General features: G+C 45.2%; 2 protein-coding genes across 2 annotated transcripts; both read right to left on the minus strand.

Moving 5' to 3' along the window:
• Positions 1–30,410: 30,410 nt before the first annotated feature.
• LOC123042298 (F-box protein At3g07870) lies at positions 30,411–33,872 on the minus strand. The gene is made up of 3 exons (XM_044464778.1): positions 33,758–33,872; positions 32,185–33,407; positions 30,411–30,860 (listed from the first exon to the last, which is right to left on the minus strand). The coding sequence occupies exons 2-3, from the start codon at positions 33,388–33,390 to the stop codon at positions 30,693–30,695; spliced, it is 1,374 nt and encodes a 457-aa protein (XP_044320713.1). The 5' UTR covers positions 33,391–33,407; positions 33,758–33,872; the 3' UTR covers positions 30,411–30,692.
• A 3,563-nt stretch (positions 33,873–37,435) lies between these two features.
• On the minus strand, positions 37,436–42,715 carry LOC123046964 (protein IQ-DOMAIN 32). Its single transcript, XM_044470423.1, has 6 exons — positions 42,422–42,715; positions 40,528–41,070; positions 40,264–40,434; positions 39,826–39,882; positions 38,090–39,734; positions 37,436–37,749 (listed from the first exon to the last, which is right to left on the minus strand). The coding sequence occupies exons 1-6, from the start codon at positions 42,521–42,523 to the stop codon at positions 37,730–37,732; spliced, it is 2,538 nt and encodes an 845-aa protein (XP_044326358.1). The 5' UTR covers positions 42,524–42,715; the 3' UTR covers positions 37,436–37,729.
• Positions 42,716–72,089: the final 29,374 nt, after the last annotated feature.

Consider the following 72,089-nt stretch of genomic DNA (forward strand, 5'->3'; position numbering starts at 1 on the left):
CCCTTAAGTGGCAAAAAGAATTACCTTTGATTCAAAGATCATTGAAACTCTTTAAACCAGCCTAAGGCAATTTTCGAGCGATCGTTTGGAGGGGGTCGGTAGAATGGCATACTCAGACTTGGATGATGTGGATTACCTTGTTGAAGACAACGTAATGGATGAATTTCCTTATCACCGGAGATGGAAGAGACCCGCGGTAGAATGACACATTGGCGGTGCAAGCTGGGAACAAAATGCAAATGCTGGGAATGATTCTGGTACTGGGGAAGAACCCAACAATAGGGAGTGAATTCACTGTCTGAAAAGGTCATAGCATTGCCGAGGAAATCTGGGGCAATCCCAGCTAGTGCCGATGATAAGACGTAGCGCTTGTGCGTGCTCTCAAGAACTTGAGCATTTCCACAATCATCAAGGTTTTATCAACAACCGCGTCAAGGGTGCTGACAACACAACATACTACCATGATGAATAGTGATGGACGATGCAGATGCGAAGGAGGATAACACTTTCTCAGATTTCACCTTAGCGAGGCCAAGCAAATAAAATCTGGATGATCGACCGAGAGACATTTAGCACTCCGCTTCTAATGTTCTCCTTGATGTGCTAGTATAACCCATTCATAGATATGGTTTGATATCTAAAACATCAAGTAAAAGGTCGGACTTCGGAACACAGAAATCCATAGGGGTAACTAGGGAGTAAATCCTACGAAATCCCTATGGGGGGTGGCCAACTTCATCAATCGAGATATTATAATAACAGGTCTTCCGGCTGGGTGTGTTGGCCACGACATCCACCTTACCGGTTATCGAGGGACCAATATTATAGTTCTTGGGAAATGTTCCAACCATCATATCTGCCTGAGATTCAGATCTGGTTGGTGTCAGGATATTCCAGACTCATCGAGTCTAGGAAGAAAAATGAAAGTTTGCAACATAAATCGATGAGATGACGTTGCGGGATTCTCGGGAGAAGAACTACGATAGCAAGCTCCAAAACATGAGCTGGTTCTGCTACAAATATGTGAACACGTTGTCCCAGACAAGCATGCCCATATGGTAGTCTTACAATAAAACACTAACGAGTTCTGGTTGGGAGCCATCAGCGAGGATATCGAAGTTCTTTCATAAGTCCGGATTAGCTCTTATGAAGGAATTCCTTCTCCTTGAACAAATCAATCAGTGGCTTGGTGTGCTAGGGACACATATAGAATGGAGGTTGCAAGTCTCCGAACCACAGAATACCTCGCATGTATGCATGACTGATTTGGGATGATTCCAAAGGAAACAAAACTAACTTTCTCAAATTCACAGCGGCAACTTTCACCAAATGCACGTGTATAAGAGGAAGTCACTCCTTTCATCAAACACATACTTCATGAGTTAGCATGAAGAAATGCTTTCAGAAGTTTCCAACACTAACTTGTTGTCCAACAAGATCATGGAGGAGATAAGGATGTTGTCAATGGGCTCAACAACAATTCATCTGGGTTTCCTTTTAAAAGGAATTCCATAGTTAAGTGAACAAGTGATAGCATTGGTCAGACCTAAAAGATATAATGATGTATGCTCGAGGGATCAACCACGAGTAAGACAACATTACGAATATCGTTGGTACTGATTTGATTTGACGATAGCCCACACTCAAATCAAAGGATTGTTAAGACAATAGGTCCAGCAACTGATCACAGGGACCAATCGATGAAGATATCATCTTTCTTCAACACACACTACACAAGAATATCCCTTTGGAACGAGCTAAGCCAGGCAAGCTTTTATCTTCCAACTCTCCAAGTTTTTGTCTAGCTTAACCAACTAGCTCAGGGATATCTAACACCGATTCTTGGAGAGAAGGTGGTTCACAAGAAACCAACTTGATCACGAGCTCAACATAACAGTCAAGGGACAACCTGGTAATACTTCCGAGAAGATATTCGGAAAACCACGAACCACCGGTATGTTACTAAGCTCGAGAACAATCTCGCTTTTGAGGGCAAGACGATATGATCAATAGGGCAAGGATTTGAAATAATCCTAACTCATCGATCGAGGAGTGAACCAAGAGAATGGACTAGGTAGCACGATCAATCTTAGAATGATGATTCACTAACCAACATGCTAAGAATGAAATTATTGTCCTTTAACTACCAAACAACGAGGTTGCTGGGAGTATTGATTTCACACACCATGATTCACTTGTCGGCATTCCGGTTACAATAACACAGGAACCGAGGAATGAACAGTGATGGCAAGAAGTATCACTGTACCAAGAGTTCATGGGATGGTGTGCAATTCCCATAACAATCCCGATATAAAGATGGTAATACTCCAAGGTAGAACAGAGCAAAAGCTGAATTGGCATTTTGATCTGCGGAGCACAACTTCTTTGACCCAATCCTGGATATGGAAGAGGTACTGGAGTTTGTTTCTCCTAGTCATTCCGGAATAGAATGGCTTGACAGACCACAAGAGTCATAGGCATCGATGAACGAACGCACGCATACTCTTGACTATCAATTGATAGACGAGGGTCAGAATGCAACTAAAGAGAACAACTCAAAGGAACATACAATTTTCTGAGTTGTGGATGCATGGATTAGTATGTCGAACGAGTTCGACATATTTCTTCCGGATAACCCACGCAGAAAGGTAGAACAGGCAGAGTCACAATATATAATGGAGAACTCATCAAGAGCACTCTTGTTGTCATCTTTTGGTTCAGAAGAACTCCTGCCAAGAATGGTTCATGGTAATTGGAAGAAGGATGTACCACGAACCTCGAGGACTATCGCAAAGTTACTAATATCCTGAAGGAACTAGCAAACACTATCAACATGAAGTAAGTAGAGTGAATCTCGGGTTCAAGAACCCAGGAACAGAATACCTATTACTAAGTAGCATCACGGGATGCTTTCGAGAATGATGGCCAGAATCATCACACTGGGACACCAATCATGGCTAAATTACTAGGTGATCCCCTAAGACACCTAGGGTCATAATACCAGCTCCAACATATATGTCAAGGCAATAAAGTACCTCAACTCACCGATTAGTGTGGTTAATCTGGCCCAAAGGAACATCGAAACGGGGGGAAGGAATTTGCAAATTGCATCAGATTGTATAGAAACCTGGGATGACTCGGACATCATAACGGCTGTAAATGCTCAGAAAAGATTTGAGACATTCACAAAAATGGTGGCATAACCACTCAGAGGCACAATATCAAGGTTTCGAGATCATCAGTTAACATACAGAAGTAGTAGGAACTGGACTCAAGCTTAAATCGAACAATCTTATAAGTCTACGGACTAGTAATACGTGATCCTGATAGAAAGAAGAGATAGCCTAGCTCTTAATCCCCGTAGGAAAGAAGATGATGACTCAGATCATAAGGCCAAAAGGTATAAGGAGTAAAAAGAGCCTTACGTTCCATCCCACAATCAATTCCCTTATATAACTAAAGAATTTCTAGACTCAACTTCGACCAGTTTGGCTTGGTAATCCTACAGGCAGTCAAGCTCTGATACCAACGCTGTCAGGACCCCGACTCAATGCCACATCGATCTAGCATGTAACACCTCATATCACTTTGCGGCCTCACGCACGGTATTCCCACGGGTGTCGCCTTACCTTAGCCCGGGACCGTTTGCGCCTTTTGGCACACGTATATGACAGTGTCGCTAGCATCCATATGATAAGGAGCCCGGGCTGACATGGCTAGTCGTAAACCCAAAGTGGCACAGACTTACAGGGACAGGCATCCATGACCCAGCATCGAACGTGTCGGTCATCAGCGAGTGAATCCAGGCTGTAGCACTGGGCTAGCAGGACTCCGGTGAACCAGGCTGTAGCGGGCTAACAGGACTCCGGTATTCATCGCGTGACATTTCCCCGAAGGGACAGACACAGGAACGAAGAAGGACACATGCCGGCCAGCCTAAGTGATCCGGAGCAGTAGCAAGCTACCATGGCTCAGTGGAAACACTAGGAGACATTTCCCGGTAAGAGAGGCTACTAAGGATAAACAACTAGATAGCCAGATCCCACACATACCAAGCATTTCAATAACATACACACAATATGCTCGATATGTGCAAATACAACATGGCATCACAACTTGACTCTACGACTCAAGTAATTTATTCAATAGGCTCCGAGGAGCGAGATATAACAAACATAGGTCTCATGACCCAACAATCAGAGCATACAAGTCAAAACACAAGCGGAAGCTATCATGTCTGGGTACAGACATCTATAACTGAAAAAGGCTGAGAAGCCTGACTATCTACCAGATCCTGCCGGGGCACAAGATCGTAGCTGAGGTAACAAGCTAAACATCGAAGTCCACGTGGAACTACTAGTGAGACTGAAGTCTCTCTGCAAAAACATAAAATAGGCAAACGTGAGTACAAATGTACCCAGCAAGACTTACATCAGAACTAACTACATATGCATCATTATCAACAAAGGGGATGGTGGGGTTAACTGCAGCAAGCCAGCTTTGACTCGGTGGCTATCCTAAACTACGACTGCAATGTAACTCTTTTGAGGTGGCGCACACGAGTCCACATATTCACCATATCAATACACCACTATGGATCCGCTCCCGTCTCCCTACGAGAACGTCATCCATAGCACTCACGCTTATCTTGCGTATTTTAGAGTATCCACTTTCACTTGTCTATGAACTGATATAAGCAACCCAGAAGTCCTTTACCGCGGACACGGCTATTCGAATAGATGATGTTAACCCTGCAGGGGTGTACTTCTTCATACATGTTTCCACCACTTAGCGTCTGCACACGACATGTGCTCGGCAGACTTCAAGCGAAAGCCGACGTGGGTGTAGACCACGACCTACCTAAACACCTAAGTCTCTAGTCCAGGTTTATCGCCTATTCGGGTTCCATCCATGAGGAGATCCGGCCGGAGTTTCGCTCACAGCCCCAAACGATGTGAACAGGGTTCCCGAGATACCAAACGGGCATCCGGTACACCGTGCCACGTACCTACCGCATCACAGCCCACCCCTACGGTCAGCGCTGTCCACGGCCTCCAGTAAGCTACAAACACCAGAAACTACTTGCAACTCCTGGACAGAGGACTAGGGTGAATAAGAAGTCGAGCGGGGTCATATTTCAGGGCCCAATGTATGGTAGTAGCTGAATCATGGATCACAAACACAGAACTCAGTTCCTGAGGACGGCTTCAATGAGACAACCCACCATGTACTCCTACATGGCCTCTCACCGCTACCTTTACCAAATCGTGTTCACACACTTAGCTCACACACGGTAGGACATGTTCACACGCCTCTGATTCATCCCTGATGAATCAGACCTGACTCAACTCTAAGCAGTAGCAGGCATGACAAACAAACATGAATGAGTAGGCACAACAGGGCTCAAACAACTCCTACTCATGCTAGTGGGTTTCATCTATTTAGTGTGGCAATGACAGGTCATGCAAAGGATAAAGGGGTTCAGCTACCGCAGCAAGTAACAGTTGAATCGTTGTTGTCCTAATGCAGTAAAAGAGAGCAGGAGCGAGAGAGTGGGATTGTATCGGAATGAACAAGGGGGTTTTGCTTGCCTGGCACTTCTGAAGATAACATTGAGTCTTCATCAGTGTCAACGATCACATCCTCGGTATCACATCTATCGAGAGGGGACAATTACCGGCAACATAGAAGGGAACACAATCAATGCAATGCACAATATGATGCATGATCATGACATGGCAAAATGAATGTGTTTTGGGCTAATGCAACTAGCAACAGATTAAATGAAGTTGGTTTGAATACAAGATTCAAATTCAAACTCCATATGTGATTATTCAAATGCCATTTAATTGATTTGTGCTAAACAGCACCTATAAGTTGTTCTAACATGCATGAAAATGGTACAGATGGATTCCTTGAATTTTTCTGATAATTTTTCATATATAAATTATCTAATTTGGAGTTACGGTTGAATTTCTATGATTTTTAGAAGTTTTAGCTATTTTCTGGAATTTTCTGAATAAAAATAAATCCAGAAAACATAATTGCGTCAGCATTGCGTCACTATGACGTCAGCAGGTCAACAAACGCTGCTGCTGGTCAAACCTGACCAGTGGGGTCCACTGGTCAGTGACTGGGGGTGCTTAGTGTCAATGGCAGGTGGGGCCGGTCAACAGACACGTCAGCAGGTCAATACTGACGTGTGGGGTCGGTCAATGTCCATGTCAGCGTGGTCAAAGCTGACGGGTGGGGCCCATGTGGTTAGTTAAACTAAACAGAAAATAAACTAGGATTAATTAAGGCGTGGGGCCCAGTGTCAGTGACACGGTGCGGTGATTAGTGGCTAACTAAGCCAGCCACGTCAGCAAGTGACGCCGGCGACCACGGCGACGGCGAGACCTCGCCGGAGTTGCTCGGGACGGCGCTACGGCCCGCGGCTGGTCGCGCTGAGGGCACCAGGAGTGAGCCCGTGCTCCCGCGCATCTAGGGGGACCCACGAGAGGGCGTGGGGTGGCCGGAGTTGAGCGCGGCATCGACCCCGGCGGCGGCCGGAGCTCGGGGGTTCGCGGGACCGGCGCTGCGGTGTGCAAACAAGATGGTTGTCGCGCTAGTTTTACTCTACGGGAGGCAACGAGTGCAACGGACGCATGCGTGGGACCAAGAGGTCACCGGAGCTTCACCGGCGACGAGCCCGTGCGGCGGAGCGTCTCGGCTCCGGTGGAGGGAGCGGCTAGGGGGCGAATTAGGCAACGAGGCATGGGGGAAACGATGCAGCGGCTCACCGCGGTTCTTCTGGTGCTGCTGGCGAGGCAGGGGAGGCACGGGGTCCGGCGAATCGGCGGCGGCGGTCCTCGGTGGCCGAGGAGGGGAAAAGCGTCGGGACGGCGCTTCGGGGCTTCTCCGGTCGCGTGAGTCGACGGGGAGGTCGAGGGAGGCACTGCGGAGCTCAGGAGCACGTCGGGGAGGAGAGGGGGTGGCGGTGGCCATGGGTACGACGATGATGACGGCGAGCTCCGCTCGGTGGTGTGCGCGAGAGGGAAGCAGAGGAGGGAATGGGGTCCAGGGGGAGAGAGGAGAGGTGCAGGGGGCGAGGGGAAGTGCGTGGCGTGAGGGGGAGGCTCGGAAACGCCTCGGTGGAAGCAGGAGGTGGCCGAGGCGGCATCGGCACTCGCCACCGAGCTGCTTCGGTGCGAGGGGAGGAAGATGACAAGGGGGAGGAGGTGGGCTGGGCCAGCGGGAGGAGCTGGGCCAGGCTCTGGTGGGCTGCAGAGGTAAGTCCAGGTGAGATTCTCTCCTCTGTCTTTTATTTCTGTTTTTTCTATTTTGCTCTATTTTGTTTTGGTTTAGTAAAATACTAAACCATTTTATAAAATCCTGAAAATAATTATGTGGCTAGAACTAAAATATACCAAGCCACATAAAGTGTTCCAGAATTATTGGATATATATTTAATATATATTAAATATAAATCCAAAGCAAATAGTTGTTGGATTAATTCAAATGGCCAAAATAATTATCTCTGTGACTCCAAAAATATTGGTTTAAATTTTACCTCGTACCAATATTTCCATGGAATAACAGGAACATTTTCTTGGACACATTTGAGAAGATTTAAATGTTGGTTATTTTTAGAGGTTTCCTGAGGCTTTTGAAAATTCCTCAATTCAAATTTCATTTGAATTTAAACATGATGCACACCTGAGGTCTAGCCTAGTGCATAACAGGACCAGGGATGTGACATACACGCCTGCTCCTAAGGGGATAGATTGGTAGGAAAAGACCATCGCCCGTCCTCGACCGCCACTCATAAGGAAGACAATCAATAAATAAATCATGCTCCGACTTCATCACATGACGGTTCACCATACGTGCATGCTTCGGGAATCACAAACCTCAACACAAGTATTTCTACTAATCCACAACTACTCACTAGCATGACTCTAATATCACCACCTTTATATTGCAAAACTATTGCAAGGAATCAAACATATCATATTCAGTGATCTAGAAGTTTATGTAGGATTTTATGACTAACCATGTGATTGACCAATTCTTGTCATCTCTCTAAATAGATATAAGTGAAGCAAGAGAGTTTAATTCTTTCTACAAAAGATATGCCCACACTCTAACAAATATAAGTGAAGCAAAAGAGCAATCTACAAATGGCGGTTTTCTATGTGAAAAGAAACAAGCAATCCAAACTTCAAATGATATAAGTGATGCACATGAAGCATTCTATAAAGCCATACTCAAAGGATATAAGTGAAGTGCAATGAGTATTCTATAAATCAGCCATGGACTATCTCATACCAGCATGGTGCATAAAATAAATAAAGTGAAAACTAAATGCAAAAGACGCTCCAAGACTTGCACATATCGCATGAATGAAACGAATCCGAAAACATACCGATACTTGTTGAAGAAAGAGGGGATGCCTTCCGGGGCATCCCCAAGCTTAGATGCTTGAGTCTCCTTGAATATTTACTTGGGGTGCCTTGGGAATACCTAAGCTTGAGCTCTTGCCTCTCCTCCTTTTCCTCATATTGAGACCTTCTCGATCAATCACTTCATCCACACAAAACTTCAATAGAAAACTCGGTAAGATCCGTTTGTATAATAAAGCAAATCACTACTCTAAGTACTGTTGCAAACCAATTCATATTTTGTTTTTGCATTGTGTCTACTGTAATATAACTTTTCCATGTCTTAATCCACTGATAGAAATTGATAGATTCATCAAAACAAGCAAACTATGCATCAAAAACAGAATCTGTCAAAAACAGAACAGTCTGTAGCAATCTGAACATTCACCATACTTCTGGTACCCCAAAAATTCTACCAAAATTAGGAAAAATAAATAGTTTGTATAGCGATACAGTGCAAAAAGAATCAGAACCATTTGATGTTTCAGTAAAAAAAATCTAAAATCGCGCACTACAGCCAAAGTTTCTGTCATGCACCGCACAAACCAACAAGCATTGTAAACATCCTAAAGGCAAACCTTGGCACATTATTTTTATAATACAATGTAATTGCACAAGGGGGTAATTATTTTTTATGAAAAGTTTCTGTAATTAAGATTCACAAAGGTTCCGTGAGCATGAACAAAGTTCAAGGAGCTCTCCCACTTCAACAATGCTTGTCTCTCTCACTTTCACTTTCCTATTTGAAAAGTTTTGGGTTCCCCTCTTTATTTTTTCGTTTTTAGACTATATAAAAGCAGTCAACAGAAATAAATGACTCTATAAAACTTCTGGGTTGTCTCCCTGGCAGCGCTTTCTTTAAAGCCATTAAGCTAGCTAGGCATATAGTGCTCAAGTAATGGATCCACCCAGATCCCAAGGTATATCAAAGCCAATTTTAATTAGCAATGATTTGTGATTTAGTAGTGAGAACAAAGTAACATATATCATGCAACAACGAAGTCTAACTCTCTTCCCATGCATCGGCATGTCATAAAAGAACAATTCATGCACACATAGTAAAGGCCAATGCATAGTATAAACAGTTTCTTGCAATTTTATCATATTGGAAACATAGAGGGGTGATATATAGTTCCTCTCTCATAATAATTGCAAGTTGGAGCAGCAAGCACATGCATATCACATTCATCAAAATTATCATGTGCAATGGTAAAAGGCAACCCATCAATATAATCCTTAATAAGCACAAACTTCTCCGATATAGTGTAGTTTGGAGAATTCAAAAAGATAATAGGACTATCATGCGTGGGTGTAATAGAAACAATTTCATGTTTAACATAAGGAATTATAGCAAGTTCATCTCCATAGGTATAATTCATATTGGCATCTTGGCCACAAGCATAGCAAGCATCATCAAAAGGGGATATTTCAAGAGAATCAACGGGATCATAGCAATTATCATAGCAATCATCCTTCGGTAAGCATGAAGGGGAATTAAACAATGTATGAGTTGAAGTGTTACTCTCATTAGAAGGTGGGCATGGGTAGCTAATCTGCTCTTCCTCCTTTTGTTCTTTGCTCTCCTCGTCATCTTTTTCATCCAATGAGCTCACAGTTTCATAAATTTCTTCTTCTATAGACTCCTGCAAAATATTAGTCTCTTCTTGGACAGTGGAGACTTCCTAAGTAAATGCATCAATATTGGCATTATATTCATAATTCTCATAGCAATATTTAAGTAAAGCAAAATTTTCAGGTCTGTAAACAGCATCATCAAGATTTTCACATGTTTTAAACAAAGATTCAATTTCATAAGCACCCATAAAAGCAACAAATTCTTCTATTTGTTCCACATCATAGTAATCATATATACCATTAGCATAAGAAGTCAAGGTTTCATTATCATTAAATTTGCATGAAAAGGAAAGGTGTGGAGCTTTCATCCTAGAGCAACAAGTATAATCATATCTCAAGCATAGTTCCCGAGCATACCAATGCAACATATGAATTTGATCCCATAATAGTTTCCCTTTTTGTGTCAAGCGATAATCCCTAAAGTATTCACATTGATCCAACATGTCTTCCATTAAATAATTGAATGGGGTTTTCTCAGGATTATCAAAATAGTACATAATATTTTGCACATAACCAGCATCGAGGGTTTTAGGAGGTTCCCCTTCTCCATGAGTAGCAAGTACACCTAATTTTTTGGTATTTCATGTTCCATATCCATAGCTAAAGATAGAGAAAAACTAAGAACAACAAATAAAAATTACTTAGTGATAAAGCAGACAAGCACACACGAGAATATTCACCCCACGCTATGACTTCCCGGCAACAGCGCCAGAAAAAGGTCTTGATAACCCACAAGTGTAGGGGATCAATTGTAGCCTCTTTCGATAAGTAAGAGTGTCGAACCAAACGAGGAGATAAAGGTAGAACAAATATTCCCTCAAGTTCTATCAACCACTGATGCAACTCTACGCACGCTTAGCATTCGCTTTACCTAGAACAAGTATGAAACTAGAAGTACTTTGTAGGTGTTGTTGGATAGGTTTGCAAGATAATAAAGAGCATGTAAATAAAAAGTAGGGGCTGTTTAGATAAAGAAGCAATAAAGTAAATATAGCAAGTGTGGAAAAGTGGTGGTAGGAGTTGTGAAATTGTCCCTAAGCAATTGACTACTTTACTAGACTGATAGCAAGTTTTATGTGGAAGAGGCATAAGCTAACATACTTTCTCTTCTTGGATCATATGCACTGATTGGAACTCTAGCAAGCATCCGCAACTACTAAAGATCATTACCCAACCATAGCATTAAAGCATCAAGTCCCCTTTATCCCATACGCCACAACCCTCTTACTCGGGTTTATGCTTCTGTCACTCAAGCAACCCACTATAAGTGAATCATGAACATATTGCAACACCCTACAGTGAGAATCCCTCACGCTTGCGTGACATGGAGAGCACCATAGGACAGCAACATAACCACAAGCAAATTAAACCAATCAAAGCAATTCATCAATCACCGATAGGACAACGAAAATCTACTCAGACATCATTGGATAATAATATGAAGCATAAAGCACCATGTTCACGTAGAGGGTACAACGGGTTGCGGGAGAGTGGACCGATGAATATAGATGGGGGAAGGTGATGGAGATGTTGGTGAAGATGGCGGAGGTGTTGGTGAAGATCACGGTGATGATGATGGCACCCGGCAGCGCTCCGGCGCCACCGGAAGCAAGGAGGAGAGAGCCCCCCTTATTCTTCTTATTCCTTGACCTTCTCCCTAGATGGGAGAAGGGTTTCCCCTCTGGTCCATGGTCTCCATGGCGTGGGAGGGGCGAGAGCCCCTCTGAGATTGGATCTGTCTCTCTATCTCTCTCTGTTTCTGCATTCTCTATTCTGCCCTTTCACCGTTTCTTATATATCCGGAGATCCGTAACTCCGATTGGATTGAAACCTTCGCTCAGATTTTTCTCCGAAAATTAGCTTTCTTGCGGCAAAAGAAGAGCATCAACCACCTTACGGGGTGCCCACGAGGGTCAAGGGCGCGCCTGCCCCCCTGGGGTGCCCCCTGCCTCGTGGTCCCCTTGGGCACCGTCTCGCGTTGGTTTTTCTTCCCAAAAATCATAAATATTCCAAAAATATTCTCCGTCCGTTTTTATCCCGTTGGACTCCGTTTGATATGGGGTTTCTGCGAAACATAAAACATGCAACAAATAGGAACTGGCACTGGGCACTGGATCAATATGTTAGTCCCAAAAATAATATAAAAAGTTGCCAAAAGTATATGAAAGTTGTAGAATATTAGCATGGAACAATCAAAAATTATAGATACGACGGAGACGTATCATACGACACACAGTGCCGCCGCCGCCCAATTTAAGGAGATTTTGGGTTTTCACCCGGGCATGGGGTCCGGGTAGAGGGCAGGTACCTCAATGGCGCCTACAAGTAGGAGAACAGCAACCCTGGTCGTTGCCACCATCGGGATGAACGAGTCATCCAAAGTTTCCTCTGGTCCAATTTCACCTCTACCAGCCCCCACGAACACACCTGGGCTGGCGACCACGATCGTAAGCCACCAAGTGCGGCGGGAGACGGCCCGCAGTGCAGTGAAGGTCCACCAGAAACTCACCGCCCACGCGGTCAAGATGCCGTCCATCCACCCCCCGCGAACGTCGCCAGCCGAGGGCGCCGTCGCCATGCCTAAACGAGGCAGTTGCCCAAGGTCCAGGTTCCTCCATGATGGCCGGAGTGTCGAGATCCGCCACGAGCAACGAGATATGGCACCGTGCGGCCAACGCCATCGCCCAAGACCGCCGTTGAAAGATCCCGCCGCCGCCGGGAGTCCCACACCCATGGATCTGGGCGCCCGTGCACTACCGCGAGCCCGCCGCCTCCAGGATCCACCACACCGCTGGAAGGGCCGCACCCCACGAATCAGGACGCCTGCACCATCGTAGATCCTGGAGAGGGAGGAGAGACCCTTCGTCGTCGCCGTCACACGCACGGGCTTTTCCCGGCGCCGACCATCGGCAGCGGCGGAGGGGGAGAAGGGCGCTGGAGGGAAACTAGGCGGTGGCAGCGGCGGAGCCCTCCCGAGCCGCCCGCGTGGGAGGTGATGCGAGAGGGACGTGATCTGATATGGACGTGATCTCATACCACTTGATAGAGGCAAATGTATGTTGTGTAGCTTCATATTGATGCCACTAACCCCAAGGCCTTTCGTCTTGCAAACTTTGCTCCATGCCACGAAACACTGTCACCCATGAATTCTTTAGAAGCCATGTAGAAAATGCCTTGCAACCTTTGTCAACGCGATCAAGCGCCCACTTAGGAGTCTCGGCCACGGGCAGATGATGACTTGGCCTAGCGTGTATCATTGATTGAACCAGCGTGAGGCGACCACTATGCTCCATCAACTCCCTTTGCCACCCGGCAGCAGTTTCAGCACTTTATCGATGATCAGTTGCCATTCACATCTTGCAAGTTGTTAATCGAGAGATGTAATGCCAAGTATTTGTAGGGGAATGCATCCATCTTCCATGGTAGAGCAACAACCACTAACCCTTGATCTGTCTCCTCTCCACGAATAAGAATAGCTGAAGATTTGAAGAAGTTGATGTTCATACCTGATGCATGCCCAAAGATATTGAGAGCCTCACACACAAATACTAGATCCATATTCAAAGGCCCAATGAACAGCACGACGTCATCAGCATAAACGGCAAACCTTTGCAGAGGGGTTCAACCAGGCATTGCACTGATCACCCCCAGCTCTTCTGCTTTGATCACAAGGCCCTGTCACAAGGTAGTAAGCACCTCCATCACAATGGCAAAGAGTAAGGAGGAGAGGGGAACACCCTGATGGAACCCTCTGCATGCCTGGATTTGTCGACAACATTGCCATTAACCCCTACCCTCGAGCTCGACATAGATAGTAAGATGGAAATCCAAGACCTGCAGTCATCGGAGAAGCCCTTAGCCCTCAACACCTCGAACATGCATGACTATGAGATCGAATTGAACACGCGCGAAATATCAAGCTTGAGCAACACCCCTTCAGCCTTGTATCTGTGTAGTCCCCGGGCAACATATCTGACAAAGATGAAATTGTAATGAAGCTTGCACCCCTTGAATGTAGAGTGGTTGACATTAACCAATTCAGCCATCCTTTTGCATAAATGAGATGTCGGTGGCTTTGAGAAAAACTTTGGATAGTTATGGAGCATGCTAATAGGCCTAAAGTCGCCAATCTCACTAGCCTTAGGTTTCTTTGGGATGAGTGTAATGAGCGCCTGATTTAGCCTAGCAAAACCCCTCCCATTACCCTCAAAAAGTTTCTGCACCGCTGCCACGAGAAATCCTTTCACAACTTCTTAAGCCTTCTCGAAGAATAACCCAATAAAGACATGCAGAACTGGAACTTGATCTGATGGCATCTCTTTATCACCTCCCAAACCTCTTCTTATGAGAACATCAGGTCTTTTTTTATCAAAGAAGGGCTTGCCCCTTCCGATTTTCATTACTAAAAAACACCAAAGTTCACAACCAGATTCAGTCTAAAAGAAAAGGACTAAAACGCTACCAGCACGACATCGCAACATCCCAGAAGGCCAACACAGGCCAGCCAAACTGTGCAATTGCCCAAAACAAGTTCACCAGCTACGACAGAATCCAACCTACAGCGATCATTATTACATCAAAAGCAGCCATGGAGCTGAAGGAGCCCAGCAACAACTAAAAGAACAGCAAACTTCAGGGCCACCACCACAAGAGTTTCTTCATTCCAGCCTCGCTACATTAATCTTCCACCCTTACTTGGCTTTGAACACCTCACTTGCTGCCCGTTCTAGCACCCTTGCTCCCAGCTCCAGCATTTTTTTTGACGACTCCTTTATCTGCAGAATGGACCAGTCAGTTAACCACCTGCACATCATTTTGACAATATAGAAAGGATCATTTATCCTTTTCTTTTCAAAAATAATCGCATTCCTGCTTTTCCAAATTGCCCAAAACATGGTTGAAATCCCCACCAGAACCATTTTCTTGTCTTCTTTATTAAATTTTCTAATCCAATCCCCAAAACAGTCTTTTACATTTAATGGAACAGTTTTAAATCCACACATACATCTGACCAAGCTCCATAACAATGAAGCAGCAGGACAAGAAAAAAGCAAATGATCAATCGATTCATCTTTCCCACAAAGAACACATTCCTTTCCTCCCTTCCAACCTTTTTTTCAACAACACATCCCTAGTTAGAATACTTTTTTTATTAACTAACCATAAAAACACTTTCAATTTTGCAGGCACCTTGGATTTCCATAGGTATTTCTCTAGGAATTTCACCCTTACAGTAACCAATTTCCTATAAAGGGACCCCATAGAAAATCTATGATCAGCAGTGAGGGTCTAGAGTATTTTGTCTGCCCCTCCCTGCATTTGAATCTCCTCACATCTCTTTTTGAGGCAATTCCATAGCCTCAGAGTCTCCCCATATAAGGTCCTTCTAAATTTGAACCCATGCCATCCTTTCTGTATGGCCTCTTCCACAGTAATATTGTGGTCGAAGCTTATATCATACAATCTAGGATAAGCATCTCTTAAAGGTTTATCATCAACCTAGGAATCTTCCCAGAACCTAGTGTTTCTCCCATTCCCCACCTTTTTCTTAACAAATTTGTAAAAGATCTCCTTAATTTTCAGCAAGTTAGCCCAAAATTGGGATTCCCCAGGCCTCTCGCTCACTACAGCCAAACAGCCACCTTTTCTATATTTTTCATCCAGTATATCCTGCCAAAGACCTTCCTCAGTCTCCATTTTCCAAAACCATTTAGCAAGAAGTGCAATATTCATTATTTCAAGATTCAGTATCCCTAAACCACCTACTTCTTTAGGTAAACAACACTCTTTCCATTTCACTAGGTGATATTTTTTAACATTCTCATCTTCTTGCCATACCAACCTGGACCTAAAAATCTGCTTTCTTTATAACCCCTTTGGGCACAGCATAAAAGGACATCATGAATAAAGGTATATTTGTCAGGCATGCTTGCACCAGCATGATTCTACCCGCAATGGAGCCCAGCAACTTCCCTTGCCAGCATCCACATCTTTTTTCAATTTTGTCAGTCACACAATCCCAGTGTGTGTTCCTGATTCTGGTTTCTAACACAGGCATTCCTAAGTATTTAATGGGTAAACTCCCCATTTTACATGTCAGAATTTCTTGATAAATCATTTGTTTCTCTTTAGCCTTGCCAAACAGCAACAGTTCGCTTTTTTGAAAATTGATTTTGAGCCCAGACATTTGCTCAAAAGTCCCTAGAATAAGCTTGAGATTTTTCACACTTTCCACCTCATCTTTGATCAAGAATATACTGTCATCAGCATATTGTAACATATTAATTCCCTTGTCTTCTTTTTTACTTAACACCCCCTTAACCAAATCATGCTTCAGAGCATTACTCATTAAAATGGCTAAGGCATCAGTAGCTATGTCAAATAGTAAAGGTGACATAGCATCCCCTTCCCTTAAACCTTTAGAAGTTTTAAAATATGGGCCAATTTCATCATTCACTTTAACTCCAACATGTTCCCCTCTCATAGTTTCCATTACCCAGTCACACCATTTGTCAGGAAATCCTTTCATTTTTAACATTTGAATCATAAAGGGCCATTTTATTTTATCATACGCCTTATCAAAATCTACTTTGAATATTAGGACATCTTCTTTATTCTTGTGGAAAGAATTCAGGGCCTCATGCAAAATTACTATCCCCTCCATTATGTATCTGCCCTTAATAAAGGCAGTTTGGGTTCTGGAGATCACAGGGGCCACACATTTAGCCAGCCTATTCATCGATACTTTAGTAATGATTTTAAAACTAACATTTAACAGACAGATAGGTCTAAACTTCTGAATTGTTTTAGCATCATTGGTTTTTGGTATCAGAGTAATTATGTCATAATTCAGTCTAGCAATATTGATTTACCCTTTTGCAAAACTATCCACTAGGGCTTTCAGATCCCATTTAACCACTTCCCAGAAGTCTTGATAGAAATCAGCAGGGAACCCATCAGGACCTGGGCTTTTGTTTCTTTTCATCCCAAAGACAACTTGATGTATTTCAGTTAGGGAAAAAGGTGCCAGAAGTTTCTCTTTATCTTGTGTATCAATTTTGTCCATCTCCATCTCTCTCAATGAAATACTAGACTCTTCAGGATGTCCAAATAATTCTTTATAAAATTTGGTTATATACTCCATTAACTTCTCATCCCCTTCTACAATCCCTTCCTCCTGCTCTAGGGAGACAATTCTATTTTTCCTTCTCCTCCCATTCACCTTAGCATGATAATACCTGGTGTTTCCATCCCCATCTTTGATTTCTGTATCTTTATATCTCTGCAACCATTTCATTTCCTCTTGTTGCATCACTCTTTTCAATTGAGCTCTAAGCTCCTTCTGATCATTTCTATCCACAGCATTTAGACCCATAATCTCGGCTCTCTTGTCTAAATCATCAAGCTCCCTTATTATCTCCATTTTTATTTTTCTGTACCAAGCATCCATATTTTTATTTCACCCTTTAGCTTTCTTCCTCAGTTTTCTTAGTCCTGATTGCCATCTATCCAAAATGTCCCCAAAATATCTCTCATTCCAGGTGTTATACACCAATCTCTGAAACCCTCTCTCAGCAACCAAGCATTTTCATATCTGAAAATATATTTATGTTTATGTGCCTCCCCTGTATCCAAGAACAAGGGGGTATGATCAGAGATTTCTCTCGCAAAAGCTTGCAATATGGTTAGTGGATATTTCTCCTCCCAAGCTGGGCACATCAACACCCTGTCCAATTTTTCAAAATTAGGGTCTTCCTGATTATTAGCCCAAGTGTATTTCCTCCCATTCAGAGGCAGTTCCCTCAGCCCTGCTTGTTCAATAATAGCATTAAACATAAAGGGCCATTGTTCATTAAGCATAGGCTTGTTTTTTTCCTTCCCATTTCTAATAATGTTAAAATCTCCCCCAACCAAGCAAGGCAGGGGATTATCAAGATATAATCTTACCAATTTAGCAAGGAAGCCGGCTTTCCCTTCCTTCTGTGCATCCCCATAAACAGTTACCAGATTCCAGTGCATTTTAATATTCTTATCAAACACTAACATTCTCAAAAAATATTGCCCCTTTTCAATGGCCTCAATATCAAACACATCTTTATTAATTCCCACCAAGATCCCTCCAGACATACCTCTAGGTGGGTTCCAACTCCATTGGTAGTTTTTCCCCCCACATAGATTGTGCAGCTCATTTTTTGTGAAGTCTTGCTTTGTGGTCTCAGAGAGCCCAATAAAGTCTAGCTTCTGATCTAAATCATTTCTCTAATGTATCTCTTCTTGTGATCTTGTCCAATACCCCTTACATTCTAGAAAACTCCTCTCATCTTTTTGTCAGATTTATCCTCTACTAAGTTCTCCTTCCTTTTCTTCTTCTCTGGAGGACCCCAATCCCAACTTATTGCTTCACACAGTCAAGTGCTGGTGAGCTTTTTTTGCCACTTTTTTCCCTGAGAGCAACCCTCTCAGTTTCTTAATCTGTTGTTCCTCAATATTAGCATTAGAATGTTCAAAATCTGAACAGAGTTCCTCTAAGTCTATATCTCCAGTATTTATATATATTGGGACATCTTTTTCATTATCTCCTTCCTCCTTACAATCCTCTTCTCCTCTACCACTTTTTTCTCTTTTAATATTTTGAAGATATAGCTCTCTTCTAGCTATCTCCATCTTATTAATAATCTCTATGTTTTTATCAATCATCTCAATTGAGCAACCCAAATCAATTCCCACCAAAGAACTAATATGCAATAAAGAAGCATGAGCAATTACCAGATTAGAGTTCTTACCATAGTTATCTCTTTCCTCTGCTCTGATTTTTGCCATATCTTCAATTTTCTGTCCTCCTTTCCTTTATTTCTGAGACTTCTCTTGATCTCAACATCTTTTTCCTCCCTCTCCTTATCCAGGATCTCACTCCCATGTATCTCAGCCATTTTTCCCCCAATGTCCCAATTGACTCTTGACTAGCATTGTAATCAGTGGGCTCATTATATTTCCCAGAATCAGTCTCCTCCTTTTTCTATTGAGTTTCTTTCTCATAATCTTCAAGGTCCATGTTGGCTAACTCCATTTCATATTCCTCTCTATTGGCAGCCTCTTGTGCTAGCTTCTGAATTTCTTCTTGTTGTTTTCTACTTAACTCCTGCAGCTCCATCAGAATATTCTCCAGCTCTTTGATTCTTTTCTCACTTTTTGCCCAAAGTGCATTGTTCCTGATTTTGTCTTCCTCCAAGTTTTTTATTTTACTGAGCATGATTTCACTTTCTTTTTGCCATTTTCTTCTTTCTAAAGTCATCTCACTTTGCCATTGCATCATGTTTTCTTCCATCTGTGATCTCATTTTCTCAATTCTCCCATCTATCTACTCACTCTGTTTCAGGGACAAGCATCCCAAAGAAACCCCTTTGTATTCAGTGTCCTCCAACTTAGTTCTCTTCCTGTTTTCTATCTCTTCCTCTCCCACTTCTGAGATATTATTGTTGTCATTCTTTCTCTTCTCTTCCTTGTACCAACCAATTCCCACCACCTTCTCAACTTCTACCCCAATTCTGAACATAAGGAGATCAGGGGAAGTAATCTCAACTTGAGATGGTATTTTATCCACATCCCTAATCCCACATTTTGCTCTATTTTTTTCCTCACTTATAGTGTCCATATCAATCTCCAACACAGGTCCAACTGCAGCAGCAACCTCACATATGCCTAGGAAATGTCTAAAACAATCAGGAACCTTGGCCAGCTTGATCCATATTGTGTGCATTTTCTCAACAGCCTGATGATCCAGAGACCAGGGTTGAACTTTGATTACCACCCCTGTCCCTAACAAGTTGAAATCATTGAACTTGGCCAACTCCACTAGTTTTGCCTTGTTGGGAAATCTCATCATGTATCCATTTTTCCCAAACTCCCTCACTCTCCATTTCCATCCCCAATCAAACATTTCTCCCAAAGCTTTCACAAGCTCGGTCTCATTGATCTTCCCTTCTCTTATGACCACCACCCCCAAGGGATTGGTGTGCTTAGCTAACAGGACATCCTTATAGCTCTGCACCAGTAGAATCCCTAGTCCTTTAGCAGCATATCCTACATATTTTGGAACTGGCTTAACTTGTTTCAGCAAATTGCATTCTCCAGTAATATGATTATCTCTGCCACAGATCAAACAGTGCCCCACCCTACATTCTTTGGTGGTGTGTCTAGGATCCTTGCACTTACCACACACCTGTTTGCTAAACATGTCAAAGTTTTTCTTGCTCTCCTCAAAACCTTGTTGCCAACTGCTTCTTCCTCCCTGTTTCTTCAGTTCCAGACCAGCCACCTGTTCAGCCCCTTTGTCAACTCTTTGTTGTCCATCACCTCCTCTTTCATCTTTCCTTTGGCTTTCTTTCCCAAGCAATTTCCCAGACTGATTTTCAAGCATTCCTTCTATCTGACTTTTCTCACTGTTTTTCATCCCCTGCACCAACTGAGAAAGTAGAGAAGTCAGCAGCAGCTGCTATTGATTTTGATCTGATTGAATCATCTGTTCTTTGCTCCTGTCTTTTTCCAGCACAACACCTCCTGCTTCTCCACTGGCCATCCTTGCGATCTCTTCCCCTTCATCCTTTTTTCCTGCCTTAGCTTGCCACACCAAATTCTCTCCATTCCTCTCAGCCCTAGGGTCCTCCTCTTCTGAATCTCTGCCCACTCCATTCCCAGCACCAAATCGACCATCCCCTCTCCCAAAACCACCAAATCCCCCTGGGAAGGCATGTCTGCCTCCAGTCCATCCCCCACCCCTGTCAGCATTGTTGAACCTCCCTCCTATGTGCCCATTTCCTCCTCCTCGATTGAATCTGTGGGCTCCAAATCCTCTGCCAAAATTTCCTGACATTACTTCTTCTTGTGGAGGCGAGGGGAGGAGAGGGGGAAACCCTAAAGGATAGGATTGCTTCCCACTCATCTCCACACCCTCTTTTATACCAACCAGGGCCCTCTCCCCTTTTTGGGTTGGGCTAGGCTCCAAACCACCAGGCCTCCACCATGGCAGGCCCACATCCACATCCAGATTTAAATCCCTCCCAACCGAGCCCCCAAAAATGATCAGGGGACTCAACTTTTCCTCAAGACCAAATTCCCCAAACTTTCCCTCTTTTGAAGCCAAATAGGCTGCAATTGGGGTTTTTTGCATTTCAATTTCCCCAAAATCCAGATCCTCGTCCCCAAATAAAGGGATTATGGGATGTATATTATGTTTTCATATGTTTTTGCATAGTCCTAGCATCTACACCGGTACACTGAATTTCATTATCCAACCTCATATCCTTATTCTTATCCCAAATTCCCCCATGCTCTGAGCTAGTAACAACAGATGAAATCCTATCCCAATCCTCGTTCTTCTGAGATTTAAGTCCTTTTCGAACTCTATTTCTATTTTCAAGCCTAAATTTCCCCAATATACTTCCATTACTAGTATCATCTACCTCAATTGAAGTAGTAGATACCAAATATTTCGCAGCTTTAACCATACCTGAAGTGGAGATGAGGACCTCCCCCTCCCCCTCCTCCTCGGAGCCCTCACCGGCCAGCAACCAGAAGCGATTGCCAGCCGGCGAGCGCCCTACTAGCGGCGGGAGAGAGCCAGGAGGCGAGGCGAGCGCCTCTGGAAGCGCGGGGAACGGCGAGGGAGTGAGGTCGGGGTCGGAGGCACCCTGGCCCTCCGACGTGGCGGCACCGCCACCTCCTCCTCCATCTCCTCAAGCTCCACGTCCTCCTGGATCTCGATTGGGGGCCACCTGGATCCAGGGGCAGGAATCCCCATCACCGCCGCCTGCGGTGGCGCCTGCTGCGCTGGTGGCAGTGCCCTCAGCTAGATCAGGCGGTAGCGGAGGGAGGAAACACCTTCCACTTCTTCCTCTGCTCCGGGACCAACGACTCCGCCTCGAGCATCGCCCACAGGATCACCCCCATCGTCGGCTGGCGGTCATAGTTGGAGAAGCATCTGAGAATCTTCTCTCCGCGCAGCTTGTCCCTCACCACCTCCGACGCGTCGTTGAGGGATTTCGCCGTCGGGAACCACCGGTCGATCTCCTTCAACCTCCCCATCAGGATCTCGTCGCCGTCGGACAGCGCCCACATCTGCTGCTCGCGCGTCATCATCGAGCCCTAGCTTTCGCAGCGGCGAGGGGCGGTGGTTCTTACGGATGAGATTTGTGTGGTGTGGGGAGGGGGGAGCCGAGGCGACGGCCTAATAACCCCGCTCACCGCCCCCTATCGCGATTACTCACCTCGAAAACCACCCCCGTGTCGCCCCACCGGTCAGCCGCCGCAATTTCCGCGACGTGGCACGGGAACACCACCTCCTGGCCCACCCGCCACTCCGCGCCGTCCACCCCTCTGCATGCATCCACCACCACCCCCTCGTCGTCGAGGAGCTCCACCCGCTGCCCTCGCCGGCGAACGTGGCCATGGTGGGGCTCTGGCAGCGCCGTGCAGAAATCCGGCACGAACACGCACGGGAGACGTGTCCCACACGGAGACGTGTCCATCCCTCCACGATCGTCGGTATCTCGACGTGCCAGCTCGCCGTGGACAGGTCGCGGAACCGTGCGCTGTTCGCCGACGCGGGCTCTGACTTCGTCGACGTCCCCTCCGGCCATGGTGTGGGTTCGTGTACTATTGTCTTGGTCTGAGAGATCGAACAGTTCCATGCCCAAAAATTCTAAGCCAAGAATATGATCACTCGTATGCAAAGATCCAAGCAGCTCAAAAGATTGATCTGCTAGCATGAAATTTCAATAGCTGCATGCATATTCATTGCAGCTGAATCAGGTTTTTTTTTCTGGGACCGAAATTCCGGTTACCGACCGGAAACCGGAAATTTCAGTGACCTCCAAATATTTTTGTTACCGCCCGAAATTTTTGAAATTAAATGGAAGGCGAATGTCAAATAATGGTTCGATTCCCAGTTCGCACAGGAATCAATTGTTTGCGTTATTTCAGCTTGTTTAAAATAATTGGTAGCAGCGCGGTGGTAGGTTAAAGTCGAACTCTCGAAGTGTGTGAGCTGACCACTGCAACAAGTACTCCATGTAGGCAAGGGGTTAAATTCCTTATATATGGACATTAAAATATTTTGAATTAAAAATTCGGGCGAAATAAATCCGGAATTCCCTAGATTTTTTTTAAAACCGGCTTTTCCAGCCACTCCCGAAAAAAAAAACCTTGAGCTGAATCCATGGTCGATCGTTGTTCAGTTTTTTGAACTAGATAAATAATCGCCTGGAGTAGACTCTCCCTCTCTTTTTTGCATCACGCCTGGAGTAGACTCATGCACCAGATTATACGAACTGATCTAGGCTGTTTGAGTAGTGCTTTTGTTGAGCTTTGGAGGAGACGAATAAAACAGATCGGAATCAACTCTCATGACATGGAAATATATATAAAAGATTTATAATCTCCATATCATAGACCCCTCCATATCATAGACTCAATCCAAGTATCAAACACACGTAATAAAAAGGAACCAATGGCAAAAGCCTAATAGTACAATCTTTGACCAAGCCGAAGTAAATTACAGACACTCTAGCTACTACGATAAAAAGATTGCATACGATCGACACGATATGTGCCCTTCCCTTTCCTCATGTCATACCACGAAGAACGAAAAAGGGCAGAGGTAATAAAAACTTAATGAGACACGAAGGAACACCGAACATCTAGCTAGAGAGCCGTCGCTCAACTTCTGTCCGTCGTCTCCGCCGTGCCTCAGGGGAGCTCCTGCCGACCTCGTGCTAGAATCCAACGGGGCTAACCAACCGAGCTACCTACCTCAAACGGTATAATCCAGCGCCATACTTTAAGTAGACTACACAGCGGCAAATTCTTTTAAAAAATGTTGAACATTTTTATAATATACGTTGAAGAAAATTTAAAATACAGAGAACGTTTTTGTAAAAATATACTGAACAAATTAAAATACTAAAATGGACATTTTATGGGTATGTGTTGAATAATTTTTTAATATATGATGAACAAAACTTAAATACACAATGAACATTTCCTAATATACGTTGAACAATTTAATATTATACAATGAACATTTTTTACTACATAAATGAACATTTTCTAATATACATGAACAATTTAATAATATACATTGAACATTTTCTGTAATACACAATGAACATTTTCTAAATGTACATTGAACAATTTAATACTCCCTCCGTTCGGAATTACTTGTCGTAGAAATGGATGTATCTAGATGTATTTTAGTTCTAGATACATCCATTTCCGAGACAAGTAATTCCGAACGGAGGGAGTATTATACAATGAACATTTTTGTAATACACAATGAACATTTTTACAGTCCAAGGTGAAAAATACTTCATAATATGCGATGAGCATTTTCTTAATACATTGAAAAAATTGTAACACACGGTGGACTTTTTATATAAATACGCAATAATGAGAAGAAGAACAGAAACAAAAAATAAAAAAGGAAGCGTAAAAAAGGAAAATGAAAGGACAAAAAGGAATCAAAACATAAAAATAAAAAACCGGAACAAAACAACTGGAAACCGGCCAAAACAGTGAAAAAACTGGAAGCAGAAAACCATAGAAGAAAAATGAAAAAAAAACCGCCAGAGACAAGGAAACAGCAACGAACGAAAATCCGAACGTGGGCCGGCCCAAGTGGCGACTTGCTTCAGCGAAAGCTCGTCCTTTTGATGCCTGCGGGCGTCAAATAGGATTTGCCGTGCCTCAGATCCTCCAGGGCAACCGCAAGCCCCGGAGTCATTCGCTTCTTCAGCCTCCATGCTTCTTCCGAGGAGACACCACCCGCTCCAGCGAGAGGGGTAGGGCCGCCGTGGCGGCCTCGGCCGTGGTGGCGGTGGCAGAGAACAAGTTTGCCGCTGTAGCGCCTTATATGGAGAGGCACGGGTTAGGGTTTGGAGGGGTGTTCATGGGCCAGCTAGCCCAGCCCATGTAGAGGTTGATTGCCCTCCAAAATAACGAGGCAGATATTGAATTAGTTCATGCTTGTCCGACAAGCTTGGCGCCTTCTCCAGAATCCCAACACTTTGAGTGCTCGGCTTTTGAAAAGCATTTACTTCCCTAACACAAATATCCTCAATGCCAACATGGGAAATCACCCTAGTCAAATATGGAGAGCCATTATAGATGGGCGCGATACTTTGCAGCAAGGCATTATAAAAAGAATAGGCAATGGCCTCACAACTCATATATGGCATGAGAATTGGCTACCGAGAACCGAGATGATGCGCCCGTATGGCTATCTGACACCAAACCGGCCAACTGTTGTGGCTGAGTTGCTGAATCCAATGAGTGCCACATGGAATGTGGAGCACGTGCGGGAAACCTTCTTGCCCCTAGATGTTCCGGTCATCTTGGGTATCCCTCTGTGTATGCGCAATGTTGATGATTTCTGGAGCTGGAACTATGAGAGGAATGGAGTTTTCTCGGTTAAATCTGCGTATAATATGCTTGTCTCGACAAGGAACAGAAGAGAAGCTTGGTTGTATGGGACGGCAAGCTCATCAGGCAGTAGAGCTGAGGGAGCATGGAAATCCTTATGGCGAACACGGGTTCCTGGAAAAATCCGCATGTTCCTATGGAGGCTAGCCAAGCAGTCCTTGCCGACCGAGGACGTACGCTGTCACCGCCATATGACGAACGACAGCTCGTGTGGGCTTTGCAGAGGTGCAGATTCATGGCGCCACTCCTTACTTGAATGTACCTCCTCACGTTGCACTTGGGCACTGGTTGATGAGGATATGGTGATGAACCTTGTTGCGAACGCTGAACCTTCGGCCAAAAACTGGTTGTTCATGCAACTAGAAGCTCTGCCGCATGAGATGTTTGTCAAAATGGCAGTAACCTTATGGGCGATTTGGACATCGCGGCGGAAGGCTATCCACAAAGGAATTTTTCAGAGCCCACATGCCATCTTCTCGTTCATTAACAGATTCTTGGAAGAGCTAGCTTTGCTAGGGGAGAGCCGGCCTGTCCAACATGTAGCGGCTCAGCCACCTCCAGCAAGAAGTGCAGCGAGGCAACCACGAGCCCCACCTCCTCAATATATAAAGTTCAACGTTGATGCTGGAATCAGGAGGGATAGAAGGGGATCGGCAGCCACGCTGTGCCGTGATAATGAAGGAAATTATCTGGGTAGTTCAGCTATTGTGATTTCTGGAGTGGACGATCCGGCGACAATGGAGATGATTGCATCCCGTGAGGCACTTTGTCTAGCTTAAGATCTCCAAGTTAATCAATTTGTAGTAGCCAGCGACTCCAAGCAAGTGATCCAGGACATCAGCCAGGGTACTTTGTGCAATTATGCAGCTATTACCAGCGAAGTCAGGGCTAGAGCTCTATCTTTTTCGTGTGAATTTATTTTTGAAGGTCGTGCCAACAACTATGAGGCACATAGATTAGCTAGGTTTTCCCTTAATCTTGCCTCGGGTCGTCATGTGTGGCTGGGCCAGCCCCATGACACAACTTGTATCCCGCCCACTCTGAACTTTGATGAATAAATTTTGGCCAAACCCTCAAAAAAAAGATATTGAATTAGTTCCACGAAATCACTAACTGAGTAGTACTCTCTCCGTTCCGAATTACTTGTCTCACGTATGGATGTATCTAGATGTATTTTAATTCTAGATACGTCCATTTCAGCGATGAGTAATTTGAAACGGAGGAGTAAAATAGATGACTCAACTTTCTACTAATTTTAAACTTAAAGTTAGTACAAAGTTGAGTCATCTATTTTAAAACCGATGAAGTACTTCTTTAAAAGATCACTCCCATCTTTCGTAGGTTGAGACAAGTGGCGCGATGCATGTCCGTCACTTGTCGCAACCCATGAGTTTTTTCCTTTTTTCGTAGATCCGTTTATTCAAAACATTTTATCTCTTAAACCGTGCGTCAAAATTTCGAACCGTTTTCACCGTCGAATTCATCGCGTCAAAGATTTTCAAAACTAGATTCCATGTTGATAGGTTTTGACGAACCTTTTTTTCATGAAAAAACTGAACCGGGAGCACGTTTTTTTCCTTTCAGAAAGAGGCACGGCTGTGCCTCTCGTGAAATCACAACCATGCCTCTCGCGGAAGGAAAAAAACAGAAAACTCATTTTTTTTTCATTTCCGAGAGGCGTGCTTCCCATGAAAGCACAACGGTGCCTCTCGCGGAAGAAAAAAAACAAAAAAACGTATTTTTTCCATTCCCGAGAGTCACGACCATGCCTCTCGCGGAAGCAAAACCATGCCTCTAGCGAAAGGAAAAAACATGTTTTTTTTCATTTCCAAGAGGCATGGCTATGCCTCTCGCAAAAGCAAAACTATGCCTCTCGCGGAAGCAAAAAATGCCTTTTTCACGCAAAAAAATCCAACTATTTTTATGTTCCAAAAGCTAAGGAAAACCAGTGGAAAACCAAAAAGTCAAAAAAACAAAAAAAACGTTTAAAGGCCGAAATTGCATGCGGAAAAATAAAAAAAATAAAATCTGAAGGAAACGCCCAAAGCGCGACACGTGGCAGCGGCTGAAAGCGTGCCAAGTGGTGCTGATCATTGTGAGGCTCCTGAAGGAGCGCTCGTTAACTAATTGCTCTCTTAGTTTGATGGCATCGGGTTTTCACCAGGCTCAGAAACCCCTAAAAAACATGGCTAAAAAAATCTAGGTTTACCGGGAAGGAGAAATTGCCGACGACAGATTTGAGAAGACGGCTAGTTATCGCAAGAAAGAAACGCGAAACCTAAAGCCTAAGGGCATCTCCAGCCGCGCCCCCAGGAAGGCCTCCCCAGGCATTTTTTTCACGCCGGCGCCGAAAAAACGGCACAGTCGCGCCCCCAGGAGCCCGATTTTCGCCGGCTTGGGCCGAAAACAGCGCCGGCGGACCCAGCCCGAATCCGGCACACTGGGGGGGCGCCCGGGGGCGCCGGGCGAACTGTTTTGGCGTGAAAAAGCCGCGGGCCCGCCGCGTCAGCGACACGGCTCTCTTCTCGGCTCTTCGTCGTCCTCATCGCCTCGTTTCCCGCGGCGAATCAATGTCAAAGCTGCCGCGCGCTGCCGCGCCGGTCAGCCTGCACCATTGATGCCTCATGGGCGGCGCAGTGAAGACCGGACGACGTGCGTCCCTCACCCTCCCTCGCCCGCCACACGTACACACGGTGGCACGCGCACCTCGGCCTATATATGACGCGCCCCGGCGCACTCCGCGACTCACACTCTCCCGCCGTCGTCGTTCCTCCCTCTCCTCTCCTCTCTTTCGCCGTCTCCAGTTCACACCCATGGCCGAGCGCTTCCCAGGCGACGGCGCGGCGGCGAACGGCTTCGGCCCCCGCCATCTTCATGAAGACGAGGCTCGCCTCCTTTACGAGGCCGAGTACCCGGTCCCGCCGGACATGCGGGTGCCCGGGGCGTGGAGGATCAGCGCGGGCGGCATGCCGGTGCCCCCGGTACCCACCGGCGCGGCGCGGCGTGCGGAGATCGCACGCATCCGCTCGAACCTGCCGCGTGCGGCAAGGGAGGGGCCACGGTACATCCCCGACAGCCCGCTCTAGGACCCTTACTTCCGCCGCCGTCACGCCCAGCAGCTCGAGGCCACCAACGGCGTCGTGCCCTCCGGCAGGCTCAACGCCGCCGGCCGGCGTCGGTGGTGGGGCGTGCCCGGGCGCACGTTGGAGGCCGTCCTCAAGTACATCGAGGGCGGCAACACGCCGCGCCTCGAGTACCCCGCTCCCCCTTCCTTCTCACGTCGCCGGGGAAGCTCCTGGACCCCGAGGCGCATGGAGACCGGGAGGTCCTCCTCCTCGTCCGGCGGCTCGCCCTGCCTCCGCCCCGTCAAGCCGGAGCCCCAGGGCACGCCGGTCAGCGCGCGCACCCGCAGCTCCGGCGTCCGCATCGGCGCCAACGCCTCTCCACCCACCGGCCGCTTCGTCCTCATCGAGCCCAAGCCGGAGCCCGGCCTCCCCGCGGAGTACGAGGAGATAGCCCGGCGCGGCTTCTCCGACGAGGATGCCATGCGGTGGGCGCGGGACGACTACCTCCGCGACGAGATGGTCCGGCAGCGCCAGGCCCTGGAGGAGATCGCCGCCCGCAAGCGTGGGCGCGAGGACGAGCACGACGTCGTGGTCCTCGACAGCGACGACGACGACGACGACGACGCCCCCGGACCGTCCAACCCGCCGCGCCAACCGGGGGAGGGATGCAGCAGGGACGGTGGAGGCGGAGGCGTGGGCGGCGGCGACGACGACGACGACAACGATGATGACAACGGCGGTGACTACACGCGGTTCTACAGCCTCCTCGGCATGTAGAACCGCGTGGGCGGGCGGCGAGGCGGGCGGCGAGGGAGACGGCGGGGGTAGCCCGCGGTAGTTTTTTTTCTTTTTTTTTAAATATGTTTAAGTTTGAACGAACTCGCCGATGTTTGCGTCAAAATTTGAGTCGTTTTTGTGCCGTATTTGATTTTTTTGACTAACCGTGAGCGCCGCGGCTGGGGGCCATCACGCCCCCAGTGCGCGGTTTAGCGCCGGTGCACCCCCAGGGGGCGATTTTTTGCCCCTCCTGGGGGGCCAACGACTGGAGATGCCCTAAGAGCAACAACTCCTTTTAAAAACTTCCCGTAATTCAGATGGGAGAGTTCTAAAACTTCCCCTAAAACTGTTCTTACGGGATGATCATAAAAAATAGGGGAGGTTGTCCGGAGCAACTTTTGTCAGTCCCCTTAACTTTTTCCCCTAAATCTATTTTTATTTTATTTTTCAAAGTGAACAAAAATTAGATAATTGCCCACAAGGGGCAGTGTGAAGCGGTGCGAGCGAGCGGCATGCGGCGGCATCACTCCAGCGGCGTTTACAGGAAGGTGGGGCAAAAAAGTCTCTCCTACAGTTCTCGTAAAGTGGTCATGAAGATCTTTCCGTAAACCAGCGGGAAGAAAGGGCCAATTTTATCAGATCATGTATTGTTTACGGAAATTGTTGGAGAGATTTTCTTTGCCCCAACTTTCTGTAACTGGTGATTATTTTAGAGATACGGAAACAATACTCTAAAACCGAAGCTATGGTTGGGTTATTCCGCTAAGGTGTCAGAATAAAATTATCAGCGTCATAGGTGAGAGGAGAGGGGGGTGAGTTTACAGCAACAGCAAGGCTAGATCAGACACCAAAAGGCGTGAGGCGGGCGGCGAAGGGAAATGGGAGGCGGAGCGACCGGAAGGCGAAATGGCGCAAATAGGTACCATTTGAGAGAACTCATGATGTAAGCGTTTACTAATCGTTGGTAAAAAGTTCATGAATAAGTCTAGTAAAACCAACAAAAATCATGTGAATCAACCACTATACTGAGATTCCATTAAACCAAGCGGGTCACTGCATTAAGACAACACAGCTGGTCCAAACCACAAGAGGACCCGCCAACACTGATGTTGGCAAAATAGAAAGTTGCGTTGCAACAAAAGCATATAGAGCGCCAAAATAGTACTGAAAACACAAAACATTGAGTCTGGCAACATGCATCTTGTTACAAACTAAGGCACCCGACGCGCAGTCTAGACTAAATACATCTCGAACGATACATGACCTCTAGAAAGTGGACACCACACCACCTGCGTCTCAAATGGGCTGAAATTGAGAACTATGTTTCAGGGAAAAGAGGGATGACACTCAAGCTTAGTGGCATTCGTGATTTGTGGTACTCTGAATCGGGATCCACCGACAGCCAATACAGATGCCACATACACTCTTCGCAATGTTGGTCGGCTTCGGGGATAAAGTAGCACCCGCATGTTGTACAATGTTTAGCCTGCAAGAACAAAAGAAGACGTCAGACCTCATGCAAACCAAGTGTGAACGATTAATGCCAAAATGCTGAAGTGGAGGAAGATCACTGCCCACCATTGGTCAGTGTACCTTCTCGTTTAAGAACATTGTGTCAAACAGAACCAAGGACAAACAAAGAGGGGGTACAATGCAACGCCCTCCTACAGTACCAACTAGTGAGAAACTAGGACCGTATATTACCCCCTTTGCTTTCATAAAACTATTGTTTTGGACAATGGCATGGACTTCAAACACAGTTTTGACCAGTACTCCCTCCGTTCCTAAATGTAAGTCTTTGTAGAGATTCCACTATAAACCACATACGGATGTATATAGATGCATTTCAAGTTTAGATTCATTCATTTTGCTCCGTATGTAGTCCACCTTGTGGGATCTCTATAAAGACTTATATTGAGGAACGGAGGGAGTAGTTTTTATTATTATATGTTCGTTCATAGAATCAAAACATTTATATCGTGAAAGTACTGTCCTTGACAAATTTATGTACATTATTTTTAAGTATTTAATTCAAATATTTCTTAACATATAGGTACTCTGTTTTGGAAGTTTGACTACTTGTGCGTATATGAGACTGAAACGACAGCTTTTAGGGAAACGAATGGGCTAGAAATTACTTATCCTCTTACATTGGTGATATCGACTACAGTTAACTTGCTAAATCAATAATAATAACAACAACAACAACAACAACAATAATAATAATAATAACAGAGCAAACTAGCTCACCGAAGAAAGAGAAGGCACATGTCAAACATCACGGAGCTAACCAGCAAAATATATACGGGAAGGAGCGGTGTGAAAAAGTAAACTGCACAAGTTTATGCAATGTTGTTGGTAGTTTCGTAGTGGTATTTTCAAATCAGACCCGTGATTGCTTTGGGAATTATGATTGTCAATTTTCTTAACTTCAGCATACATGCCACAGGAGGAGTAAGAGTAAGTGATGTTCTCTCACTCATAGGGTATATAACATTCAAATATAAATCTAGCAAAATCTTCAACAGTCTAAATTAATCAGTCGGAGCAAAAGCTGCCGTAGCCCCAAATTATATAGCTCAACAACTATGGTAATAGAAAGTTGAAATATCATGTATCGCCTCATGACTACAATACAAACATTGTTTTCCTGCCAATCCATTCACATGACTACAAGAAAATAGAGAATTACTGAAAGCATGGCTGAAGTTATACATATGTGGATATGCCAAAAATCTATAACTCACAGAAGATTCCTTACATTGCACATAGAAATTGTACCTGAGAAAACAGAAATAAACAATACTCACCTCAGAGGTAAAACTGCTCTTCAAACTCAACAGATTTCCTGTGTATATAGCAAACAATCTGGAGCCTGCCATCTGAAATTCAGTATAACTCTCTGAAACCGGATCATATATTCGCAGCAAATCTGATGTGCCGATGGCTATTCTGCCGTCGTCTAGAACCAGCAAGGGTTGTGCAAAGAGATTTTCGTATTGAAAACCAATGCTGTACTTTCTATCCCAGAGACATTTCTCAATGTCAACCAAAAACCACAGGTCCAAAGGGTAACCCATAGGATCGTGTACCATAACCAAGAACCCATTCATATTGACCAACGAAAGTTTACGGAATAGATCACTGTAATCACACCTTCCATTACCGGCCTCGATAAAGTTACGCACTTGGAGTGGACCTCGGAGCGTGCCCATCCACTCCTCTGCCTCGAGGTCGAAACAAGCAATGCTACATGGCTCGACGCGGTCTCCACTATATGTAAAGCGGTGGCTTCCGAAATCCAACAAGAAGTAGACAACTCCATTGACAACCACACTTTTCTTCGAGCCACTAGTGACAGGGCACGGAGGACATGGTCTCTCCCTCCATCTTGCATGACGATCGCCGCCGCCACGGCCACCACCAAGGGTGATGACCTCGGAGATCATCGGCTCGGAGCCGTGACACGAGCTATCGACGCTAACGCAGCGGAGGGCCTTGTACTCTCCCGTGGAGACAACCTGTCCCAACTCAAATGCATAGGAGAAGAAAGCTTTGACATGCGCGTGCTCCTGTGCGCGCTTGTAGGGCAAAGCCAGAGTATGCCCTGTGGCCGGGTCAATTACGTGACCGCTTGTGTGGCAGTCCTTCTCTCCGGTGACACAGATGAGATCCAGGCGTGTGCACAGCAATGTGGCATCCTCTATGCTGGTGGTCATCCGCCTAACGACATGGCCAGACAAGTCCATTATGTTAATGGTCCCTCCCCCGTCTCCGAGCAGATCACGGATGCATGTGACAATGAGCGGCCCAGGGTGCTTTGACTTGTGCGCTGCGATGAAGAGCGGGTCGGACAGGAAGGACCTCCAGGATCGGCACACGGCTCGGAAGCAGCAGAGCGTCTTTGCCGGCAGGCGCAGGAGGATGTCACGCAGCACATCTTCAGGCAAGACAGCGGCACCGGCAGTGGGCTCGGCTTGACTACCCTGTGCAGCACGCGGTGTTGGCATTGCCATAGCCGACGATGCACGATCTGCAGTTAACAGGGCACCTGTTAATTTTACTCGCCAATGTGGCGACTGACAAACAAACGCCCAAAAACATCAAAGTTTTACTCAGGCCATGTTTGGTTAATCCCCTCCCCAAGTGTGACTGAAGTTGTAAACGAGACGGCATATATATGCGAATCAAGTGGTAAATAAAATACTACAATATCCTACCCTTCCCCCGTCGTCTCTCGCGTGAGCTATGAACCGAAAGCTGGTTATCACAAGAAACGCGGAACCTAAGCCCTAAACCTAAATGTGTAGGGTTAGGAAATCAAATGGTCAGCAGCGTTGGTGACATGAGAGGGTGGGGTGGGGGGGGGGGGGGGGGGGGTACCACATCGCTGGAGTTGCGGCGACACGAGCGCGGACGCCGGACGACCGGAGGGGGGCGGCGAGGGGAAATGGGAGGCGGAGCGGCTGGAAGGCGGAATGACGGCGAGGCGACTGGGCTGATTTTTAGCCCCTTGTGATCGATGGACGTCAACGGACGTGAGGACGATGGGCTCACATCAGCAGCAGGGCCTGGGCTCAATCAAATGCGGCTCTTGGTTTGCTGGCCCGCGCAAACATCAAGGGCCCTTGTAAAGCAATGTCTACCGCTAACTGCAAAGCGGTACAAAACGGGAGCTCCTATACCGCGCCTTCAGCGCCCCGCAAGAGAAGTGGCGCCCGCAGCAGCCGCTGGATGGGCCGGCCCACGTTCGCGCAACAACCAACGCGAAAAATGACCGGCAAAAATACATACCGACTGGGATTCGATCTCGCGACCTCGCGCTTCCAAACGAAGAAGCTAGCCACTGCACCAGGTCACTACTATTGCCTGTTAACAGCGCGAAAGATTTAAAGAATAAAACGTAGACGCGTTATTGATTGCGCATTACATTGTAGCATTTATATTTTCCAATTATTTGAAAATATCTTCACATATTACAGATGGAGTTCATGAGCATGCAAAAAAAGTTCGCCTATTCAAAAATTAGTTCACCAACTCAAAAAGTTCATTTATTCAAAAACAGTTTACCGATTCAAAAGAAGTTCATCGATTTTAAAAAAAAGTTCATCGATTTTGAAAAAAGTTCATCGATTTTGAAGAAAGTTCATCAAATTTGAAAAAAGTTCATCAATTTTGGAAAAAGTTCACCTAAATTGAAAAAAGTTCATCGATTTTGAAAACAAGTTCATCGATTTTGGAAAAAGTTCACCTAAATTGAAAAAAGTTCATCGATTTTGAAAACAAGTTCATGTGAATTGAAAAAAGTTCATCGATTTTGAAAATAAGTTCACTGATTTTGAGAAAAAGTTCATCAATTTTGCAAAAAAGTTCATCAATTTTAAGAAAAACTTTACAAAATCGTAAAAATTTCATCAAATTTGAAAAATAAGTTCCCCTATTCTGAAAATGGTTCATCAATTTGAAAAAAGTTCACGAGTTTCGAAAAATTCAGTTCATGGATTTATAGAAGAAGTCCATCTATTTGAAGAAAACAATTACGAATTTCCAAAAAAGAAAGTAAAAAGGATAGAGAAAAAAGCAAAAGGAAAAGGAAAAGGAAAAAGAACAACAAATAAATTGACAAAAACATGTATGCTACCACATCTGGTGAAGTGGTGGAGTTGGTATACGTCAATACGTTATAGCCGCGCGACGCTGGTTCGAATCCTAGCTGTCGCGGCTTTTTTGCTCTTTTATATAGAGATTAAAGAACAGGAGTAATAGAAGTTGGGCCGAGCCCAGGTAGCGCCGCTGCAGGCGCCGGTTTGCGAAAACAGCTATAACCGGCGCCTGCAGCGCCAAATAGGAAATCCCGTACAAAACCTCAAAAAAAAAACTGCAAAGCGGTACCATACCGCAAAAGAAATGTAAATCAATGATGTTGGTTATGTTGTGATACTACGGAGGAGGACCAAGCGGTCAGCTTGATATAAGCTACCTACAAAATTTGCAATCAAAAAAATTTGTAAAATACTATGGAGGAATTGTCAAAATTCCTTAGAAAAAATAACAAAGGAAATTTTAAAAGAAAAATGATAGTATGACGGAAACAGAAGCAAAAAGATGGAAAGGATTTCCTTTGAGAAAAATGGACAGTTAATCCACTTGTTTTTGTTGTGTTGTGCGAGAATTAATTGATCATTAGTTGTATTGTACAACTCCCACTCGATCGATTCTCCATGACTATATTACTTTAAAAAACCTCCCATGGAGAAATTATATTATAATATGTTAAAGAAACGACATGGCACATGTAGTCTTATTAAAAATGCTATGACATATCATTGAGGAAAACCCATAACATTAAATATTACATATGTACATATCATCTGATGATGGCTAACAAGTTATGCCTAATTTAAGGGCTTAATAATCAACTAGTGCAAATCAATATGTGGTTGGATGGTATCCCATCGACTACGAGTCACCCATGGTGATTTCATCAATCTTAAGATGTTATGCTGGCTCAATATCTCGAAGGTGCTCATAGGGCATGTGTGCATGCGTTCATATAGGTGAGCATCGCGATTGTGCCGTGTTAAAAAAACAATAATTGTTTAGAGGTTCACCCTTTATGAGCTTTGTAAATCTCAAAATCGTCGCATGAATGTGCAAGTTAGTAAAAACTCTGAATAAATCTGGCAGAACTTTTTGAAAGATCTCATCGTTTGGTAAATGCAGAACATTAGCTACTGGACTTTTTGATATTTTGTATGTGATCCTCTCTCATACCAATGTGTCGTCTCCTGGGCTAGAGTGTGCAGGCCTAAACACTTGGGAGGCTTGGGAGTCATTGACCTGGCTAAGCACGGTATCGCTTTAAGACTTAGATGGGAATGGCTTAGACGCACCGATGATTCCAGGCCGTGGCAAGGCCTCAACCTGACCTCGGACAAAAAGGTGGACCAAGCTTTTGGAAGCCTTGTCAAAATGGGAAGTTGGTTCAGGAGGCAAGACCTTGTTCTGGAAAGACCGATGGATACATGGAGCAGCTATTAAAGATTTTGCACCCTTGGTTGTGGCAAAGGTGCGGACACAAGTGGTTAACAAGAGACTTGTGCGAGATGCGATGTGCATGCATTCATGGATGGACGATGTAATGGGCAATCTATGCACTGAGGGTCTCACCAAGTTCATCGGCCTTTGGGAGATTCTCTTGGAAGTTCATTTGGACGCTCAAGTCGAGGACTGCCCCATCTAGGCTTGGAACACGTCCTGAGTCTACACGGCATCATCTGCGTACAAGATGCTATGCGAGGGAGGAGTCAGATTCCATTGCTTCGGAGCCATATGGAAGTGTTGGGCACCGCTTGCGTGCAAGCTATTCATGTGGCTTGCGGTACAATATCGTTTATGGACCTCGGACATGAGAGCTAGGCACGGATTGCAAGACCAAGCATCAAAATGTTATATGTGTGACCAGGAGGACGATACAGTGGACCACATTTTGCTGCAGTGCGTGTTCTCGCTGCAAGTGTGGTTCCGCTGCACTACTAGGGTGGGTTTGACGGCCGACCTTTGCCCAACAAATGACTCAAGATTGGTGCAGTGGTGGACGGATACGAGAAAGCGGATAGATAAGCAGTCTCGGAAAGGCTTTGACACCCTCGTGATGCTAATCTATTGGACGATATGGAAGCAAAGGAATGCAAGGGTCTTCGGCACGGGCATAATCAAGAACGAGTGGGATACTGTAGACTCTATCTTTGATGAGTTGAGGACTTGGGCCAAAGCAGGAGCTTTCGGAGGACAACCGATCATAGAGTAGTCGAGTAGAGCTAGGGAAAGATGTGGAGGCTTGGTTAGGGTCGGTTTGTGACTCCTATCTAGCGATGTGTAATCTTTTGTACATATTTTTTCTTCCTTCTATAAAGCTAAGGTACGCCATTGGCGTGCCCTCAAAAAAAATACAAATGGTTTTTTTTTTTGGCAAGAAATAAATACAAAGAATTTGACAACAGGAAGTTGATCCACACCAACATGAACTTCATTCAGACATCAGCGACAACCAGCAACAAATACTATAACAGATCATCATTTTTCAAATCCACACTGGTGTTGCTCGTCCCGATACAAGTCAAGTAGGATATGTATTACACACAAGAAATAGCACTATCAGTCAAATAACACAACCAATAAGATCAACCAACAAATGTACATATATGATGAAGCTGCTGCTCTTCTCCATCAGCATTCCAAGAAAAAAATATTAAGAAACAACTGACGAATTAGAGGGCCTGCGACGAGAAAACAAGGGCGTGGGATGAGTGCTTCTAGATATCTGATGGCACCTCGTCGATGTGCTGCCATCCATCATATATTCCACCTCTTATCTGTGCACATAAGAAGATCCTTAAGACAGACGTACACTGCTGAAAGATAACTACTACTCCCTCCGTTCCCAAATATTTGTCTTTTTAGAGATTTCAACAAGTGACTACATACGGAGCAAAATGAATGAATCTACACTCCAAGATAAGTCTACATACATCCGTATGTTGTGTCCATTTGAAATGCTTAGAAAGACAAATATTTGGGAACGGAGGGAGTACTACATTACATTACTGTGCGTATGTCGAACAGACATTAATAAATGTCTTCACAATGATCAAAACCTTTCAAACAGAAATGCATATCATGAGTGTAAGGCCTATTGAAGGTTATAGCACTTACCAGACGGATTGTGAGGAACAGCAACGCTGCTCTTCACATTTTGCTGGGCTTGGGAAGATGACCGTTGCATGCGAGGAGATGTTTCATTTTTGCCGTTTGTTATGGGCAAAGAATGCCTCTTCCTCGGGTTATTGTCTTGAACATCTGGGCTTAACTTTGGGGATAGAGCAGCCGCCTTTGCTCTTGCAGATTCTGTGAACTGCATGTAACTTGGCAATGGAGTGCTGTTGCTCATGCGAGGTTCTTGATCAGCATTGTCAGACTTGGCGACTTTGCCTGAGCTCTCTCTCTTCGCATGCTTATAATCCTTTGACAGATTATCTGTGCTGCTTCGGCCGACTGAATTGCTGCTTGGACTAGTCAGGGACCTTCTGCTTGCATGAGACTTTGATTTTTTGCTCTTGCTCTTGCTCTTGTTGGTATTGACAGAGACCTCACTTGATGGTGTGCATTGAGATTCCGCAAAAGTGGTTCGGCTCATGGGAGTTCCCTCAGGTGACTTGGCATATGATCCTATAGACTCCTCTATTTGGTCATGCAAATCTGGCTTTCCTGATTCAACATGTGCTTGCTCAAGGACAGGATCTGTGGCAATGGGAGGGTTAGCAACATCACCATTCAGTTCTTCCTCTTTCTCTGGCTGGACGACTTCTTCGGAGGTGTCCTTCACTTCAGAATGTAAAACATGGGTATCTTTCTCGGCATTCTCACTGGCGTAGTTCCGACCTCCAAGAGCTCCCATCTCCATTACAATCTCACCACCATCAGCTTCTGATCTATCTGGTGAGTCAAGTGTAGATGAAATTGAAATCTCAGTCCCACATTCTGAAGCAGCAGGTATGATTTTAGCATCATGACCAACTGTGCTTCCGGGTATGACTGTTTCAATATTTTGCTTGGGTGAGGTACCACCCTGTGAACGGGGAGTGTGCACCTTCGATTTGCTTGGCGCATCCAGAAAAGATGAACTGTTGGACCTACTGACTGCCGAAGTCAGCTCTTCGAATTTCATCTGTGCAGCAGCAAATGCTGGATTGCAGGCCTTTCTTGCTGCGCTTCTAGCTTCCATCTCCAGTGACTGCTCAAGATTATATGCATCCATAACATCCTCACTGGGGTATTCAGATTTTTCAGGAACAGGGCTGGGTTCCCTTGATGGATCAGTTTGGGTAGAGAAGTCTAAAGACTGCTCCACAACATTCTCTGTCTTTGAATCAGTCAACTGTTCAGCATCGTCATCGACCTTTTCGATAAACTCTGGTGCAGGATCATCTTTGATTTCCAACATAGAGGTTTCCTCTGGGACACATTCAGGAGCCTTCAATCCACTCAAATCAAATGACCTTGGTGTCTCTTCCACAAAGGCACTAGATTCAGAAGGCCTTAGTGTCTCCTCCACATCATCAGGCACTAACTTGGGGAAAGAAATGTCTGACTCCGAAAGAACAACCTTTTCCTCATGGTGAGCATCCTCTTCCATCTTTTCAACCACCAACCCACTATTTTCTGCATTCTCAATCAAGTGGCCTTCAGTGGTTGGCAGAATCAGAGTTGTCCACCTCTCCATCCATTTCCAGGTAGCATCAGTTTCAGAAGCATCACATCTTATGTTCATGGATTTGGAAGTTGACATGTTGTCCATGAGCTGGCAGAAAATAACACGGTGTGAGCATGAGGAAATCCAAACTAGAGATAGTGAGATGGCACCAGTAGTGGTAATAGTTATTTTGTCTCACCTTGAGAGCAAATCCATTGTGAAGCAATTTCTCACTTGAAGAACGGACCAAAGTATCCTGTAAAAAAAACAGAAGTCCATTATTAATAAGCAAAACATGGTCGGAAAAATGGCTATCCAAGGGTGCTGCTCAGCATAATAACACAAAAGATTAGGATCATCTTGCACATTTGGCAAAGAGGAATAGAATCGACACGGAAAGTAATGACTATGCAAAGCATGGAATTTCACAAGTTGACAGATATCACAACTTGGATGGAAAGTTTAGATTTCATGACACAAGCAATAAATAGACGGACCTGGTTGCTAGCTAAAGGACTTTGTAAAGGTAAATCCTATTGAGTAAAGTTGAAGCCATGATGTTTCCTCCCAGACGCAATGTGGGTGATAATAAATATGTTATAAACGAAAATATGTTAAATAAGAATGCTTTACTCACCTGAAACCTTCCTGAAGATTGTTGTGCTTGATGAGTCCGGACAAGCCCTTGAGTTTTAACAATAGCAAGCAAGCATTGTAAAGATTCTGCAGCCTGCCGCCTAACTAGATGCCCGCGTATCACAGCTTGCAGTTTCACAAGATCCTTATGGTTCGATAGCTCTTGCCTTGCCTGCAGTCATGTAAATGCTTAGTACTGTACTAACATTTAACAGGAAAATATTGTAGTGAGCATAATAATAGGTGCCAAAATAATATAACATACGTTGTATGTTCTGATGCCAGACTGAATGACAATAGCAGCAGACTCCACGTGATCTTCCTCAGGGTCTGGAACGCTTCTATCAACAAGTGTGGCAGTTTCATCCTGCTTCACCTCAGTTGGCGAAACAGAGATGCTTTCATCTGGCTTTTCATCAAGTTTCTCAACATCCTTTTCAGCTGGCTCTTCACTCAGCATCTCGGTTATCTTTTCATCTGGCTGTTCAATTGACCTCTCAATTATCTGGTCAACTGGCTTTTCAGTTGTCTTCTCTGTCTGTTTTTCATCGGGCTTCTCTTCGTGAACAGACTTCTCGTCTGGCTTCTCTTGAAGCACAATCTTCTCATCTGGCTTCTCTAGATGCAGGGGCTTCTCTGAGGCATAAGAGTATGTTGAAGAGTAGACATTGTTGCTTGGAGCAACATCAGCTTTTGCTTTGCTCGAACTTAGAGTTTCAGGCTCGGATATATCAGAGTTCTTGAGAACTCGGTGCCTTGTAGACCTCCTACGAAAGCTCCATCTGCTTTTATCTGATATGGCCTTACTCTGGAAAAACCAAGATGTGCATCAGCCATTAGTATGAAAAAAAACTGGATACTTGATCTAAGGAAGAGGGAAACAGAATCCTTGTCAGAACTTTCACATGACAAAAAATGACAGAGCACTACAAAAATAAGAAGTGACAACAGGGAATCGAGTGAACCTTCAAAGCAGGAAATACTTCTCAACTAGTGAAGTAAAATTCAGATACTAGGAGGTAAAAGGGCACAAAATGCAAGCAGATTCTTCTTCAGTCACCATCAGAAATTTGAACAAAACAGCACATTAATTGCTTTCTATTATAAACGTATCCTTTCGTTTATTAATGTGTCCGTTTCTTGGTGAACTTCTTAACTATAGTTTGATAGTGGTACCACTACCAGCTATCCATCAGTTCATTCCTATTCTTATCCAAACCAAGCTGAATCTGCATGAAATTTGTAGATAGGGGGAAAAACAAATTATCGCATAATTCAACGACGACAGACCCTCTAGGCTGTCATATGAACACCCAAAACTACAGATCCCATTTCAGCACATGGGGCGCAGAATTCCCGCTGATAGGCAAATTTTCCGGAATAGCACGTGGATTTAATCCAGGATCCTCACCGGCCGACCTGCTCCGCTGCTCGGCAGGACTTGCGGTCCAGAGAGCAAAGCCGTGTCCTCCTGAATCCATGATTCTCACAGTGGGGGAAAGAAAGTGGCCAAAAGTTTTAGAACAAAAAAATGTCAAATCATGGGGGGGCAAGGGTTAGCAAAATCCAACCCCGGGGATGGGGAGGAGAAGGACGGACGCACCGGGCCAAGAGGTATGCACAGTGCGCGCACCTGCGCGTAGCATGGCATCATGGCGCTAGGCCACCAGATCCCATGCTGCATGGGATCGAGACGACACAAACAGCGACCTCCTAAGCTAGAGCCACTCGGCGGAAAATGGAAAGAAAAAAAGGCTTAAAAAGAGGGAATTTGTAAATTCATGCGTGTGGCAATTTAGCCATGCGCTCCTGCTGAGGGGACTTGGAGCAGCTCCACCGCCCAGTTTTGAAAATCGAAATTTCACGCCCACGAGCCGAGCTAGTGGTGCGCGGCGCGGGAGCACCGGGGGAATCCCCCAAATTGGTGGCCGTTTCGGCTCCCCGCCGCGGACCGGCGCTGGATCTACCTACACCCGCCTCCGCCCCGCGCGCTGGGCGGAGATCTGCCGAAAACAAGCGCACCGCCAGCTCGAACCCGCCCAAAAGAGAAGAACAAAAAAAGCAAGCAGCTTGGACGAGCCGGAACAGCACAGATACACTGCGGCTGGGAGCACGCGGAGACGCCGCATTCGGCGTGCGACGGGCAGGGGAGCACCCACCTCGTCGGCGTGGGCGTCGGTCTCGGGGTCGGAGCCGGCGGTGGCGTCGGATCCGGCGCCGCCACAGAGGATCTTGAGGCAGCCGTTCTTGGACTTGGTCATCGTCGGATCGGGTGGCTCCCCCGCTCCCCTCCAGCCGCCGGCGGTGCCTCCTCGGGTGAGCCGCTGCGGCGGTGAAGTCAGTGCTCTGCTCCGCTGGCTGGTGTGCGTCTCTGGACTGGATAGAGGTGGGCGGCTGTGCAGCAGCAGCTGCTGCGGGGCGTTTCTGTGTTGTTTGCTTCCGAGCTGCACGCTGGGCTGGCTGTTTTTATATTTCCGAGCGTTCCGTTCCGCCTCGGCCGGGCCCTCCCCCCTTTCTCTTTCGCTCTTCTACCTTTTATATAAAAATCAAGTTTTTTCCTCCAAAATAAATCAAGTTTTTTCTTTTTTTTTCTTTTTTCCTTTAGTAACACCTTCGTCTCTCTCTTTTTTGCGGGGTAAAAGAGTTTTACTTCAAGATTATAATTTTACAGTCACGAGGCAAGAATTCATCGGTATATGTGGGCCTTCTGTGTAGCCACACTCTATGGTACGGTTGGTACGCCTATATCTTGCCAAATAACCTTCTACTCTGTTCTGACTGTGATGAAACTTTTGTTGAATAAACTCCCGATTCTCTCTCAAGGATTTGATCTCCAAAGCAAGATAACTATACGGTGGTCGAACAAGTGATTCATCATTAAAGATCGATATGGCCACAGAAGAATCTGACTGCACGGTAACTGAAAGCTTGGTATGTTGCATGGTCAAGGCCATGCTCTGCATGAAAGCATGTATCTTCGCTTCCAAAGCATCATTACAATAGAATAGAAATCTATAAGCAAAAATATATATACTTCGAAGTTGTGATGTAATATCTTCATTTCTAACTAGTTAGAGTAGAGTTAATGCAATTTATTTGATGAATTATACGACCCAAGTCGGTGATAGTAGACCTTCGATTAAGATCTTCGCAACTAATTTGTTTTTTACACTTTCGTGTGCTGCAATGGAATCATAAATATTTCAGCGAGTTAATGTAACTATGTGAAAATATGGATTTTATGTGCCGACGAAACCAAACCTTATTGGCTTAAGACGGTTAATGTTGTTTTCGGGGGGAAATCAAATCTGTAGGGGAGGGGGAATCTAAATGGGGATAGAGGGGCCATATGTAGGGCAGAGGTTAGAGCATCTACAACCGGCATTGGCAAATCCGGCCCCCTATACAGCCGCAAAGCGCTTGGGCATGTCCGCTTACGTATCTGGACGGTCCCTCTTATAACACATGCAAATCCATGCACGTTCATCATGCACGTCAATATCGCACGTAAATAACAACTGTTGGCAACAAAAGTATTCCCTCCGGTCCTTTTTACTCTGTGTATTAGAATTTTTTTCAAGTCAAACATTGCAAACTTTGATCAAATTTATATTAAACAATATCAACATCTATAATATCAAATATATATATATATATTGTGAAACTGCATTTCATTATGAAACTAACAATATTGATTTGGCATTGTGAATGTTGATATCTTTTTCTATATGTTTGGTCAAAGTGTAGATAATTTGACTTTGGACAAAACTTATATGCAAAGTAAAAAGGACCGGAGGGAGTACATCGTTCTTACATAAACTTCATTTTAAGTGCACAACTCAAATATTAGTTCTTTTGTTTCCATTATGGGTCCACATATGCTTCACAAGTTCAGTGAGTAGCTGCACATGCACCTGATGATCTCGAAGATTCGGATGCATCTACAGAAAGTTCATAAGCTGATTTGCATCTTGATCTTCGGAGATTTGAACTTGTTCTCCGGGCGCTTCAAAATTATTGGTTTGGGCAACATCATCACCCTCATCCTCGACAATCATATTGTGCAAAAAAAACACAATATGTCATGGGCTGCCATAAAGTTTCTAATTTCCACATCATTGTAGCTCCACGAACAATTCCCCAACGAGGTTGAAGCACTCTGAATGCCCTCTCCACATCCTTCCTAGATGCTCTGTACATTATTGCAAAGTGGCTTTGTTTCTTTCCGTGTGGTTCTAATGTGGTCTTGACAAACGCTGCCCACTGAGGATAGATGACATCGGCAAGATAGTATCCCATGTTGTAGTCACGGCCGATGACAATGTAGTTGCACGGCGGCGATTCCCCATCACAAAGTCTCTAAAGAAAGCATGCCAATCTATAAGTCATGTGATGTCACTACTTCCAGTATGATGGTGTCCTCTTGGTTGTGACTTTGATACATTCCCCGCAAACCTTTGGGAAATTCTTTCCTTGCTAATGCATGCAATCAATTGATCCAAGCATTCCTGGAAATCATCTGGACTCTCCAATAGCCAACAAATTCTCTGTGTCCTGCACATTTGGTCTCACATATACTCTCTCCAACCACCTACACCACGACACAGGCAAACTTGACAGTAGTCTTTAGGCACGTGTTCTTCCCATCCGGACCATCTCACCAACGGCATCTGCGTCAGTACCAAGTGCAAGCATTCCCAGAGTAGTTGTGCATTTCTCCTTAGCACAAAAAGAGACTTCGCCGCCGCAATCCCTCGTGGGCTTGAAGTAGTCATTGCGTGCCTCCACTCCCTTCACAATGCACAATAATAATGTTTTTCGCTTGCGAAAACGGCGACGAAACTATGGATCATTCGGGAAAGTTGGGTTCAGAGTAAAGTAGTCCTTGTGCAGTAGTTGTGCTCCGGAGACCTATCCTGATTGATCACTCTTCTCCTTCCGATTGAGCCCTTAAAGTTGAGAATATCCTCCACCTGGCGGTCGATTTCCTCTTGCATGCTCATGAGCATGATCATGTCCACTTCTTCGTTCGAATCTGACTAATCGAAGAACTCATCTTGAATCATTTGATCAAGCTCCATTGGCCCATACTTCTCGTCCAACAAAGCATCATAATCCATCATTTCCCCTACAAATAAATCACAGGACAATGTGTCAAACAAATAGAGCGCAAGGGGCAGCCCGAGAGTTGCCGGACGTACAGGATGGCGTCTGGGCTGGTGACGACGTCCCTGGCGGCGAGCACGAGAGAGAGGACTGTTGTGCCGGTGCTGGCGGCACAAAGTCTCATAACGGCTGCGGAAAAAGGATGGCGGTGGAGTTGTGAGACGTCTGTCATGGAGGAGGAAGAAGAGGTGACCGAACAAATGGATCTGGTAGGTCAAGGGGGAGGATTTGGTGCAATTTTGTGATGTGGTGGGGCTATTGGGTCCAACGTGGTAGGCGCGCTCGGGCGCCCCGATATCCGCCCTACATTTGGGCTGGATATGAGGGGCGCCGGTCAACACAAGCGTTTTGAGGTGCCTGTCTGGGTCACTTTATTATGACGGTCACTGATCGGGTCGTCCGTCTGGGCATTTGAGTCGGTTTTGGGGTGCTCGGCTATAGATGCTCTTAGGCAAACTTGAACGCATGACCTCAAATGGTCCGACTGCGTCCGTTTGGAGGGAAACGGACATAAAGCGCGGCCCAACGCGCAAGAGCAAATGGAAAAAAATCGTTTTCTGTCAGCTGACCCATTCCCGGCCCAAATTTGGGCCGTGTTTGCGTCAAAGCGGGCGGCATGCGGATGGTCGGGACACGCGCCCTTGTCCTCCCCTGTCCCGCCCGTCGGGGACAAAGACGCTCATTTTTCTCACCCCTACGATGTTGGGGAATGTTGCATTGAAAACGAAAAAATTTCTATGCACCCACAATGATCTATCCATGGAGATGCATAGCAACGAAGTGGAGAGTGTGTCTATGTACCCTCGTAGACCGTAAGCAGAAGCGTTAGGCAACGCGGTTGATGTAGTTGAACTTCTTCCCAATCCAATCGATCACGTACCAAGCATACGGCACCTCCACGTTCAACTCGGTGACGTCCTCGCCTTCTTGATCCAGCAAGACGGGCGAAGTAGTAGATGACTTCCAGCAGCACGACGTCATGGTTACGGTGATGGTGAAGTGATCTCCGCAGGGCTTCGCCTAAGCACTACGAAAAAATGACCGAGGGAGTAAACAATGTACGGAGCGCCGCACATGGCTAAGACAATGTTGTGTCCTCGCGTGGTGCCCCTTCCCCATGTATATATAGGTGGGAGGGGAGAGGAAGGCAGCCACGACGCGCCCCTAGGGCTCCTGCCCTGCCCTGCGCCCCCCGCCCCTGCCAAGTATTCCCCAAGGCGGGAAGGAAAGAGGGGGAGAGGGAAGGAAGGGGGAGACCTAGTCTCCACTTTCCTTCTCTCCACTAGGGCCGGCCATCTATAGGGGCGCGCCAGCCCCTTGAGGGTTGGTGTGTTCCCTCACTTGGCCCATTAGGCCCATAGCTTTGCCGGGGGTGCCCGGAGCCCCTTCCGGTGACCCGACAAGTACCCGGTATCACCCAAAACACTTCGGATGTCCAAATACCATTGTCCTATATATCAATCTTTACCTCTCGACCATTTCGAGACTCCTTGTCATGTCCGTGATCTCATACAGGACTCCAACAACATTCGGTCTCCAAATCACATAACTCATATAATACTATATCGTCATCGAACGTTAAGTGTGTGGACCCTACGGGTTCGAGAACTATGTAGACATGACCGAGACACCTCTCCGGTCAATAACCAATAGCGAAACCTAGATGCCCATATTGGCTCCTATATATTCTACGAAGATCTTTATCGGTCAAACCGTTATGACAGCATACGCAATTCCCTTTGTCTGTCGGTATGTTACTTGCCCGAGATTCGATCGTCGGTATCTTCATACCTAGTTTAATCTCGTTACCGTCAAGTCCCTTTACGTAATACATCATCCTGCAACTAACTCATTAGTCACTTTGCTTGCAAGGCTTCTTATGATGTGTATTACCGAGAGGGCCCAGAGATACCTCTCTGATACTCGGAGTGACAAATCCCAATCTCGATCCATGCCAACCCAACAAACACCTTCGGAGATACCTGTAGTGTTGGAAATATGCCATAGAGGCAATAATAAAATGGTTATTATTATATTTGCTTATTCATGATAATTGTCTATTGTTCATGCTATAATTGTATTAACTGGAAACCGTAATACATGTGTGAATACATAGACCACAACATGTCCCTAGTGAGCCTCTAGTTGACTAGCTCGTTGATCAATAGATGGTTATGGTTTCCTGACCATGGACATTGGATGTCATTGATAACGGGATCACATCATTAGGAGAATGATTTGATGGACAAGACCCAATCCTAAGCACAACACAAGATCGTGTAGTTCATTTGCTAAAGCTTTTCTAATGTCAAGTATCATTTCCTTAGACCATGAGATTGTGCAGCTCCCGGATACCGTAGGAATGCTTTGGGTGTACCAAACGTCACAACGTAACTAGGTGGCTATAAAGGTGCACTACAGGTATCTCCGAAAGTGTCTATTGGGTTGGTACGAATAGAGACTGGGATTTGTCACTCCGTATGACGGAGAGGTATCTCTGGGCTCACTCAGTAATGCATCATCATAATGAGCTCAATGTGACTAAGTAGTTAGTCATGGGATCATGCATTATGGAACGAGTAAAGAGACTTGCTGGTAACGATATTGAACAAGGTATATGGATACCGCCGATCGAATCTCGGGCAAGTAACATACCAATGGACAAAGGGAATTGTATACGGGATTGATTGAATCCTCGACATCGTGGTTCATCCGATGAGATCATCGTGGAACATGTGGGAGCCAACATGGGTATCCAGATCCCGCTGTTGGTTATTGGCCGGAGAACGTCTCGGTCATGTCTGCATGGTTCCCGAACCCGTAGGGTCTACACACTTAAGGTTTGGTGACGGTAGAGTTGTTATGGGAAATAGTATGTGGTTACCGAAGGTAGTTCGGAGTCTCGGATGTGATCCCGGATGTCATGAGGAGTTCCGGAATGGTCCGATGGTGAAGATCGATATATTGGACGAAGGGTATTGGAGTCCGAAAGTGTTCCGGGGGTATTAGGCTATGGCCAGCATGACCGAAAGGTGTTTCGGGAGCCCCGGCAAGTGTTGGAGGGCCTCATGGGCCAAAGGGGAAGGGGCAAACCAGCCCACTAAGGGGTGGTGCGTGCCCACACCCTTTCCCACATTATTTGGGGAGGTGGGGCGCCTCCACCTGGCTTGGGAGGCAATCCTCCACCTGCTTGGCTTGGGGGGCAAGTCTCTCTAGGATTTTCCCTAGGGAGATCCAATCTGCTTGGCCGCCGCCCCCTAGGGGAAACCCTAGGGCGCCTCCCCCTCTCCCCTTGCCCCTATATATAGTGGAGGGGTGGGAGGGCAGCCACACCTCTTCCCTGGCGCAGCCCTCTCCCTCCTCCAACACCTCCTCCTCCTCCGTAGTGCTTGGCGAAGCCCTGCTGGAGAACCACGAGCTCCACCACCACCACGCCGTTGTGCTGTCAGAGTTCTCCCTCAACTTCTCCTCTCCCCTTGCTGGATCAAGAAGGAGGAGACGTCCCCGGGCTGTACGTGTGTTGAACGCGGAGGCGCCGTCCGTTCGGCGCTAGATCGGATCTTCCGCGATTTGAATCGCCGCGAGTATGACTCCATCAACCGCGTTCTTGTAACGCTTCCGCTTAGCGATCTTCAAGGGTATGAAGATGCTCATCCTCTCCCTCTCTTGTTGCTAGAATCTCCATAGATTGATCTTGGTGATGCATAGAAAATTTTGAATTTCAGCTACGTTACCCAACAGTGGCATCATGAGCTAGGTCTATTGCGTAGATTCTATGCACGATTAGAACACAAGTAGTTGTGGGCGTTGGTTTGTTCAATATGCTTACCGTTACTAGTCTTATCTTGATTTGGTGGCATCGTGGGATGAAGCGGCCCAGACCGACCTTACACGTACGCTTACGTGAGACAGGTTCCACCGACTGACATGCACTAGTTGCATAAGGTGGCTAGCGGGTGTCTGTATCTCCCACTTTAGTCGGATTGGATTCGATGAAAAGGGTCCTTATGAAGGGTAAATAGCAATTGGCATATGATGTTGTGGTTTTGGCATAGGTAAGAAACATTCTTGCTAGAAACTTATAGCAGCCACGTAAAAAATTGCAACAACAATTAGAGGACGTCTAACTTGTTCTTGCAGCATATGTTGTGTGATGTGATATGGCCAAAAGGATGTGATGAATGATATATATGTGATGTATGAGATTGATCATGTTCTTGTAATAGGAATCACGACTTGCATGTCGATGAGTATGACAAACGGCAGGAGCCATAGGAGTTGTCGTAATTTATTGTATGTCCTGCTTGTCATTGAATAACGCCATGTAATTACTTTACTTTATTGCTAAATCGTTAGCCATAGTAGTAGAAGTAATAGTTGGCGAGACAACTTCATGAAGACACGATGATGGAGACCATGATGATGGAGATCATGGTGTCATGCCGGTGATGATGATGATCATGGCGCCCCGAAGATGGAGATCAAAAGGAGCAAAATGATATTGGCCATATCATGTCACTATTTGATTGCATGTGATGTCTATCATGTTTTTACATCTTATTTGCTTAGAACAACGGTAGCATAAATAAGATGATCCCTCGCTAAAATTTCAAGAAAGTGTTCCCCCTAACTGTGCACTGTTGCGAAGGTTCGTTGTTTCGAAGCACCACGTGATGATCGGGTGTGATAGATTCTAACGTTCGAATACAACGGGTGTAAGCCAGATTTACACAAGCAAAACACTTAGGTTGACTTGACGAGCCTAGCATGTACAGACATGGCCTCGGAGCACAAGAGACCGAAAGGTCGAACATGAGTCGTATAGCAGATATGATCAACATGAAGATGTTCACCGATGATGACTAGTCCGTCTCACGTGATGATCGGACACAGCCTAGTTGACTCGGATCATGTATCACTTAGATGACTAGAGGGATGTTTATCTAAGTGGGAGTTCATTAGATGAACTTAGTTATCATGAACATAGTCAAAAGGACTTTGCAAATTATGTCGTAGCTTACGCTTTAGTTCTACTGTTTAAGATATGTTCCTAGAGAAAATTTAGTTGAAAGTTGACAGTAGCAATTATGTGGACTGGGTCCGTATTCTGAGTTGTCGTCATAGCTGCACAGAAGGCTTATGTCCTTAATGCACTGCTCGGTGTGCTGAACCTCGAGCGTCGTTTGTGGATGTTGCGAACATCTGACATACACATTTTGATGACTACGTGATAGTTCAGTGCGTAATGTTAAACGATTTAGAATTGAGGCACCGAAGACATTTTTGAAACGTCGCAGAACATATGAGATGTTCCAAGAGCTGGAATTGGGATTTCAGACTCGTGCCCACTTCAAGAGGTGTAAGACCTCCGGCAAGTTTCTAAGCCTGCAAACTAAGGGAGAAAAGCTCAATCGTTGAGCATGTCCTCAGATTGTCTGAGTACTACAATCGCTTGAATCAAGTGCGAGTTATCTTCCAGATAAGATAGTGATGGTTCTCCAAAGTCACTGCCACCAAGCTACTAGAGCTTCGTGATGAACTATAACATATCAGGGATAGACATGATGATCCTTGAGCAATTCGCGATGTTTGACACCGCAAACGTAGAAATCAAGTAGGAGCATCAATTGTTGATGGCTAGTAAAACCACTAGTTTCAAGAAGGGCAAGGGAAAGAAGGGATACTTCATGAAACGGCAAATCAGTTGCTGCTCTAGTGAAGAAACCCAAGGTTGAACCCAAACCCGAGACTAAGTGCTTCTGCAATGAGGGGAACGGTCACTGAAGCAGAACTACCCTAGATACTTGGTAGATGAGAAGGCTGGCAAGGTTGACAGAAGTATGTATTGGACATACATTACTTAAATGTGTACTTTACTGGTACTCCTAGTAGCACCAGGGTATTAAGATACCGGTTCGGTTGCTAAGTGTTAGTAACTCGAAATAAAAGAGCTACGGAATAAACAGAGACTAGCTAAAGGTGAGATGACGATGTGTGTTGGAAGTGTTTCCAAGGTTGATGTGATTAAGCATCGCATGCTCCCTCTACCATCGAGATTAGTGTTAAACCTATGTAACTGTTATTTGGTGTTTGTGTTGAGCGTAGACATGATTGGATTATGTTTATTGCAATATGGTTATTAATTTAAGGAGAATAATGGTTACTCTGTTTATTTGAATAATACCTTCAATGGTCTTGCACCTAAAATGAATGGTTTATTGAATCTCGATCATAGTGATACACATGTTCATGCCAAAAGATATAAGATAGTAATGATAGTACCACATACTTGTGGCACTGTTGTTTGAGTCATATTGGTATAAAACGCATGAAGAAGCTCCATGTTGATGGATCTTTGGACTCACTCGTTTTTGAAAAGATTGAGACATGCGAACCATGTCTATTGGTACATATGCATGAAGAAACTCCATACATATGGATCGTTTGGACTCACTTGATTTTGAATCACTTCAGACATGCAAGTCATACCACATGGGCAAGATGACTGAAAGGCCTCGTTTTCAGTAAGATGGAACAAGAAAGCGACTTGTTGGAAGTAATACATTTTGATGTGTGCAGTCCAATGAGTGCTGAGGCACGTAGTGGATATTGTTATGTTCTTACTTCACAGATGATTTGAGTAGATGCTAAGTATATTTACTTGATGAATCACAAGTCTGAATTATTGAAAGGTTCAAGTAATTTCAGGGTGAAGTTGAAGATCGTCGTGACAAGAGGATAAAATGTCTATGATATGGTCATAGAGATGAATATCTGAGTTTCGAGTTTGGCACACAATTAAGACACTGTGGAAATTGTTTCACAACTAATACCGCCTGGAACACCATAGTGTGATGGTGTGTCCGAACATCATAACTGCACCCTATTGGATATGGTGCATACTATGATGTCTCTTATCGAATTAACACTATCGTTTATGGGTTAGGCATTAGAGACAACCGCATTCACTTTAAATAGGGCACCACGTAATTCCGTTGAGATGACACCGTATGAACTACGGTTTAGAGAAACCTAAGCTATTGTTTCTTAAAAGTTTGGGGCTGCGACGCTTATGTGAAAAGTTTTAGCCTGATAAGCTCGAACCCAAAGTGGATAAATGCATCTTCATAGGACACCCAAAACAGTTGGGTATACCTCCTGTCTCAGTTCCGGAAGCAAAAGGGATTGTTTCTAGAATCGGGTCCTTTCTCGAGGAAAAGTTTCTCTCGAAAGAATTGAGTGGGAGGATGGTGGAGACTTGATATGGTTATTGAACCGTCACTACAACTACTGTGTAGCAGGGCACAGGAAGTTGTTCCTATGGCGCCTACACCAATTGAAGTGGAAGCTGATGATAGTGATCGTGGAACTTCGGATCAAGTCACTACCAAACCTTGTAGGTCGACAAGGATGCGTACTACTTCAGAGTGGTACGTAATCCTGTCTTGGAGGTCATGTTGCTAGACAACAATGAACCTACGAGCTATGGAGAAGCGATGGTGGGCCCGGATTCTGACAAATGGCTCGAGGCCATAAAATCCGAGAGAGGATCCATGTATAAAACAAAGTGTAGACTTTGGAAGAACTACTTGATGGTCGTAAGGCTGTTGGGTGCAGATGGATTTTAAAAGGGAAGACGGACAATGATGGTAAGTGTCACCATTAAGAAAGCTTGACTTGTCGCTAAGATGTTTTCCGACAAGTTCAAGGAGTTGATGTTGGGGAATGTTGCAGAAAATAAAAAAAAATCTACGGTTTCACCAAGGTCAATCTATGAGTTCATCTAGCAACGAGAGAGAGGAGTGCATCTACATACCCTTGTAGATCGAGTGGAAGCATTCAAGAGAACGGGGTTGAGGGAGTCGTACTCGTCGTGATCCAAATCACCGGAGATCCTAGCGCCGAACGGACGGCACCTCCGCGTTCAACACACGTACGGTCAGTGTGACGTCTCCTCCTTCTTGATCCAGCAAGGGGGGAGGAGAGGTTGATGAAGATCCAGCAGCACGACGGCGTGGTGGTGGATGCAGTAGGGATCCCGACAGGGCTTCGCCAAGCGTCTGCGGGAGGGAGAGGTGTAGCAAGGGGAAAGGGAGGCGCCAAGTGCAAGGGGTGCAGCTGCCCTCCCTCCTCCCCCTATTTATATAGGGACCCTTGGGGGGGCGCCGGCCCTAGGAGATTGAATCTCCAAGGGGGGGCGGCGGCCAAGGGGGGCGGCGTCCAAGGGGGTGCCTTGCCCCCCAAGGCAAGTGGAGGCGCCCCCTCCCCTAGGGTTCCCAACCCTAGGCGCAGGGGGCCCAAGGGGGGGCGCACCAGCCCACCAGGGGCTGGTTCCCCTCCCACTTCAGCCCATGGGCCCCCCCGGGATGGGTGGCCCCACCCGGTGGACCCCTGGGACCCTTCCGGTGGTCCCGGTACAATACCGGTGACCCCCAAAACTTTCTTGATGACCGAAACTCGACTTCCCATATATAATTCTTTACCTCCGAACCATTCCGGAACTCCTCATGATGTCCGGGATCTCATACGGGACTCCGAACAACTTTCGGTGTGCTGCATACAAATATCTCTACAACCCTAGCGTCACCGAACCTTAAGTGTGTAGACCCTACGGGTTCGGGAGACACGTAGACATGACTGAGACGACTCTCCGGTCAATAACCAACAGCGGGATCTGGATACCCATGTTGGCTCCCACATGCTCCTTGATGATCTCATCGGATGAACCACGATGTCGAGGATTCAAGCAACCCCGTATACAATTCCCTTTGTCAATCGGTATGTTACTTGCCCGAGATTCGATCGTCGGTATCCCAATACCTCGTTCAATCTCGTTACCGGCAAGTCACTTTACTCGTACCGTAATGCATGATCCCGTGACCAGACACTTGGTCACTTTGAGCTCATTATGATGATGCATTATCGAGTGGGCCCAGAGATACCTCTCCGTCATACGGAGTGACAAATCCCAGTCTCGATCCGTGTCAACCCAACAGACACTTTCGGAGATACCCATAGTATACCTTTATAGTCACCCAGTTACGTTGTGACGTTTGGTACACCCAAAGCACTCCTACGGTGTCCGGAAGTTACACGATCTCATGGTCTAAGGAAAAGATACTTGACATTGGAAAAGCTCTAGCAAACGAACTACACGATCTTGTGCTATGCTTAGGATTGGGTCTTGTCCATCACATCATTCTCCTAATGATGTGATCTCGTTATCAATGACATCCAATGTCCATAGTAAAAGATCGAGGATGTCGCCGAGAGGGGGGGGGGTGAATAGGCGCTTTAAAATAATTACAGTTTAGGCTTGAACAAATACGGAATAAACCTAGCGGTTAATTTGTCAAGCACAAAACCTACAACAACTAGGCTCACCTATGTGCACCAACAACTTATGCTAAGCAAGATGAGCAACTATGTGATAGCAAGATATATGACAAAGAACAATATGGCTATCACAAAGTAAAGTGCATAAGTAAAGGGGCTCGGGTAAGAGATAACCGAGGCACGCGGAGACGACGATGTATCCCGAAGTTCACACCCTTGCGGATGCTAATCTCCGTTTGGAGCGGTGTGGAGGCACAATGCTCCCCAAGAAGCCACTAGGGCCACCGTAATCTCCTCACGCCCTCGCACAATGCAAGATGCCGTGATTCCACTAAGGGACCCTTGAGGGCGGTCACCGAACCCGAACAAATGGCGACCCTTGGGGGTGGTCACCGAACCCGTACACTTTGGCAACCCTTGGGGGCGGTCACCGGTACCCGTCAAATTGCTCGGGGCGATCTCCACAACCTAATTGGAGACCCCGACGCTTGCCCGAAGCTTTACACCACAATGATTGAGCTCCGAACACCACCAACCGTCTAGGGCACCAAGGCACCCAAGAGGAACAAGCTCTAGGGTGCCCAAACACCCAAGAGTAATAAGCTTCTCAAACTTCACTTCCACGTATCACCGTGGAGAACTCAAACTGATGCACCAAATGCAATGGCAAGGGCACGCAGAGTGCCCAAGTCCTTCTCTCCCAAATCCCACCAAAGTAACTAACGCTAGGGAGGAAAATGAGAGGAAGAACGAAAGAAGAACACGAAGAACTCCAAGACCTAGATCCAAGGGGTTCCCCTCACTTAGAGGAGAAAGTGATTGGTGGAAACGTGGATCTAGATCTCCTCTCTCTTTTCCTTCAAAAACTAGCAAGAATCCATGGAGGGATTGAGAGTTAGCAAGCTCGAAGAAGGTCAACAATGGGGGAAGAACATGAGCTCAAAGGATAAGGTTGAATGGGGAAGAAGACCCCCTTTTACAGGAGCTCCCGAATCCAACCGTTATGCTCACAGCCCGCACAGAGCGGTACTACCGCTCCAAGGAGCGGTACTACCGCTAGGGCGGTAGTACCCCTTCGAAACACAATAGCGAGGAGGCAAAAAGGCCAAAAGAACCTTCGGAGCGGTAGTACCGCTCGTCCTCACGGTACTACCGCAAATGGTAGCGGTACTACTGCTTGCGAGCGGTACTAAAAAAATACTTCTGTGCCTACTTCCGCTGAGCAAAACACGAGATTTTGGTCCGGAGCGGTACTACCGCTTAGGAGCTGCGGTAGTACTGCTCTGGAGTGGTACTACCGCTCAGGAGCCGCGGTAGTACTACTCTGGAGCGGTAGTAAAAAATTACATCCGCTCCAGTCGCGGTAGTACCGCTGCAGCCTTTACCAAAACAACCACAACTTTTGCAAACGGACTCCGAATTCAACGAAACCAAGTTTGTTGGAAAGCTAGCGACAAGGGCCAACACAATATTGAAAGAAATACCAATAAGAAGCAAATGAGAAAAGGCCCAAAGGAAAATGGTGAGAACCCTTCCTCGGAAAAGACCGGTAAAACCTCCAACACCGAAAACATCATAGAAGACGCATGTGAACTCCGTTTTCGATGAACTCAAGCTTGTCATCAAGATGACCATAAGCTCTAAGACTTACAAAGAGAACCAAACAAGAACCAAGAAACATGATGCAAGGATGCAAGGGTTTGAGCTCTCTACTAACGATACGATCAAGCTACCAACTTGAGAGCCCCCCTTGATAGTACGGCAAACGATCATATAACCCGGTCTCCCTACTACCACCATGAGACCGGTAAAATAGAAAACCTATCAAGGGCAAACCTTTGCCTTGCACATGGTCCACTTGAGCTAGATGATGACGATCTTGACTCCCTCAAGATGGACCACCTTTCTTGATTGCGTTGGCTCGATGAAGACTAGATGATTGCTCCCCCATAGTCCACTATGGGTGAGCCACTCTTCGGCTCATCTTCACAAGTCCATTGACACCACAATGGATGGCAAGATTCAAGCACTTGATCTCTTCGTGATGCTCCACTTGAACTTGCACACGGCAATCTTGATGACGATCACCACTTGATGTCATCCTTTCCATGGGTTGTATGATATCTTCCTCTTGATGCAAGCCCATGGATACGTACCTAACCCCACATAGAACTCTCACATAGACCATGGGTTAGTACACAAAGTGCAATGGACAATGCTTACCATACCATGGGATCACTTGATCCCTCTCGGTACATCTTCTACGCTTTGTGAGTTGATCAACTTGATTCACTATTGACTTAGTCTTGATCAACCTTAAATCTTTGCAACTCTCTTCATTTGGATGATGTATTGAAGGTAAACATGAATGATCACACAACCTTCTTCTTCAAGACATGCTTGCAATAAGCTCAACACTCGCATGACCAATCTTTGGATAATTCCTTAATAGCACCTTGGTCAACTCATAAACTCCTTGAAACCAACACATGGACTTCAAGAAAATCCTATGGACAAATCCTTCAAATATAACTCAAGACAACCATTAGTCCATAGAGATTGTCATCAATTACCAAAACCAAACATGGGGGCACCGCATGTTCTTTCAATCTCCCCCATTTTGGTAATTGATGACAATCACTTTCAAGAGAGTTTATATAAGGAATTATGCATCACCATGCAATGCAACAACCAATAGTGCATGCGAATGAGATGCAAATGCTAAGGAACAAAACCAAAGCAAGAAGAGATAACTCTCTAAACTTCTCCACAAAACTCTCTGAAACTTCTCCCCCATTGGCATCGATTGCCAAAATGGGCGAAAATCTAAGAAGGCCAATATAAATTGTGGTCCTCCATAAATTGTGTATTTCTCAACAAGAGAGTGGAATGCAATACACAAGTTTGACGGTAAATACTAGGAGGAAAACAAACTATATTTAGGCCCAAAGTTCACAAAAGAAAGATATGCCACAAAGACATAAGAAAGAGAGAAACAAGCAATCAAGCAATCAAAAGATACCAATTGAAGCAAGCAATCAACGAATATCAATTGAGCCAACTAGACCAATGATCCTACATGCCACATGAATGAATAAATGATATGAGCGAAGGAGTGTTCTAAAGAAACTGGAGAAGCTCCCCATGATTTGTGCACACATAAGAATTTTTGTATTTGAATACAAAGTGCACAAAATAGGATCATAGCTCCCCCAAAATCAATAGAAACTTACATCCAGTGCAAGTGAGCCTATAGGAAACAAAGCCTAGCGCTTGCAACAAGCACATGGTTGAGCAACATGTAAGAGAGGCAACTTAAGAATAGGCTCAACCAAAATGATGTGTGTGAGTCATGGCGAAGCACTTGAGAAGACTAAAATTAGGATGAGCATTAAGCATCAACATAGTCTTGAAAGAATGAGGCACACGGTGCAAGGCCTATCATTCCCACACACAACTGGCAAATGGGTTCACAAGCTTACTACTCCATAAGCAAAAGAGAACCTATGCTTGTGACAACCCGTGGTGAAGATAGACGAGGGGAGGCTCATCAAGACGAGGGATACCAATTAAGATGGCAAAAACCTCGTAAAGATAAGCAAGAGGAAAATAATCTTCACCACACAAGAGTGCAACAAGATGCAACGATAGAGGACACGCACTCAAGGCAAAAGCTTTCACGGAGCCACCAAAGAAATAACATAAGAAAGACAAGGTGGACGTGAAAGAAAAGATATCAACTAGAGATGTAATTTCTCTCAAGTGTATAAGGTTCTATGTAGACGAAATCATGATGATATATATATCTACAAAGAAGGATGTACACCCGAAATAGTTACAACACGAAGGAACAAGATATCCACAAGGAAGTCATAAATATACCAATAAGATATTTGCTTGAAAGCATAGCACTTGGCTAGATATGGTCTTATTGTATATAAATGAAGTCCAAACACACATCCATCAAAGGCATCACAACTAGCAACAAGAGATCATCGTTGGGATGCTTTGAGAAAGGAAACAAGTATCACAAGATATGAAATGAAAATCATGCCAAGATGCAACCTACACAAGGTTGAATGCAAGAGGAGAAAGCATGAATAGATACTTGTTACCGAGATATCATTGGAAGGATGTAGTAGATACCAATTGAAGGTAGATAGTAGTTCATTGATCATCCTAGCTTGACTCCAATATGCACATGGTGACAACACCTTCCTTGTGAGTGAGCCGAGCATCCAATGCATCTCCAAATGTTCCTAGAAGAACAACACAAACTAAACGGTACCCAAACTCATCGGGACCAAATAGTTAGAAACACCAATACATAGGACAAACTCCACATAAATATGTGCATATAGATATGAAAATGAATTTCATGCACATCTCATCCAAATTGAGACTATGTGGAGTTTCCCCTATATATTGAGTCAAAGAAAGAAAGCATGCCAAATGAAATACATGAAGTAAACATGCATGCTCAAGACTTTCAAAACCCGAAACCAAAAACAAAGAAATGCCAAGTGAAAATGATACCAAATGGAGAAATCATCACTTGGAAGATATCATTAAAGATACATCAAGGAATGAGATATCCATTAATACACACTAAACTAAAGATGTCAAACTCTCAAAGAGAGGATGGTTCCAAACAAACCAGGCTCTCAACAAAGTTTCATGATGGCACAAAGTACCAAAAAGAAATGGCTTGCTTTCCACCAAAACACACTTGATAAGGATCACAAGAAGAGTGTTCTAAAGAAAAAAGGATAGCTCCCCCACGAGTTGTGCATTATATAGGATTTGCATTTGAATACAAAATGCACAAGGTGGGATCACCACTTTCACTATATCTAGAAAACACTAGACAAGAACAAGAAATAAACAAGATCCACAAGTGGTAGGGAAGACAATGGGAGTTGACACAAACCTTGGCAAGAGAAAAAGGCAAATAAACAAAAGCCAATGTAAAGATGATCAATTAAATTCTACCACACATAAGTGATTACCAATTGTCAAAAGACAAGAAGTATTTGGAAATAATTCCCGGTGGTAGATAGCAAGGATATCCGACATCATCTGCACTCCAAACAAAAAGCAAATTGCAACTTGTAGAGCTAACATGCCACCTAGGAACAAGGTAATTTACAATATCAATTCTAGGTGACAATATCTCAAATGTACACATTTTCTAGGCTTGTAATATGCACTTAGCATATTACTCCCCCATAATGTGATACCAATAAGAACTAAACAAGAGGCAATAAGAGGATCCAACACGAGATAATCAATGGAATTTTTAGAATTTGAATTTCTCATGAGAGATATACCACCTAGCGACTAGATAATCTTGTAATATCAATACTAGATGGTATTCCTCATGTACACACATTTATAGGATTGTGAGGTGCACAAAGCACATCACTCCCCCAAAATGGGATGTTCCATTGATCTCTCACACGAGCCAACTAGGATACAAACAGGAAGCAAAAAGGCTCAACGCACGACGCACACGTACATGATGTGCAAACCAACACACACATACTTGATTGCTCAAGATAAGCAAGTTGGAAGCGCAACATATACAAACACATGCAAGGAACAAAACCAAAACATGCAAGGGGGCAAGTAACTTTCAAGGTAAACAATTTAAGTACAAGTTACCGCAAGGAGGCACATTGGATATAAGATAGAAACTTGATAATCCAATTGACTTGGCTTGAGACAAAGAGAATGATGAAGTCCCCTTAATTCTTCATAATGTAGCCAAGTCTCCAATGCCCTCCAACAACACCTATTGATCAAGTTTGAGCTTGTTGGTCCCCAACCAAGTTGGGTCCTAAGAGGTTAGTCACAATAGGTTTGGCTACCCAAATGGTTCTTTGCTTGACACCACTTTGAGTACCAACAAACTTGGCAAACACATTGCCAACCTTATCCTTACCAAGAGAATAGATATCATCAATAATAATTGGGTTGGATAAGTTACCACTAGTGCATTAATAAGCGACGTGACCTTTCTCACGACATAAGTAGCAACGTCTACTCTTCACTTTCTTCTCACCTGATTTCTCAATTTGAGAAGCATTAACTTGAGTCTTCTTGGGAAGAGGCCTTTCTTCAACTTGATGTTGAGCATGAGATTGAACTTGTGCCCTCTTCCCTTGTTGCTTGACACTAATGGCCTTCTTCTTCAATGGGCAAGATCTAACATGATGCCCTTCAACTTTGCACTTGAAGCAAACAATCTTGGCCGAATTCTTGACTTGTTCTTGGCCCTTCTTCTTGTTCAACTTGGACTTCTTCTTCTTGTTGGAGTTGAATCCAAGTCCACCTTTGTCATTGGGGGATTTTTGCACACTTAAGACATTGTTGAGTGTGGCCTTCCCTTCATGACACTTTTCCAAGTCTTTCTTCAAAGAAGTGACTTGGGCCTTGAGCTCCTTGATTTCCTCTACATGGTTAGTCTCAACACAAGTACTAGAGGAAGTATAAGCTTCATCGTTAGAGCAACAAGGCAAGGAAAGCAATTCATCACAAGATGTACCAACATTATGAGTAGATGAATTACAAGGACTAGCACATGGCAATATACTATTTTGACTAGAAGTAGTGCTAGTATCCACATGAGGCTCACTAGATGTTACCTTAGCAATCATGGCCTCATGAGCTATCTTTAGCACACTATGGGATACTAGAAGATCATCATGAGAGCTTGAGAGCTTTTCATGACTTTCTTCCAATTTCCCATAATTGCAAGATAGCACCTCAAGTTGAGCCCGTAGCTCAACATTCTCCTTCAAAATGGATGCTTCACAAGTAATAGAATTAGTAGCACAAGCATCATCATTAACAACAAGAGGAGAAGGAAACTTGGCAAGCTCTTTTAAATAAGAAGCTTCAAGTTGAGCATGAGACTCGGTGAGTTTGATGAGCTCACCCTTGATGACCCTTGAGCCATTTTCGAGGTGCTCAAAATCCTCAAGGAGTCTAGCATGAGCAACTTCAAGCTTAGCATTTTTAGTTTCAAAAACATTGGCCACCTTAAGAGCTCTATCAGTAGATTCCTTCACTTTAGACAATTCTAGAGCAAAAGTCTCCTCAAGAGATTCCTTGGTGGTTTGTTCAAGTTCAAGAGCTTGAGAGAGGTCCGCAATCTCATTAGCGTAATCACGCCCATGACCTTCCATTTTATCAATGGTGGCCTCATGCTCCTCTATATGAGATTCCAACTCCTTAATGTATTTCTTGCCATCAACGGCAATGGACATTATTTCCATGAAGTTGGAACGAGCAATTTTATTTTTATGAAGAGCTTTAAAAATCATTTCCCCCTTAGTTGTAGGATCCCTTGAGGCACCATTAAACACCACATCTTGTTCCATGGAGTGTTCGGTTTCCACTACATTATTAGCACAACAATTCGAGGAAATAGATGCATTTTTATCATGGCAACAAGACATAGCAAGCATATCATCATGAGATTTAGTCAAGCAATTTCTACATGATATGCAAGGACTATCAATACAAGCATGTGAAACATTTGGAGTGCTCGAAGTGTTAAAGCCCAAAGAAGGAGCATTGCAATAATATAGTGATGAAGGATCATCCACAATAAGCATACTATCATCATTGCAATGACCAACACTACTCACCATGTCATTACCTTGTGGCAAACCACATGTAGGTGAAGTAGAAGAAGTTGAGAAGACTATACGACCGGAGGTGGAGGTAGAACAATCATCCCCACAAATCTTGGACACACCATATTTATCTTGAAGCTTCGTCCACAACTCATGAGCATCTCGGAACGGCATGAGTTGAAATACAACTACATTGCTCAAAGCATCAAAAAGCACATTAGAAGCTTGAGCATTGAGATAAGAGTTTTTCTCATCCTCTAAAGATAATCTTTGGGGATCCTTTGGAGGAGAAAAACCCATATCTACAATTCGCTCTAAATTTGGGTCCATGACCCTAAAGAGATTAAGCATGCGAATTACCCAAACATCAAAATTTGTGCCATCGAAACTAAGAGTGTCAGAGAATCCTAATCCCCTAGTCGACATCTTTACTCTCTAGGCGGTAAAGCCTAATAAATAGAGACGAGGCTCTGATACCAATTGAAAGATCGAGGATGTCGCCTAGAGGGGGGGGGTGAATAGGCGCTTTAAAATAATTACAGTTTAGGCTTGAACAAATGCGGAATAAACCTAGCGGTTAATTTGTCAAGCACAAAACCTACAACAACTAGGCTCACCTATGTGCACCAACAACTTATGCTAAGCAAGATAAGCAACTATGTGATAGCAAGATATATGACAAAGAACAATATGGCTATCACAAAGTAAAGTGCATAAGTAAAGGGGCTCGGGTAAGAGATAACCGAGGCACGCGGAGACGACGATGTATCCCGAAGTTCACACCCTTGCGGATGCTAATCTCCCTTTGGAGCGGTGTGGAGGCACAATGCTCCCCAAGAAGCCACTAGGGCCTCCGTAATCTCCTCACGCCCTCGCACAATGCAAGATGCCGTGATTCCACTAAGGGACCCTTGAGGGCGCTCACCGAACCCATACAAATGGCGACCCTTGGGGGCGGTCACCGGTACCCGTCAAATTGCTCGGGGCGATCTCCACAACCGAATTGGAGACCCCGACGCTTGCCCGGAGCTTTACACCATAATGATTGAGCTCCGAACACCACCAACCGTCTAGGGCACCAAGGCACCCAAGAGGAACAAGCTCTAGGGTGCCCAAACACCCAAGAGTAATAAGCTTCTCAAACTTCACTTCCACGTATCACCGTGGAGAACTCAAACCGATGCACCAAATGCAATGGCAAGGGCACACAGAGTGCCCAAGTCCTTCTCTCCCAAATCCCACCAAAGCAACTAACGCTAGGGAGGAAAATGAGAGGAAGAACGAAAGAAGAACACGAAGAACTCCAAGACCTAGATCCAAGGGGTTCCCCTCACTTAGAGGAGAAAGTGATTGGTGGAAACGTGGATCTAGATCTCCTCTCTCTTTTCCTTCAAAAACTAGCAAGAATCCATGGAGGGATTGAGAGTTAGCAAGCTCGAAGAAGGTCAACAATGGGGGAAGAACACGAGCTCAAAGGATAAGGTTGAATGGGGAAGAAGACCCCCTTTTATAGGAGCTCCCGAATCCAACCGTTATGCTCACAGCCCGCACAGAGCGGTACTACCGCTCCAAGGAGCGGTACTACCGCTAGGATGGTAGTACCCCTTCGAAACAAACAGCGAGGAGGCAAAAAGGCCAAAAGAACCTTCGGAGCGGTAGTATCGCTCGTCCTCACGGTACTACCGCTCGACCTCACGGTACTACCGCAAATGGTAGCGGTACTACTGCTTGCGAGCGGTACTAAAAAAATACTTCTGTGCCTACTTCCGCTGAGCAAAACATGAGATTTTGGTCCGGAGTGGTACTACCGCTTAGGAGCCGCGGTAGTACTGCTCTGGAGCGGTACTACCGCTCAGGAGCCGCGGTAGTACTGCTCTGGAGCGGTAGTAAAAAATTACATCCGCTCCAGTCGCGGTAGTACCGCTGCAGCCTTTACCAAAACAACCACAACTTTTGCAAACGGACTCCGAATTCAACGAAACCAAGTTTGTTGGAAAGCTAGCGACAAGGGCTAACACAATCTTGAAAGAAATACCAATAAGAAGCAAATGAGAAAAGGCCCAAAGGAAAATGGTGAGAACCCTTCCTCGGAAAAGACCGGTAAAACCTCCAACACCGAAAACATCATAGAAGACGCATGTGAACTCCGTTTTCGATGAACTCAAGCTTGTCATCAAGATGACCATAAGCTCTAAGATTTACAAAGAGAACCAAACAAGAACCAAGAAACATGATGCAAGGATGCAAGGGTTTGAGCTCTCTACTAACGATACGATCAAGCTACCAACTTGAGAGCCCTCCTTGATAGTACGGCAAACGATCATATAACCCTACCACCATGAGACCGGTAAAATAGAAAACCTATCAAGGGCAAACCTTTGCATTGCACATGGTCCACTTGAGCTAGATGATGACGATCTTGACTCCCTCAAGATGGACCACCTTTCTTGATTGCGTTGGCTCGATGAAGACTAGATGATTGCTCCCCCATAGTCCACTATGGGTGAGCCACTCTTCGGCTCATCTTCACAAGTCCATTGACACCACAATGGATGGAAAGATTCAAGCACTTGATATCTTCGTGATGCTCCACTTGAACTTGCACACGGCAATCTTGATGACGATCACCACTTGATGTCATCCTTTCCATGGGTTGTATGATATCTTCCTCTTGATGCAAGCCCATGGATACGTACCTAACCCCACATAGAACTCTCACATAGACCATGGGTTAGTACACAAAGTGCAATGGACAATGCTTCCATACCATGGGATCACTTGATCCCTCTTGGTACATCTTCTACGCTTTGTGAGTTGATCAACTTGATTCACTATTGAATTAGTCTTGATCAACCTTAAATCTTTGCAACTCTCTTCATTTGGATGATGTATTGAAGGTAAACATGAATGATCACACAACCTTCTTCTTCAAGACATGCTTGCAATAAGCTCAACACTCGCATGACCAATCTTTGGATAATTCCTTAATAGCACCTTGGTCAACTCATAAACTCCTTGAAACCAACACATGGACTTCAAGAAAATCCTATGGACAAATCCTTCAAATATAACTCAAGACAACCATTAGTCCATAGAGATTGTCATCAATTACCAAAACCAAACATGGGGGCACCGCATGTTCTTTCACATAGTCAAGAAACCATGACTATCTGTTGATCAATGAGCTAGTCAACTAGAGGCTCACTAGGGACATGTTGTGGTCTATGTATTCACACGTGTATTACAATTTCCGGATAATACAATTATAGCATGAATAAAAGACAATTATCATGAACAAGGAAATATAATAATAATCCTTTTATTATTGCCTCTAGGGCATATTTCCAACAGTCTCCCACTTGCACTAGAGTCAATAATCTAGTTACATTGTGATGAATCGAACACCCATAGAGTTCTGGTGTTGATCATGTTTTGCTCGCGAGAGAGGTTTAGTCAACGGATCTGTGACATTCAGATCTGTATGTACTTTGCAAATATCTATGTCTCCATCTTGAACATTTTCACGGATGGAGTTGAAACGACGCTTGATGTGCCTGGTCTTCTTGTGAAACCTGGGCTCCTTGGCAAGGGCAATAGCTCCAGTGTTGTCACAGAAGAGTTTGATCGGCCCCGACGCATTGGGTATGACTCCTAGGTCGGTGATGAACTCCTTCACCCAAATAGCTTCATGCGCTGCCTCCGAGGCTGCCATGTAGTCTGCTTCACACGTAGATCCCGCCACGACTCTCTGCTTGCAGCTGCACCAGCTTACTGCTCCACCATTCAAGAGTAAGTCATCTACATATAATATGAGAAATGCTAGAGAGCTCCCACTCACTTTCTTGTAAACGCAGGCTTCTCCATAAGTCTGCATAAACCCAAATGCTTTGATCATCTCATCAAAGCAAATGTTCCAACTCCGAGATGCTTGCACCAGCCCATAAATGGATCGCTGGAGCTTGCACACCTTGTTAGCATTTCTTAGGATCGACAAAACCTTCCGGCTGCATCATATACAGTTCTTCCTTAAGATAGCCGTTAAGGAATGCCGTTTTGACGTCCATCTGCCATATCTCATAATCATAGTATGCGGCAATTGCTAACATGATTCGGACGGACTTCAGCTTCGCTACGGGAGAGAAAGTCTCATCGTAGTTAACCCCTTGAACCTGCCGATAAGCCTTAGCGACAAGTCGAGCTTTATAGATGGTAACATTACCATCCGCATCCGTCTTCTTCTTAAAGATCCATTTATTTTCTATCGCTCGCCGATCATCGGGCAAGTCTGTCAAAGTCCATACTTTGTTTCATACATGGATTCTATCTTGGATTGCATGACTTCAAGCCATTTGTTGGAATCTAGGCCCGCCATCGCTTCTTCATAGTTCGAAGGTTCATCGTTGTCTAACAACATGATTTCCAGGACAGGGTTGCCATACCACTCTGGCGTGGAACGTGTCCTTGTGGACCTACGAAGTTCAGTAGCAACTTGATCCGAAGTACCTTGATCATCATCGTTAATTTCCTCTCCAGTCGGTGTAGGCACCACAGGAACATTTTCTTGAGCTGCACTACTTTCCGTTTCAAGAGGTAGTACTTCATCGAGTTCTACTTTCCTCCCACTTACTCCTTTCGAGAGAAACTCTTTTTCCAGAAAGGATCCGTTCTTGGCAACAAAGATCTTGCCTTTGGATCTAAGGTAGAAGGTATACCCAATGGTTTCCTTAGGGTATCCTATGAAGACGCATTTTTCCGACTTGGATTCGAGCTTTTCAGGTTGAACTTTCTTGACATAAGCATCGCATCCCCAAACTTTTAGAAACGACAGCTTAGGTTTCTTCCCAAACCATAATTCATATGGTGTCGTCTCAACGGATTTAGACGGAGCCCTATTTAAAGTGAATGTGGCTGTCTCTAGAGCGTATCCCCAAAATGATAGCGGTAAATCGGTAAGAGACATCATAGATCGCACCATATCCAATAGAGTGCGATTACGACATTCGGACACACCGTTACGCTGAGGTGTTCCAGGCGGCGTGAGTTGTGAAACGATTCCACATTTTCTTAAGTGCGTACCAAATTCGTGACTTAAATATTCTCCTCCACGATCTGATCGCAAGAACTTTATCTTTCGGTCACGTTGATTCTCTACCTCATTCTGAAATTCCTTGAACTTTTCAAAGGTCTCAGACTTGTGTTTCATCAAGTAGACATACCCATATCTACTTAAGTCATCAGTGAGAGTGAGAACATAACGATATCCTCCGCGAGCCTCAACGCTCATTGGACCGCACACATCAGTATGTATGATTTCCAATAAGTTGGTTGCTCGCTCCATTGTTCCGGAGAACGGAGTCTTGGTCATTTTGCCCATGAGGCATGGTTCGCATGTGTCAAATGATTCATAATCGAGAGACTCTAAAAGTCCATCTGCATGGAGCTTCTTCATGCGCTTGACACCAATGTGACCAAGGCGGCAGTGCCACAAGTATGTGGGACTATCGTTATCAACTTTACATATTTTGGTATTCACACTATTAATATGTGTAACATTACGTTCGAGATTCATTAAGAATAAACCATTGACCATTAGGGCATGACCATAAAACATATCTCTCATATAAATAGAACAACCATTATTCTTGGATTTAAATGAGTAGCCATCTCACATTAAACGAGATCCAGATACAATGTTCATGCTCAAACTTGGCACTAAATAACAATTATTGAGGTTTAAAACTAATCTTGTGGGTAAATGTAGAGGTAGCGTGCCGACGGCGATCACATCGACCTTGGAACCATTCCCGACGCGCATCGTCACCTCGTCCTTCGCCAGTCTCCGCTTATTTCGTAGCTCCTGCTTTGAGTTACAAATATGAGCAACGGCACCGGTATCAAATACCCAGGAGCTACTACGAGCACTGGTAAGGTACACATCAATTACATGTATATCACATATACCTTTAGTGTTGCCGGCCTTCTTGTCCGCTAAGTATTTGGGGCAGTTCCGCTTCCAGTGACCCTTCCCTTTGCAATAAAAGCACTCAGTCTCAGGCTTGGGTCCATTCTTTGACTTCTTCCCGGCAACTGGCTTACCGGGCGCGGCAACATCCTTGTCGTCCTTCTTGAAGTTCTTCTTACCCTTGCCTTTCTTGAACTTGGTAGTTTTATTGACCATCAACACTTGATGTTCCTTTTTGATTTCTACCTCTGCTGACTTCAGCATTGAAAATACTTCAGGAATAGTTTTCACCATCCCCTGCATATTGTAGTTCATCACAAAGCTCTTGTAGCTCGGTGGGAGCGACTGAAGGATTCTGTCAATGACCGCCTCGTCCGGGAGGTTAATGTCCAGCTGGGACAGGCGGTTGTGCAACCCAGACATTTTGAGTATGTGCTCACTGACAGAACTATTTTCCTCCATCTTACAACAATAGAACTTGTCGGAGACTTCATATCTCTCGACCCGGTCATGAGCTGGGAAAACCATTTTCAGCTCCTCGAACATCTCATATGCTCCGTGTTGCTCAAAACGCTTTTGGAGCCCGGGTTCTAAGCTGTAAAGCATGCCGCACTGGACGAGGGAGTAATCATCAGCACGTGACTGCCAAGCGTTCATAACGTCTTGGTTCTCTGGGATGGGTGCTTCACCTAGCGGTCCTTCTAGGACATATGCTTTCTTGGCAGCTATGAGGATGATCCTCAGGTTCCGGACCCAGTCCATATAGTTGCTGCCATCATCTTTCAGCTTGGTTTTCTCTAGGAACGCGTTGAAGTTCATGTTGACATGAGCGTTGGCCATTTGATCTACAAGACATTTTTGCAAAGATTTTAGACTAAGTTCATGATAATCAAGCTCATCTAATCAAATTATTTAATGAACTCCCACTCAGATTAGACATCCTTCTAGTCATCTAAGTGTTACATGATCCGAGTCAACTAGGCCATGTCCGATCATCACGTGAGATGGACTAGTCATCATCGGTGAACATCTCCATGTTGATCGTATCTTCCATACGACTCATGTTCGACCTTTCGGTCTGTGTGTTCCGAGGCCATGTCTGTACATGCTAGGCTCGTCAAGTTAACCTAAGTGTTTTGCATGTGTAAATCTGTCTTACACCCGTTGTATGTGAACGTTAGAATCTATCACACCCGATCATCACGTGGTGCTTCGAAACAACAAACTGTCGCAACGGCGCACAGTTAGGGGGAACACTTACTTGAAATTATTATGAGGGATCATCTTATTTACTACCGTCGTTCTAAGTAAACAAGATGCAAAAACATGATAAACATCACATGCAATCAAATAGTAGTGACATGATATGGCCAATATCATATAGCTCCTTTGATCTCCATCTACGGGGCTCCATGATCATCTTCGTCACCAGCATGACACCATGATCTCCATCATCGTGTCTCCATGAAGTTGCTCGCCAACTATTACTTCTACTACTATAGCTAACGGTTTAGCAATAAAGTAAAGTAATTACATGGCATTAAATCATTGACACGCAGGTCATACAATAATTAAGACAACTCCTATGGCTCCTGCCGGTTGTCATACTCATCGACATGCAAGTCGTGATTCCTATTACAAGAACATGATCTCATACATCACAATATATCATTCATCATTCATCACAACTTTTGGCCATGTCACATCACAAAGCAATTGCTGCAAAAACAAGTTAGACGTCCTCTAATTGTTGTTGCATCTTTTACGTGGATGCAATAGGGTTCTAGCAAGAACGTTTTCTTACCTACAAAAAAGCCACAACGTGATTTGTCAACTTCTATTTACCCTTCATAAGGACCCTTTTCATCGAATCTGCTCCGACTAAAGTGGGAGAGATAGACACCCGCTAGCCACCTTATGCAACTAGTACATGTCAGTCGGTGGAACCTGTCTCACGTAAGTGTACGTGTAAGGTCGGTCCGGGCCGCTTCATCCCACAATACCGCTGAAGCAAAATAAGACTAGTAGTGGCAAGAAAGTTGACAACATCTACGCCCACAACAGATTTGTGTTCTACTCGTGCAAAGAGAACTACGCATAGACCTAACTCATGATGCCACTGTTGGGGAACATTGCAGAAAATAATTTTTTTTCTACGGTTTCACCAAGATCAATCTATGAGTTCATCTAGCAACGAGAGAGAGGAGTGCATCTACATACCCTTGTAGATCGAGCGGAAGCGTTCAAGAGAACGGGGTTGAGGGAGTCGTACTCGTCATGATCCAAATCACCGGAGATCCTAGCGCCGAACGGACGGCACCTCCGCGTTCAACACACGTATGGTCAGCGTGACGTCTCCTCCTTCTTGATCCAGCAAGGGGGAAGGAGAGGTTGATGAAGATCCAGCAGCACGGCGGCGTGGTGGTGGATGCAGCAGGGATCCCGGCAGGGCTTTGCCAAGCGTCTACGGGAGGGAGAGGTGTAGCAAGGGGAAAGGGAGGCGCCAAGTGCAAGGGGTGCAGCTGCCCTCCCTCCCCCCTCTTTATATAAGGGACCCTTAGGGGGGGGCGGCCCTAGGAGATTGAATCTCCAAGGGGGGGGGGCGGCGGCGGCCAAGGGGGTGCCTTGCCCCCCAAGGCAAGTGGAGGCGCCCCCTCCCCTAGGGTTCCCAACCCTGGGCGCAGGGGGGGCCCAAGGGGGGGGGGCGCACCAGCCCACCAGGGGCTGGTTCCCCTCCCACTTCAGCCCATGGGGCCCTCCGGGATGGGTGGCCCCACCTGGTGGACCCCCGGGACCCTTCCGGTGGTCCCGGTATAATACCGGTGACCCCCGAAACTTTCCCGATGGCCGAAACTTGAATTCCCATATATAATTCTTTACCTCCAGACCATTTCGGAACTCCTCGTGACGTTCGGGATCTCATCCGGGACTCCGGACAACTTTCGGTTTGCTGCATACAAATATCTCTACAACCCTAGCGTCACCGAACCTTAAGTGTGTAGACCCTACGGGTTCGGGAGACACGTAGACATGACCGAGATGACTCTCCGGTCAATAACCAACAGAGGGATCTGGATACCCATGTTGGCTCCCACATGCTCCTCGATGATCTCATCGGATGAACCACGATGTCGAAGATTCAAGCAACCCCGTATACAATTCCCTTTGTCAATCGGTATGTTACTTGCCCGAGATTCGATCGTCGGTATCCCAATACCTCGTTCAATCTTGTTACCGGCAAGTCACTTTACTCGTACCGTAATGCATGATCCCGTGACCAGACACTTGGTCACTTTGAGCTCATTATGATGATGCATTACCGAGTGGGCCCAGCGATACCTCTCCGTCATACAGAGTGACAAATCCCAGTCTCGATCCGTGTCAACCCAACAGACACTTTTGGAGATACCCGTAGTATTCCTTTATAGTCACCCAGTTACGTTGTGACGTTTGGTACACCCAAAGCACTCCTACGGTGTCCGGGAGTTACATGATCTCATGGTCTAAGGAAAAGATACTTAACATTGGAAAAGCTCTAGCAAACGAACTACACGATCTTGTGCTATGCTTAGGACTGGGTCTTGTCCATCACATCATTCTCCTAATGATGTGATCTCGTTATCAATGACATCCAATGTTCATAGTTAGGAAACCATGACTATCTGTTGATCAACGAGCTAGTCAACTAGAGGCTCACTAGGGACATGTTCTGGTCTATGT

The sequence above is a fragment of the Triticum aestivum genome, chromosome 2B (assembly GCF_018294505.1).
Source record: "Triticum aestivum cultivar Chinese Spring chromosome 2B, IWGSC CS RefSeq v2.1, whole genome shotgun sequence".
Classification (NCBI taxonomy): Eukaryota; Viridiplantae; Streptophyta; class Magnoliopsida; order Poales; family Poaceae; genus Triticum; species Triticum aestivum.

Excerpts from the sequence above, each read along its gene's own strand:
- LOC123042298 (XM_044464778.1), bottom strand. The coding sequence starts at position 33,390 with ATGGCAATGCCAACACCGCGTGCTGCACAGGGTAGTCAAGCCGAGCCC. Across the intron at positions 30,861-32,184 it reads AGAGCAGTTTTACCTCTGAG|GCTAAACATTGTACAACATG; the intron begins GTGAGTATTGTT and ends TTGTTCTTGCAG.
- LOC123046964 (XM_044470423.1), bottom strand. The coding sequence starts at position 42,523 with ATGACCAAGTCCAAGAACGGCTGCCTCAAGATCCTCTGTGGCGGCGCC. Across the intron at positions 41,071-42,421 it reads CCGACGCCCACGCCGACGAG|AGTAAGGCCATATCAGATAA; the intron begins GTGGGTGCTCCC and ends TGGTTTTTCCAG. Across the intron at positions 39,735-39,825 it reads ACAATGGATTTGCTCTCAAG|CTCATGGACAACATGTCAAC; the intron begins GTGAGACAAAAT and ends ATTTTCTGCCAG.